The sequence below is a fragment of the Terrapene carolina genome, unplaced genomic scaffold (assembly GCF_002925995.2).
Source record: "Terrapene carolina triunguis isolate 2854851 unplaced genomic scaffold, T_m_triunguis-2.0 Scaffold706, whole genome shotgun sequence".
Taxonomy (NCBI): domain Eukaryota; kingdom Metazoa; phylum Chordata; order Testudines; family Emydidae; genus Terrapene; species Terrapene triunguis.
This window is the reverse complement of record NW_020665057.1, coordinates 2,621,931-2,694,019: the sequence shown is the minus strand read 5'-3', so window position 1 is coordinate 2,694,019 and position 72,089 is coordinate 2,621,931.

Genomic DNA, 72,089 nt, shown 5'->3' with positions numbered 1-72,089 from the left:
GCGAACGTGAGCGAAATCCATGACTTTGGGATCCAGAAGTGGAATTCTCAGCAGAATGACAATATAGCTCAGAAACTAGTAGATCATAGGATTGACCAGACTGGGTAGCAATGCAAGGAGAAGATAAAGGGGTTCAAGGAAAGCAGCTGGATGGCCAACGGAAACCATTCCAAGTCTGGCATTACCCCAATGAGCTGCCCATTTTACAAGGAGTTGGACTCCATGCTGAGCAGTGCCCTGAGCAAAGAGCCCCATTTCAGCCTGGACTCATCTATGAAGTCAAGATGGGTGCAGATCTACAACATGGATGTCTTCAAGGACATGCTATGTAAAATCTGGGAAAATCCCTGCTACCATTTCATCTGTAAGGTCAGAATAGTATCTCTCTCTACAGCTATTTTTTAATTCCTCAATTTTCTTTTACTATACTGACTTTGGAATTTTCCTGCTTTGTTTGTTTGGTTTTTGTTTTAGAGGGATAAGAATGAAGAGCGTTAGTTCCCTGGTATGTTTTGGCATACTGTCCTCTTATTTCTCAGAAAAAGTTCATGTGACATTTTAATCACACTTCCTCTACCAACTGAATACTTTTGGACATATTCTACAATCTTTACTTATGTTGAGTAGTTCTCACTCATTAAAACAGGCTCATCAATGTGAAGGTTTCAGAGTCTGGCCATAGATTAGTGCATTAACACATTAAGAATACAGATGCGCAGTACAAAGGCATGTACTGGATGGTGTGTGTGTGTGTGTGTGTGTGTGTGTGTGTGTGTGTGTGTGTGTGATTAGTGTCATCACATAATCTTACCTCTCAACTCCTTTGCCAGAGTTTCAGGGATGGAATCCCAGAAGATCCACGAAGAATCACCAGAATTTGGGATGCCTTATTTGCATATACAAATATGCAAATTACATTTGAAGTTGTTGTTGTTTCCCTTAATGAGGAATTAGATAGCAACACAGGTATTTTATGTGTGGTCCATGCCTTTCAAAATAGACAAATTCAACTGGATTTGATGAGCATCTGATGCCCTGCTGTTTTCATTTTTCTGATATCATAATTTCAACAGCAACAGTAGCTGGCAAAATTAAAATTAATTTAAAAGAAATGAAGCATTTAGACTGAGCCTGACATTTTCAGGATTCCAGGACATTGCGTTCCCAGATCAATATGTTGATTTAGTAACATAACTTATACTTAGGCAGGCCACGTGACCCACTACATCCATCCATCTTTCTGACTAGCATTTGCGTTAGAGCTATGCAAAATCCTTTTCCATGTGATTTAAAATAGATTTGAGAATTTTCCCATTAGAAACAGATCATGTGGATTTAAAAACTCTGAAGTTTAAAAAAGTGGATTGAAAAAACTTGTTTTTTCATATGAGAGTCTCATTTCAAGCTCTTAGACAAGGTTTGCTCCATATCATGTATATTTCTCACAGTTTTGCAAGCATTCAAACACATTTTTGCATGTCCACACAGGTTTGCAGAAGGAATTGCTATACTAGGCTACGGCCCGCGCAAAACAGACACATACATAAATGGCAGGTCTCTCTAGGTATAGATTGACTATAGATTTTGCTCCTGTTTGAATTGCCAAATAATTTCAGTTAGCTAACACCTTGTCAAATGCTAATTTAGACACTCCACATGTATTTGTTCCAGGACACTGCAGGACTGCATGGCCATCCCTCCCCACCAGTCTTGAAGGGAGGCCACACCCCCTCACTCAAGGGTCCCTAGCAAGGCAAGGGTTATTGGGGAATTAGCAGTCTCTAAGTTCCTGGCCTTCTAGGCAGGCTCGAGCAGCAAGTAGTCCAGGGCTCTGGTTCCAGGTAGGGCAGAGCGACAAACAAACTTCTGACATCCTGGCTCTGGCAGATGGCAGACCAAAAGAGGCCTCTATTTGTCTAAGGTGGGTAGGCTAGCACGCAAGAGGTAGGGTTAGTAGCAGGGGGTAGGGAAGCCCAGGCCCACCCTACTCCACTGGGTCCCAGCCCAGGGCTCTAACACTGGCGGAGGATTCCGCCACTGGGTCAGCAGGGATCCAGCTGAAACATGACCACCTGGATTCAGGCAATAACACAACCAGACTACAGTCTGGTGTCCTTGGACTGCTTCCTACACTCCCCTTGTGGTGTACCTGTGTCTCAGGATTGTCCTCTGTCTCCCCAGGATACATGGCTAACGGCAGTCCCAGCAACTCCTCGGTATCATTGGTGGCAGGCAACTCTGGCAAGTTCTTGGCACTGCAGGAATCCTCTTCAGACTCCAGCCCCAGCAGCAGGCAGGAGGGGTCTATCTCCCTCCAGCAGCTCCATCCCAACTGAGCTGCAGGGCCTGCCTTTTATACTTCCTGTCCCGCTCCTCTGCTTCCAGTGGAAGGGCATGATGTCCTGGCTCTGCCCACCAGGGGGTTGGCAGGGGTTCCTCCCCATCAGTCGCAGAGGGAAGCCACGCCCCCTTGCTACAGACACAAATATTAGTGCGTTACCCTAAACTGAGCCCTCAGGTACAGGGCTAACAGAAGTAAAATGTAGTAAAAATGTATTTTTGTCAGTAAATTAACAGATGTGGCTCTGAACATATACAGAATACAGATCTGATGAGTAAGAAGGTGCCATTGTCAATTGTCATTTTTCAGATTAGAAAGTGTACTTTAAGAAAAATTAAAGCAGACTAAGTGCAGATACTCTCTCTCTTACTTCTATTCAAGTCAGTGGTAAATTTTGCCATTGACTTCAATGGAACAAGGATCATGCCCACATTTAAATTTGTCTGTACTAAAAATAAACAGGCACTTACTGTCTTTGGATCATTTTGACTTCTAATGCATTATGAGAGAGAAAAACAAGGTAGGTGAGGTAATTTATTCTATTGGACCAACTTCTGTTGGCGGAAGGTACAAGCTTTCAAGCTACACAGAGCTCTTCTTTATTATGGTCTTTCCTGTTTGATGGCTATGGGCCAGCCCTGCTCAGCTTACCCATATGAATAGTCACAGTGAAATCAATGTAACTATTTGTGTTCGTAAGACTGACAGTAATTTAGGGACCAAGCTTTATATTATTGCAAAAGTTTGAAATATTTTGGAAAAATGAAACAATTGCTTCTACCCTCTCTCTTACATATACTTACACATATATAACACATACACTTATAGACATGTAAACTCTCACACACAGAGCTGACAGTTGTCATCTCATGAAGTTTTTAAAATATTTTGCTTTTAAGTGATATTTATGTCAAAGTGCATTATAAATGGAAAAGATGTCATTTAAAAACAGTGAATCATCCTGTAGAACCTTTTCTTAACAACAGAGAAGGAATTAACTTAATCATTTATATCAGGCAAGGTTGCCTGCCCCATAATCCAAAAACATTTATTTTAACATGTTCATCCAATTTTGCTTATTTCCTAGTAAGTTTCAGAATTTCTCAATACCATACTATCAACCTATAGAGACACCTGCTGGGCTGTCACTTTAAAAACAATGCAGCAGGAGTTCTGTTTCTATACATGGAATAGCATAGAATTTGGTTTTATATAGTGCCTTCCATACTCCAACTATCCAAAAGCAATTTTGAAGCCACTGAAAATGCAGCATCCATTATTTGCTCAGTAACAGCTCACACACAACCTTGAATATTAGAACCCTTTTCATTGAGAGGGTAAATTGGCCAGGGTATCAGAACTAGATAGTTCACTAAACAAAGAGGCAAAGTTTTTACTGTTCTACACACAGCACTTATTTTAGTCAGGCGTTTTCAAGGTTAGAGTGTTTCTTTTAGCCTACTAATTACCAAGTGGCATAGAGGGTGTAATATAAAGTATGTTGTAATATGCTGTAATCTTTTATTTTCTAAACACAACCCAAACTGTTGTACCACAACCAAATAGCACCTCCCGAGGAAGTTCCTATGCCACAAATATTTATTGAAGTATATTAACAGTCAAAGCCATTTAAAGGTATGTGGTTAATTGGGACAGCTGGCTTACTGGGCAATGTTGGGTGAACAGATCTCTCTCTGAGTATTAATGGTGCAGCTTTGTTTTGTTGGTTTAAATGGGGCACTAATTAACAAAGTCCTGTATGCAGGTTTGGACTGGTGATCTATTTCCCCATATCTTTTGCAATTAGGTAAGTGATGTGGCACATGGTTTGAATCACGTCAATAAATTGTAGTAACTTTCCTTTGACTAATAGAGACAATATTCTTGAGGCATCAGAGCCCTACTGCTTTCTTGTCTCCAACTGCTAATCAAAGGAGCACCTCCAAAAGCCAAATTGGCTATATTAGAATAGAAATGAACAGATAGGGTGTTTAAGTCCTGTATATCGGCCATTGTTTTGATCAGTTTGTTTAATTTCCATAAATTATAGCCCTTCAATTCCTCCTAAAACCTTCCCCACCTCCTGCATCTTTCAGCCTCTCTGCTCAGGTTCTTGCCAACATTCTCCTTGACCATTCTACCACTTTGGAGTCTGTAGATCACAATCTCTTGCTTGACACTAGTCCTCCTTTGACTTTCACAAAATTGTGTTCTCCCAGTTCTCTCCTGTTGCTGCTCCATTAGCCTCTCTTTTGATGAATTCTCTTCCTTGCCTCTACCATTTTCCCTGGAGATGTGTAAGAGCTCTCTCCTAGGTCTCCTCCTCTTTTCTCACTAACTTTGAGACCTTAACTGCTCACAAAGCTTCCGCTGACATCTCTGTATCCTGACATGTCTCCTTCCATCCAACCCCACATCTCAGCCCATTTATCTGACATTACCTGCTGGATGTCTCACTATTAACTCAAACTTATAATGGCTAAAATTGCATTTCTTATCTTTCCTCTAGAACCCCACCCCCACTACTTCCCGCACCATTCTCTGTTGCTGTTGAACACACCACCCTCATCCTAGTCACTCAAACCTATGGGTATGTCCACACTACTTGCTGGATCGGAGGGCAGTGATCGATCCAGCGGGGATCGATTTATCACGTCTAGTCTAGATGCAATAAATCGACCCCCTAGTGCTCTCCCGTCGACTCCTGTACTCCAGCGCCGCGAAAGGTGCAGGCAGAGTCGACTGGGGAGCGGCACCACGGTAAGTCGAACTAAGTACGTCGACTTCAGCTATGTTATTCACGTAGCTGAAGTTGCGTAACTTAGATCGATTCCCCCCCCCTGCCAGTGTAGACCACGGCTATAATGCGATCACCTTCAATTTTTCCCTCTTCCTTGCCTTACACATCCAGGTGTTATCCAAACCTTGATTGACACTTCTTCCTACACAATATTTCTCAGATTCATTGTTTTTCTCTCTGTTTATGTTCTAAAACTTTCATCCAGGGTCTCATGATCTGTCTTGATTTTCTCCCCAAATAATAGGTTTTTACCATTTTTCCCCTCTTAAAAAGAGACATTAAAAATTTAAAAACATTAAGAACTTTATTAAGTTTGCAAAGTCAACCACTCAAAAGTTAGGAATCATAAGGTTTATGATTACCCATGCAACTTCAATTCTGCTCTTTTGCACATATGCATTATTATATAGTCTTTAATTACACAATCACATACTATTTTTTTCCACAGGCTCTCTGCCTCATATGCTGTACAGGAAAGATACACAAGGGGGCATAATTAAGGTTACATGGGCTACCATAAATTTGGCATTTCCTATATTTTGAGTGCTTGACTTTGCAACTTATAATAAAATTACATATAAAAATTACATTAAAATTATATTAATCTTATGAGTTAGCTAATTTATATGAATGTGGGGCTAGTATGTTGAAAGGGACAGGTATAAGGACACAAACTGCTGGGGATTGCTATGTGGCAAAAGGTGCAGGGAAGATGCGGAGAGGGAAATCTAGTATGTGTAAACTGAAAACAAACCACTAACAAGCTTGTAACTAATGAGCTGCATACCTATCATCATTTTGATCATTTTGCTTGCATGTTGCATCCCCTTAGCTCCTTCCTTTAATCTTCTAGATTAAAACTTTAGGCAGATAGGTTTGAAAATAGTCACCATGATTTTTATACTGTAAGTTCTTTGGGGCAGGAACTGTCTCATTTGGTGTTCAGTAGAGTGCCAAGCACATAATCAGTACAAGTACTTAATTAAATAATAGTGATTACAGTAAAAATATTTTCTGATAACCCCATAAAATGATATGATCTGCAGACAGTTATGCTTTTCATCTAAAAATGGGCAAATCTGTTTGTGGCATTACTGAGTCAGTCACGCAGGTATATTTCCAAAATATTCAGTACATCTCTGGAAATAAGGAACCAAAGTCACACTCATTGTAGCTACTAATGTACCAGAGATTAATTTGGCCAAATGGAAAAATTGGTTACAAAAGAAAAATACTTTCAATATACTCTTCAGCACTACGTAAATTATTCTTTCAAAGTAATCTCATGAAAATGGCATTGTTACGGTGATCCTTGGATTCCTGTATTCAATATAATAAATATAAACCAGCTTAGTTAGGCCCATTGAAGTCAATGGGGATCTTTCCATTTAGTTCAGTGGGATTTGGATCAGACCTTGAATGAACATCTATTGGTATCCTAGAACAGCATCAAAAAAGGTTCACATTTAGCTGATTGGGAAGACTTCTAGAAGATAAAATAGGTTGGAAAGTACTCCCTACAGGAGATCATTCACACCTCCCACTCTGTACACAGTTGTCTCAGAATGACCTGAACCACCGGGAAGACTCAATGTCCAATAGAGCTGTTGAGATCAAGATTTGGCCAAACCAAAAAAAGTGGCTGTGTATAGAAAATGGATTCTATGAGCACCCAAAGAGATGCACCATCCTCATAAGATTCTACAGGAGGCAGCTGACTGAAGCATTCAGGATTGGGGAGAATGAAAGAATTTGTGAAAGAAACTATGTCAAACATAAACCACAAAATTAATGCATCATATTAATTTCACACTGCCCCTACTTTGGGCTAATTAGCGCAAATTACATCTTGCACTTGTCAGCCTTAACAGTTTGTACAACATGTATTGCATTAAGATTATTTTGGAGACACTTACACAATGTGAAAATAGTGTGAAAATATTTTTATTTCAATTAGTGGTAGTTTTACAGTCATTAAGAGATTTCTTTAATAGGCTTAGACTCCCATGGCCTGCACAGCTGCATGAGGTCTGGTTTTATTTAAAGTTAAAAACACAGTGGGAAGGGAGATATTAGGCTGATGGACTTTACCTAATTACCCCCTTCTCCCCACTGTAAAACACCAAACCAATCTGACTTTATCCATCAGAGGCCAATTGTCTGATTACAAAGAAAATCCCCAATACTTACAGATTCAAAAGCCCACTAGATTTATTTCTGATGAACCAGGAGGCACCTTTAACAAGGATTCAGAGGTGCCTACCAGGATTAGACAATACTGACAGCTATCAAAGGGCCAGATTCTAATACTTTGACTTACACAGAGTAGAAACTTCCTGCACAAGTAGTCCTATTGCTTTCATGGGGACTGTATGATGGGTAAGGTACTCCTCAGTGGGTCAGATTTATCCTTAACCGCCTTGACTAGTATTTTACCACTCAAATAATCCTATTGATTTCAATGGGACTGTTTGAGAATTAAATGCTACTGAAGGTGAGAAAGGGTATCAGAGTCCACCCCACTGTGAGTAAGGATAGCTGGATTTGGCCCTAAGGGGGCAAAGGGCAGAAACACAGTATCTACTGGGCTGTGATGAAACCATAAGATAGGATAAAGGATGGGATTTGTAAAGTGCCTAGAACAGGTAGGTGCTCAACTCTAATTAACTTTGAATGGGAGTTGGGTGCTTTAGGGGCTTTTGAATATCCCACTCTATATGCAGATGGGGAGGAGCACATCAAAATTATCTTGCACCAGTGGCAGAACTAACACTGACACAACACCAGGCAAGGCAACTGACATTTGTTTTGTAATGTTGACAGAAGAAAGCATAAAAATGGGATTTCCTCACTACATTATTTATTTCCAAGCTACCTTAAAACATATTCTAAAGTGGCTGCCGGTCCTAAGCAATACTGTCAGGCTGGAAATAAGAGATATTTTGCTGAAATATTAAAAGTCAAACAGGACTTAGAATTTAAATATAATGTTGCAGCTGCTCACAAGCAAGAAAAGAAGATTAAATATTTTAATGAATTCAGCAAAATCATGAAGTAGAGCAGGACATAAAGGGTATATCTACACTGCAGTTAGACACCAGTGGCTGACCTGTGTCAGCTGATTTGGGCTCACAGGGCTTGGGCTATGGGGCTGTTTAATTATGGTGTAGATGTTAGGGCTCAGGCTGGAGCCCAGGCTCTGGGACCCAACGAGGCACTGTATCCATATATAAGAGAGACAGTCCCTGCACCTATAATCTAGTGCATGTGATTTCACCATCACCCAGATGATAAGGGCTGGTCTACACTGGGTGTGTGTCTCTGTCAATGTAAGATACGCAACTTCAGCTATGGGAATAGCGTAGCTGAAGTCGACTTATCTTATTTCAACTTAACTCGGGTCCTCACGGCGCGGGATCGATGGCTGCGGCTCCCCCGTCGACTCCGCTACTGCCGCTTGCCCTGGTGGAGTTCCAGAGTTGACGGGAGCGCGTTCGGGGATCGATATACCACGTCTAGACGAGACGCAATATATCGATCCCCAATAGATCGATTACTACCCGCCGATTCGGCGGGTAGTCTGGACGTACCCTAAGCAAAAGCACACTAACTCTTCACTTGGATTTTTCTTTCACTCCTCGGTTCCCTGCTCCTTCAAAAAAACTGCTAACACATGACCCTCTTCATTTACTTTAGGTAGCAGAGTAAATAGTACAAAGTGGTCCAAGATCAGAGTGTTTTATTCTCCCACAGGTCAATACCTCTGTCCCTGGATTTCTTCTGTAATTTGCCTTCTCCATTGTCTGAAGTCTCTCCTGTTCTATTCTTAAGTTTCTTAAACTGGGAGTTGATATTCTTTGTTGAGATCATAAAGATCTGTAGTCAATTTTTTCTTAATTGCAAAGTGGCCACTAATATACTATCCTGCCACAGCAGTTCTAATATTGACAAGATAGGACATGGGTGGAATAATGGGTAGCTGCATGGTTTTAAAATGCCTTTACCCTTTGAGTGAAATGTCAGTTACACCTTCTGAAAAGAGACTGGGCCTCTAGGGCACTCCTCTTCTTTTTCCTTCATGATCTAAACTCTTCTATGGGAGATAGCAGGTGTAAACTGATTTACACCAGTTGAAGTGCAGACCTCAAATTCTTAAAAATACATACTATCTGCAAAGCATATTTGCATTCTCTAGAATCTTGTGTATACCAGCTTGAATGTCTTCTGGAGCCATATGTTCCTGTTACCATTGTGACTTGTTCTTTATGGAGTCAAACAATCTCCAATCTGTCCATGGGGAATTAGCACATATCAAGTCCCATTAAAAAGTTAATGGGAGTTCCTACATAAATCCCCTGTACACAGAGTGGAAAATGGGCCCCTCTGTTTCAGAGGAAGTTGCTGGATTTGTCGTCTGTTGTGGGATTTAGAGGAGATATTTTCCCCGTTACAGACATATGTTTACCCCTTTAAAATTAGTAGACCTTTCCTCTTTCATATGCCTTTCTAATTGATTTAAATGACCTCAGCTGGTTTATATTTTTCAGTTTCTCATCCTCAACTGCTTCATTTTTTCAATATATGTTCTACTCCGCACTCTGCTAAGGCCCTCAATTAGCTCCTTTTGTACTGCATTACGTTGGGCTGGATTTGACACTTTTACTCACAGTAAATAGTACTTTTATCTGTAATTGGTGCCACCGAATTTAGTGCTCAACATGATCAAGGGTATGAGAATCTGGCCCAATGTTAATAAGAAACTTTGGGAACTCCTTTTTTATATTTGTATAAAACTCACTTTTTCTTCCAAATTCATAAACTCCATGGAATTATATTCTGCTCAGCATGGTCACTTTCTGGAGAGTGATACCATATAAATGGCATCTTACATTTTCATTTCTTTCCAGTCTATCCACCGTATGTTTTCCTTGTGTAAGAGAAATAAAATACCAGCATAAAGCTTCTTCCTCTTGAACCTAGTCTGAAGCACATTTATCAATGAATCTTCTTTCATGAATGTTTTGTCTTGTCTCAATAAACCAACAATTCCAGAGAATACTGTAATTAAAATATCTTCAAGGAACAGTGGTTGTCATGGTACTGTTAACCTATAATACTCCTCAGGATACTTAATAGAATGAAGAAATCTTAGTGTGTTGTCCTTTGACCATATTTGGACTTGTAAAGAAATACCCAGGTGTGCAACTCATCATAGATAAAATACAGGTATATAAGAGTAAGTTTCTTCAAAGAGATAATTTTTATAACATTTTCAAACAACCACTGATGTTTAGGGCATTGAATTTCAAGGAGTTTATTATTTTCTCTGACAGCACCTTTCATTCACAGATCTTAAAGAACTTTGCAAGCATTAATTAAAAAACTTTTAAAAATCCCGATGGGATGGGTAAGTATTATCATCCCCATTTTACAAATGGGTAAACTAAGGATCAGACTAGTTGAATGACTTGCCCAACTTAATACAGCATTTCAGTGGTAAAACGAGAACTAAAAGCTATGAGTCCTGACTCAAGTCCCCTACTCTAGGGCCTGATCCAGAGCCCACTGAAGTTAACAGAAAGATTAAATAGATTTTGACTCAGGCCCTTTTCTCAAGACTAGTTGAAACAATTACCTTTATTGTTGTCTCCCTGCATGCTTTGACAGAAACCCTTTTCTCTGTTTGAGATACTATGCAAGATATTGGACCCCAGCCTTGTCATATTGAATCAGTGGCTCATAATCATTAGCTGAGGAATGCTGAAAGTTCACATTTGACATAGAATTCTTGTATGTTCTTCCTGTCCCCACTCCTCCTGCCAGCACAGTAAGTTATCTATTTTATTTATTTGTAAGAAGCAAAAAATATACCTTCTACCATACATACAGGCTGCATATTGATCTACTGCAGCTTTTTACAGAAACTGGATCACTGGGAATAAATAAAAAGCAAATTCATGGCCCTCTACTGAGAAAATGACCTACTTGTTGTTCTCCTTTTCCTACCCTCTCACACCTCTACCAACTGCTGAACAGTCCCAGGAAATGGCAACAGAACGTCCCACCCGCCCTTAATAGCGGCAATACGGTAGGATTTGGTGTACTGGATCAGAATGGTGATCCATCTAGTCCAGTATCCTGTCTCTGACAGTTGCCAGCACCAGATGCTTCAGAGGTGCAAGAAACCCCATAGTGGCCAATTATGGAATAACCTGCCCATAATATAAATTTTGGGCTAGTGCCTGTGAGATAGTGGTTGATTTATGCCCTGAAGTGTGACAGTTTATATCCTTTCTACATTTTTATCCTAACTGTGGATGCTCTTATTGCCCTCAAACGTCTCATCCTTTTTTGAATCCTAAGATCTTAGCCTCAATTGTGTTCTGTAGCAATGAGTTCCGCAGGTTAGCTATGCATTATGTACAGAAGGATTTCCCTTTAACAGTTTAAAATGTCACCTTTCCCTTGTATTTATAATATGACAGAGTAAACAGGAGGACAATTTACCTTGTCTATCTCATTTATTATTTTGTATTCCTCTGTCATGTCTACTGTCATCTTCTCTCTGAACTAAAATAGTCCCACTCTTTTCAAATCTTTCCTTATACAGAAGTCTCTCTATGCCTCTAATCATTGTGACCTATTTCTGCTATACCTTTTTCAGACAGGGTGACCAGAATGGAACACAGCGAACTAGATCTTCATCGACTTTAAAGGAAGTTTTCCTATTTACAACAGCAGTATTCCAGGTGAGGGCATACCATTAATTTATGTAATTGCATGACAATATTATTAGTTATATTTTATATCCCCTTCTTTATCTATTTTGTTTGAGGTTTTGAATGCTGCTGCATACTGAGCAGTGGTTTTCACTGAGCCATCCACAATACCTGCATCTTTTTCCTGAATGGTTACAGTTAATTTAGAACTCAGTAAAATATATGAGCAGCTCAGATCATTTCTTCCAATATGCATTATCTTGGACTTGCCTTCACTGAATTTAACCTGCCACTGTGCTGCCCATTCACTTAGCTTTGTTGGGTCCCTTTGAAGTTCGTCATAGTGTTTTTTAGTGTTGATTAAGCTAAACAAGGTTCATCTGCAAATTTTGCCATTCCCTTGTTTCCTCCCTTTTCCATACCTTTAACAAATATATTACACTAGACATATCTTAGTACAGATCTTAGGGACAATCTGAGTTAACCTTTTGCCATATTCCTGCTCTTTGTTTTCTGTCTTTTAGCTAGTTTCTGATCCATGATAGTACTTTGCCTCTCTCCCCATGCTATACAGCTTCCTTAATAACCTCTTGTGGGGAAATTTGTCAAAAGCTTTTTGAAAGTCTGGTAAAGTATGTCAGCTGGTTTTCCATGATCTATTGTTTTGCTGAAAAGCTCAAAGAATTCTAGTAGATTAGACAGACATGATTTTCCTTTACAGAAGCAAGGCTGGTTTGTCCTAGTCATATCAAATTCATCTAGGTGTTTGGTTGAAAAGATAATTGGAAATAGATTTATCAATCTTCCTGGTATCGAAGTAAAGCTTACTGGTCTGTAATTCCCAGAATAACCTTGAGCACCTTTTAACAAGACAGACAAGTATTGCTACTCTCTAGTCCTCTCATATAGCTGTTTTTAATGAGAGATCACATATTTTTGTTAGCAGCCCAGCTCCTTCATTCTTCAGAACTCTGATGTTATACCATTCAGTTCTGGTGATTTATTTGTTAGTTTGTTCCATCACTTTCTCTTTTGATACCTCTCTCTCTAACAATACCTCGTCTTTACTATCTGAAAATAATAGGTGTCTCCACAACATTCTCTGTGGTAAAGATAGATGCCAAACAAAAATTTTAGCCTCTCTGCAATATAGATAATGGTTGTGTGAGTGAGTGAGTGAGTAAAAAATAATATGGCCTACATTCTGGAACTTCTTGCTGGGAGGCAGGCTGCTGCACCCACTTGGATCCCCCCTTGAAGGATTGGGGCCTATGTGATAATCCTCTAAAATGGACACAAAAAATCAAAAGAGAAAAAGGCAAAGGGGGGTGGAGATGGGAGGAATTACCAGGTGACTACCTTTGGAAAGCCCAGACAGACCCATAATTCACAAATCCCATGATAGAATTTATTGTATAAGAGAAATCTAGACTGAAGCTACTGGAAAAACAAAAGATGGAAAATAATGGGGAAAAGGTAATAGGTGCATTTGAAAATTTTACCTAAATGACTTAGAAGTCCAAATTCATTGCAAGTCAATGAGAACTTTTGTTTCAGGATTTGTAAACACAGGTTGAGGTCACTGCATGTTAGCCTCAGACACGTGAACTGAGAGCATCCAGGACCTTAACAGACAGATATTTTCTTTAAAACATGAACACTTTGATTTTATAGAGCTAGAAGGCAGCATGAAAGAGTTGCTGGTGTGCTTTGTGCTAGCCCAATCCTAGCTCTGACCGTGGTAGCTGAATAAGACTGTCCGGTAGGGATTTGGTTCTGCAAGGTGCTGAACACTCTGGCTCTGATCCAGCAAAGCATGTAAGTATATGCTCAACTCTGAGCACCTGGATTGATTTCAGTGGAACTTTTACAGTGTTCAAAGTTAAGCATGTGCATAAATTCTTTGCTGTAATGGGACCTATACCAGTTTAATTTTTAAGGCCCATGATTTGGGGTCAATGTTCTCCATCTACACAGATTTTATCATGTTAACCTTAGTTATTTCAATCTTCAGGTTCTTAAAACAACCATAATGTACATCTTACTGAGGAAAATAGAAAGGAGCATAAACTCCTGCAAGTCAAGTGTAAAAATATAATTAGGCATGCCAAAAAAAAAATTGAAGAGCAACTAGCAAAAGACTAACACCAAAATATGTTTTAAGTACATCTGAAGCAGGAAGCCTGCCAAACAATCAGTTGGGCCACTGGAAGATCAAGGTGCGAAAGGAGCATTCAAGGACGAAAGGCAATTATGGAAAAGTTAAATGAATTCTTTGTGTAGGTCTTCATTGCAGAGGATGTGAGGGAGATTCCTACATCTGAGACATTCTTTTTAGGTGACAAATCTGAGGAATTGGCCCAGATTGAGGTGTGAGTAGAGGTGGTTTTGGAACAAATTGATAAATTAAACAATAAGAAGTCACCAGAACCCAAGAGTTCTCAAAGAACTCAAATGTGAAAATGCAGAACTAACTAACTAACTAACTGTGGTATCTAACCTATCACTTAAATCAGCTTCTGTACCAGCTGACTGAAGGATAACTAATGTAATGCCAATTTAAAAAAAAAAAAAAAAAAAGGTCTCCAGAGGCAATCCTGGCAATTACAGGCCAACAAGCCTAACTTCAGAACCAGGCAAATTGTTTGAAACTATAGTAAAGAACAGAATTATTAGATGAACACAATTTGTTGGGGCAGGGTCAAACCTGCTTTTGTAAAGGAAAGTCAGGCTTCAACAATTATCATTCCTTGGGCAGGGGGGAGAGAGGGGGAAACAAACATGTGGACAAGGGAGATCCAGTGTCCCTAGGCCTCAGATGCCAGATGCTGGGACTGGACAACAGGGAATGGATCACTTAATCACTCTGTCCTGTTCATTCCCTTTGAAGCATCTGGCATTGGCCACTGTAAGAAGACAGTATACTGGGCTAGATGGACCATTGGTCTGACCCAGTATAGCCATTCTTATGTTCTTATGCCAAACTTAAAGTTTTAAAACAGAGCTTATTTTGAGTTATCCAGGTGCGAAAAAAACCCCAACAACCCTACACTCAAAAACTGGTTATAAAACACTTTCCAAAAGAATCAATTCTGGATCAATACCAAGCATCAGAAATTTCACCAGAACCAGCCATATTATGAGAAAATTATAAGCAATTGAAAAGATGAATGTAGAATGATAATGCTCTCTTAACCATGACAGTCGTGGTGCTGCCATGACTCTACAATAATTTATTGTTACAGATGTCACCATAGAACCCAAAATATTTTAAGGAATTTCAGTTATATCTCGCAGCAGATGATCTTGGAAAGTACTCAGATTTACTAGCTTCTGGGAGACTAGAGAAAAAGTGTGTAGCAGATTAAACAAACATGATGAAAAGCAGTGAGTGATGTAAAATGTTAAATTAGAATTATCAGCTTTTTATGTTTTTTGTTGCTATCCATGAGTTATTTTAAAAAGCTTTAACTATAGAAAACCTTCTCAATACACAGTATAAGGGAATATTATTTTACTTATGAGTTCTGGTGACATTTACAAACAACTCAGACTTTGCTCTTATGGTTTATATTGTAACCAGAAAAAAAAAAATCTTACACTTGGGTATAGTTTATTTTCTCTATATTATATGTTGTATGTTATGGATGTGTTTTCTGGACTGTGCATATGATCAATAATTTAAAGGCTCACCATGCAGAGAAATGCTGAAGTTGTTATGGGAGTCCAATAAAGAAATGAAGATGCTACATCTATTACTTAGATCTACAATCAATTGTTCTGATAGGTATTCAATTACTTTGGGCTAAGGCAAAAAAAGAGATATGCCCTATGAGGAAAATTGCTACTACAGCTGACAGCCAGGACTCATTGGGACTGAGATTTCATATGATTATTTGTTATCCATGGTGAAGTACTTGTGCTACATGGTATATATGACTGTGAAGTTTAATGTTACAAATGTTATGGTAAAAATAAAACATGTTTCTGGGTCATCATAATTGGACTTAGTCGATAACTCTGGCAGTTTAGTATCAGAGGGGTAGCCAAGTTAGTCTGGATCTGTAAAAAGCAACAGAGAGTCCTGTGGCACCTTTAAGACTAACAGATATATTGGAGCATAAGCTTTCGTGGGTGAATACCCACTTCGTCAGACGCATGTAATGGAAATTTCCAGAGGCAGGTATAAATATGCAGTCTGGAGATAACGAGGTTAGTTCAATCAGGGAGGGTGAAGTCCTCTGCTAGCAGTTGAGGTGTGAACACCAAGGGAGGAGAAACCTGCATATTTATACCTGCCTCTGGAAATTTCCATTACATGCATCTGACGAAGTGGGTATTCACCCACGAAAGCTTATGCTCCAATATGTCTGTTAGTCTTAAAGGTACCACAGGACTCTCTGCTGCTTCTGGCAGTTTAATAACTGTTTTTCAAATGGAGGTGAAAAGGAACTGGATGGTTTGATGGACTGGTAATGAGTTAAAGGAGCCTTTCATAGCTAAGTTACCACTTTGAATTCAGGCAGTGGGTAAAATTTTCAGAAGCACCTAGGTGACTTAGGAACCCTATTGACTTCAATGGGATTTAGGCTCCTAGGTATTTCAGGTACTTTGTCAGTGATCACCAAAAGACACTGTAATCTGATAACTGTGTAGTGGTCTATATGTGTATGGCCTAAGTAGGTTGTCTCACGTTATGTCCACAAGGGGTGCTGGAACAATTTTTGTAGTGGGGATACTGAGGGCAGCAACCATGTATTTGGGTTATTACTACTGCATGCCAAGGGGTGCAGCAGCACCCCCAGCACCAGTACCTATGATGTCTACACTTAGGGTGACCAGACAGCAAATGTGAAAAATCAGGACAGGGGATGGGGGGGTAATAAGAGCCTATATAAGAAAAAGACCCAAAAATCAGGAATGTCCCTATAAAATCAGGACATCTGGTCACCCTATCTACACTGCAATCACGCAGTGCGATTGCAGCTCTTGTAGACATGCCCAAGCTAGCTTTTATTTAGTTACCTTGGGTACTGGCAGCAGTGAAGCTGCAGCAGTGTGCACGTTAATGTAGACTGTACAAACCTGCCATTCTCAATGACTTCATGGGGGCCCCATATTTGTCTGAACTGACCCAATTTCTCTCACTACTTACATGGAGGATATAGGCAGGATTTGAAGTGCTGCATGGCCTGTATTTTGTATAATTAGCAGCAGTGTTAAAAATACCAGTTCCAAGTTCTGCTCTCACTAATACCAGTGCTTCTCTGAAATCAGCTGAGTGGAGGGAAGGTAGCTGAAAGCAGAGTTTGGCCATTTATTTCTCTTCTAAGTCAGAGTTCTTAATTGTAGGGGCCTGATCCTGTAAAGTGCCCAAAATCTCAGCACCTCCCAGGAGACATTCAACCCTCCGCAGGATCAGGCTGCAAGATAGTAATTAATTCTAATGAGGGCTAAGTAGGTTCAGGGTGCGATATTAGTACGGAGGTAATTGGGTAATGCACTGGAAGACTGGAATTGCTGGCTCTGTTATCAGCACTGGGGACGCTGGCTCATTCATCCTTAAATACAATCTTCCCTGCTTGTAACTAAGCTGCAGAATATCTACCAATGTGATTGTTGTTTGTAAATGTCAGCTCTCTCCACGCACCCCTCCTTCTACTTCACCATTGTACCCTCTCTTCCTTTCAGTAGATAGGACAGTCACTATACAGCATTACTTTTCTGCTGTCTCTCTCTATGTAGAGCAAGTTGTGACACTCAAGGCTGTAGCAGGGCTTGAACAGTCCAGATGATGCACCAATATTTTTTCCTGTAGATGGACATCACTTGAGAGCCCTACTCTTAGGGGGTTTGGTCCTGCCTGCAGTGTTGTAACCCAAAAGAATAAAAAAAGAGGGGATAAGGCTGGGTGAACCAGGGAGGAAACATAGGAATGATCAGGGGATGCCAGGGAGAGAAGAATGAAGCAAGAAAACTAAAAAAGAGGGAGGAAGGAAGAGTGAGTGGACAGATAGAAACAATGCTCAAGGGCCAGACTATGACAAGGGATTACGGGGGAACAAAACAAGAAGAAAAAAGGAGACAATTCACAACCTGACTGTTGAGCCAGATACTAAAATGGGAAGTTGGATTGACAACAAACCTGTTGAAAGTGAGAGAACTGGCTGCCACAGCACACAGCAGGGGAGAGAAAGGAGGGGATTTTGGTGGGAGAGGATGGGCTGAAGTACGGATCATAGCCAAGACTTTCAAAAGTGAGTCAATGACTTCAGTAGGACTTGTTGGATGCTAAGCAGTTGTGAAAAATCAACCCATTTATTTAGATGCCAAAATATGGATTTAGGAATGTAATTTTCGGCACTCATTTTAAAACTTGGTCCATGTGTCTACTGTCCATACTATTGTAACTATTCAAAACAAAAACAAAAAGAACCTCTTGGTAGAATTACAGCCACACATTACTCTTTATTCTTTACAGGATCAATATTTCATCTTTAAGAACAAAGGTCCATCATCTCAGCTGGTTTAGGGTGAAATCAATGGAGCTATGGTGAATTGCACCAGCTGAGAATCTGGCTAAAAATCTTTTAGCTATGCCTAGGTTTGCTTTTTCTTCTAATAAATATGTTGACAATTTTTACCCAGCAAGAAATCCTTGTTCCACTGTCAACTTTCTGTTCTATTAGCAATACCTCAGTTATTTTCTATTTTAATTTACTTCTTCTGGACCTAACGAGCTTTCCTTTGGACTTTCATAGTCTAAAGTTCATCGTGAATTTTATACAACTTTTTCATACAATTATCAATTTTTAAAATTCAATTTCAAATGTAAAAGTGAATATTAAAGGTTTTAACATCAGGATTTCAACTCATTTGAAAAGCACTAGATTGAAATTAAGATAATAGGAAATACATAAAATTGAAGTGGCTGCAATGCTCATCTTAAAAATTTCAACCAGTAACTTGGTCATTTATACTGTTGTTGTACTGAAAATTTTACATCAGGAGCACCTGTTTGGATTGCAAATTGTACAATTAAAAAAAAAAAATCACAAATGAGATCTCCATTCATCACAGTTGTAGGTACACTCTCCATGAGAGCAGATGACTGAATGACAGCGGTATATATACTTTTGGATTCTGGTAACCTGAAGAAACCACTGCTGAGGGATTGGATGGCACTCAGGACTGGAAAATGAAACAACTCTGGAGAAAATCCTGTTCACTTTATGGGCCAGATTCAGATAGTCTCATTATAGTGCCATCAGTAAGGCTATGCATGGAATAAGATCCCACTCGCCCTGAGTAAGGCCCGAATCTGGCCCACAGGTAGTCCCAATGGGCCAAATTCACTCCAGTGAAACTCCTTTAGTTTCAGTAAGCTCCCCTGCAGTCAATGCCGTTACAGAGGTCTGAATTGTGCTTGCTGCGTTCTGAGGGGCTAATTACGTTTGTAAGGCAAACAGGATTTGGCCTCGTGTCATCAAGTGAAATTCAGCCTAGATTGGTGGTGAGTACTATCAAAATAATTGCCACCGGCGTGGGATGGCTCTGCAGTGGGCTATATGAAATGATTTGGCGGTCTTAGCCCAGTTTCATCACAAGAAACACAATCATATTTGTCACTCTTTTTTGGTAGACTCTCTCTACCAGAGAGAGAGAGAGAGAGAGCGAGCGAGCGAGCGAGCGCGAGCAACTTGACGTAAAGAATAAACTGCTTGTTGTTAAAGGTAGTTCCTCCAGGTTAGAGTGAAAGGTAATGGTAGTGAGAAAGGTTGGGCTACAGTTACCCTATAGAGGGAATGCAATGTACATGTCAACTTAATTAAATGTTTGTTTAAAATATGACCAATGATGTGTGACATTATATAAATTATTCCATAGAAGCACTGTTAATTAATATATTAAAATATGATTGGAAAGATTTTGCATTACTTTGACACACGTGCCTTTACTGTATAGGCATTGATAGGAGCTCTTTCCCCCTCTCACTTCTTCCCCCCCCCCTGCACAAATGGTATTTTTCAGCAAATAACTGTTCAATCTAAAAGCTCAGGAGATTTTTTCAAAGGCACATATAACAGCTAGGTGCCAAACTCCCATTGAAAGTCACCTAGTGGCCTTTGAAAATCCCCCCCAAGTTTTTCTAATATTCCTCATGTCACTTATTCTAAAACCATCACACATGCTGACTCCTTCTATAAAACTAAACTGGTGGAAAACCGGGCACATGGAGATCAGAATGTTGGATCTAATTTTACCCTCATATATGCATACATGAATCACACTGGAGTCAATGAGACTTCCAAGGCAGAATTCGTTTTACATTAAGAAAAATACGAATTTTTCAAATTAAGGCTATGATTCTGCAACCATTTACAGTTCAATATATGAATGGTTCCAATGAAGTTAATGGGACATCTACTCACATGCCTAAATTAAATACATGCATTTGTGTTTGCAGGATAGGGGACTAAACAAATATTTTGACCAATGCTGGCAAATGCAAATGCTGGCTAGTATATAGTTTAAGTGCTAATTAAATTAAGAAGGCTATACACCTTTACCCCGATATAACGCTGTCCTCGGGAGCCAAAAAAATCTTACCGCATTATAGGTGAAACTGAGTTATATCGAACTTGCTTTGATCCGCCGGAGCACGCAGCCCCGCCGCCCCCCCCCCGGAGCGCTGCTTTACCGCGTTATATCCGAATTCGTGTTATATCGGGGTAGAGGTGTATAAGAGTACTATATATAGTATTGACATTATTTACATGGTTATATTGAAAATAGATTTTTTTTTTTGCAACTACTATTATTCCACAAATGGTTTTTAGTAATAACTGCACTAAGGTCTAATATATGTTTGTTTTAATGCAGTCTTATTTTTCAGACACTTATCTGATGTCAGAATCTTTTGGATTCTTAACCCATCTTGAAATATTATATACAATACAGACTTAGGAGGCTCTAAGTCTTGAGAGGGAACATAGCTCATTCTAGTGATTGTGCTTTTAGTGTGTGACGTAGGAGACAAGGATTATATGCATCTAGTGCAGAAAGAACAATGAGCACTCTGACTAGCATAGGAACAGGAAAAAATTTAAGTGCATCAGGAATAGATTACAGCACATCTAACGTTGGAGAAGGACCTTGGTGTGTATAACTGACTATAAAAGCATGAAGTTTATACAACACAAGTAAGTTACAGATAAATGATCTGTAGGGGGATTTTAAATACAATCTAATTTGATATTAGAATTCATGATTGCAAAAGCAAGCTAAGTACTGGATATACTCAAGGATAGCAATACTTATTTTTTCTTTAAATTCAGCAGTGAATCACCATGCCATGCCTGAGTTATTCACGTGTGAAATGTAGGGTTGCCAATTCTAGCTGGATGTATTCCTGGAGGTTTCATCACATGACATAATATTAAATTAAAGGTTAATCTTTAATTCCTGGAGACTCCCAGACAATCCTGGAGAGTTGGCAACCCTAGTGAGATGTCAGCGGCATGAGAGTTTACATCATATGCCATCCTGATGCATGGAATTTTTAAACCTGCTGTTGACAAGTCTAAATGAATCTGAAGGACTCAAACCTAGAGTAATTTACATGATGCAGGGTTTGAAGAGAGGTGTAACAAGAAAGGAAATAACCAAGAGGGTATAAGGAGGTATACATTAAAGGTTAGTCTATTATATACCATATGATCTGCTGTAGGTGGCACACTTTAGACTCCTGCACATTCACTTAAGAGATGTCTACACTTATGGCTGTGTGTAGAGTCCAGACACTGCAAGCTCAGCTAGCACAGGTACGAATAGTGTAGATGGTGGGACACAACTTAGGTGAATAGAGTAGACTATAGTGCTCTGCATACATGAACCCCCAAGGTATGTACCCTAAACTGCTCTCTATATGCCCAAGCAGTGCCTCCCCCATGTACACTGCAATTTTTAGCCGTGTAGAGTCCCAATGTCTCCTCCCTGCCAAAGCCTTTCCTTGCTGCAGTGAAAGACTCTGGCACTGGGAATCGGCTCTGGCAGAGGGGAGCTGCCAGAGCCTTTCCCTGCTGCTGCCTCTCCCTGCGTTAGCTACACACTGCAGTGACAAGTGTGGATGCAGCTACCTTTCTCTACAGTGTGTAGCTTCATGGATAGTGCTCGTATTCTACACGCCACCATAAGAATAGACAAGGCCTTAGGGTATGTCTACACTGGCAAAGTTACATCGCCGGCAGTTACAGCGCCACTCAGAGCGCTGAAGGGAAACTGCTGTTGTGTGTGCACACTGTCAGCTGCCTGTGCAATAGCATGTTCACACGGGCGGCGCTTGCTGCGGTATTCGGAGCAGTGCACTCTGGGCAGCTATCCCACAGAGCATCTCTTCCTCTTCTGCCACTAGAGTTGTGGGAAGGCATAGGGGGTCACAGGGCATCCTGGGTCCTGTCCCAATGCCCCGTAATGCATTGCTTTGCATCCCAGCAATCCCTGTGCTTCCGTCCACATTTGGCACCATCTTTCAATGGTTTGGGTACTATTCAGGAAGGTGCAAGCAGGGATTCTCTTCCCAGACCAAAAGATCACCGTAGGGGACGTCAAAATGCCCACTGTGATCCTGGGAGACCCTGCCTACCCCTTAATGCCATGGCTTATGAAGCCATACACGGGGAACCTTGACAGCAGCAAGGAGTGGTTCAACAACAGGCTGAGCAAGTGCAGAATGACTGTTGAGTGTGCTTTTGGCCATTTAAAGGCCTGCTAGCGCTGCCTATATGGGAGGCTGGACCTGGCAGAAGACAATATTCCCATTCTTATAACTGCATGCTGTATGTTCCATAGTATTTGGGAAGGGAAGGGTGAAAACTTCACTCAGGGCTGGACTGCTGAGGCTCAGCGCCTGGAGGCTGAATTTGAACAGCCAGAGACCAGGGCTATTAGAGGGGTCCAGCGCAGGGCCACAAGGATCAGGGATGCCTTGAGGCAGCAATTTGAAGCTGAAAGCCACTAATATTTGTTGCTATGCTCGGAACTGCAGTGCTTGTTATGCTAGGAAGTGATTGGTGCAGACGATGCACTGTGAAGGTTTAAGAAAATTGCCTGTTGCTTTACAGGGCTCTGTTTGCTTTCAATTAATGAAATAAAGATTGCTTTCAAACCAACACAATTCTTTTATTTAAAAACAACTGGAGGAGAGAGACAAACTGCAAAAGGGAAGGAGTTCACCACACATCAGCACTGTGGGTGATGTGGAAAGGGAGTGTCCCAGGAGGAGGTGGGGTCCCGGACGGTTAAAGATTTGTATATGTCCAGGTATGATATGCCACCTTGTCCTTTGGAGTACAGCGCTACGGGTACTGTTCTTCAGCAGGGCTAAACTGCAGAGGGGCAGGTGTTGAGTGCAGTGGGTACTGGGAACCCGCAGTGCTGGACTGTAACCGGGGAGGAGTGGAATGCCGCAGGTACAGACTGGAGCCAGGAGGTTGATAAGAGTGTGTTGGTGGTGTCTGGGGAGCACATGGGAAAGAGTTTTGTGACAGCGGCTGCAGGGGAGGGCGGGCGAGGAGCTGCTCAATTTGCAGTGCTAGTAGCGCCTGAAGTGTGTCCGCTTGTCGCTCCATAACTTTTAAGAGCCGCTCCGTGACTTCGTTCTGGTGTATTGCGTTCTCCTTTCAGTCCCTCTTCTTGCTGTCCCGCCACTCCTTCAATTCCTGTTTTTCAGCTGTGGAGTGTATCATGACATCACACGGAAAGTCCTCTTTAGTTTTTTGTGGCGGCTTTCTAATTCTGCACAGCCATTCAGCCAGTGATAACAAAGAAGGAGGCTGGGCTCTGAAGGTCATATTTGTGAAGCCAAAATGCAACATTTTACAGAAGCAGTATTGTTTGCAGCACACAGACCACTGATTCAGTGATTTAAAACACAGTCAGTATTCACATACCTGTCACTAACTGGCTGACCCCAGGCAAGCACTCATGAGCCACAAGACCCCCAAAATGGTGAGTAATCACAGGGGCAGGGGAAATCACTGTACCAGGACCATACTGTGCACTGGGCACGTGGCTCTTGGGGAGAGCCAGCACTGTAGCGGGGGCTTTATAATCATTACTGTCCCCACATTTTCCACAGGCTGTGTTCATATGGAAGATATCTCACTGCTGAGGGTGAGCAGGGAATCAAGGGAGGGTCTTCTCCAAGACTGCGGCTTCTGCCCTGGCCCTCATGTAGCTAGTCTGTGTACAGGAATGGTCTCCCCCACAGTGACGGCTGAGTGGCACGTGAAAGTTACCCTTAATGGGGCAAGAAACAAAGTAGCTCTGCCAAAGAACCTGCAGCAGCAGATTGCCCAGTATCTCCATGACAGTTTCCTGGAGATCTCGGAGGCGGATTCCCGTGAAGTGAGGGAGTCAATCAACACCCTGTTCCGCTGCTCAGGCTAGGCATGTGGTGTTACGCACATCATACAGACACAAGCCTGCTTTCTGCAACCTTCCTGCCCCCAACAACTCGCTTCAGCAATTCCCAAAAACAAAGCCACTTACCAGGGGCCTCCTCTTCAGTTTGTGCTTCGCCAAGCTCTGACTGCTGTGACTGGCTAGTCTCCTCCAGATAGAGAAGAGCTCCTGGCTGCATGCGTCTCTGACCTCCGAGTCATCCTCTGCCTCTGGGTCCCCCTCCCCCTCCTCGTCCAAGATTTCCTCCTCCTGACTCGGTCCACTCTCGACTGGCATGCGAGCCACCGAAGTATCCACAGGGGCCTTTGCAGTGGAGGTGGGGTCACCACCGAGTATCGCGTCCAGCTCTTTGTAGAACCGGCAGCTTGTGGGCGCAGCACAGAAGCGGCGGTTTTTCTCCCACGCCTTCTGGTAGGCGTTCAGCAGCTCCTTCACTTTGACCCTACACTGCAGTGTGTCCCAGTCATGGCCCCTTTGTGTCATCCATCATGAAATCTGTCTGTAGGTATCATAATTCCTACAGCTGGAGCGCAGCTGAGACTGGACAGCCCTCCCCAAATGCTGATGAGGTCCAGCAGCTCGGCACTGCTCCAAGCAGGGGATCTCCTGGTGCGTGGAGCAGGCATGGCCACCTGGAAAGATGCGCTGAGACCACTGCATGTGTCACTGAGCAAACAGGAAGGGGACTTTCAAAATTCAAGGAATTTAAGGAGTGGGGCTCACGGTTGGTCACCTGAGAGCAGGACAGTAGAGTTCAAACCTATGACCAGAGAGGCGAGAACAGGCATCATGGGACACCTCCCGGAGGCCAATTACATAAGAACATAAGAACGGCCGTACCGGGTCAGACCAAAGGTCCATCTAGCCCAGTATCCTGTCTACCGACAGTGACCAATGCCAGGTGCCCCAGAGGGAGTGGACTAACAGGCAATGATCAAGTGATCTCTCTCCTGCCATCCATCTCCATCCTCTGACAAACAGAGGCTAGGGACACCATTCCTTACCCATCCTGGCTAATTGCAGCACTGTAATCGACCAGGGTATCGCTGGCACTGTGGCGCTGTAGCCGGAGCAGAAAGCTGTATGTCTCTCGTCGGGGTGCTTTTTTTACAGCGCTGCAACTGCGCAGTTTCTGCACACTAAGTGACTTGGCAGTGTGTATGCCTCAGGAGTTACACCGCAGAAAGCTGCTTTACTGCACAGAAAATTGCCAGTGTAGACAAGGCCTTAGACTTACCTCTGAATTTGTCCCTGACCGAGGGAGGAAGCAAGATCTCATTTTTTCATAGCCTTATGGATATTTTAGCAATATTTTAGATTCAAATGAACTTGGTTTTAGACAGAATTATTATAGAACCAATAGAGACTTTTTTTTGCATCGTATGCTGAGAAAAAATGATGCCACAATATGGACATGAAAAGAAATCATTGCAGCCTGTTAAAACAAATTAGGAAACGTGCTTTCAAATCTTAATATCATTTCTAAAGAAAGGAGCCTGTTGACTCAAATGCTAAAGGTCTGAAAATGGTCAAAGAGCATCATAGAGCTAAGTGGGGATCCAAATTACAGAGAAGCAATAATGCAAATGTTAATACAGAGGGACCACTCAGCTTCTGTCTTTCAATAACTGTGGTTCTGACTGGAGCACAGAAAAAAAAATCAAAATCTCTATCGTTATTATTCTTTATTATTTGCATTACGGTAGTGCCCAAGCCCCCAATCACAAATGGGATCCCATTTTGCTAGGCACTGTACAAACACACAGGCAGACAAGTGCCTGCTCTGAAGAGCATGTTTTTCATCTTACAGAGCGTTTACAGCTAAAACTGTTCCTTCAATGAGAAAACCGAAGCGCACCCCTCAACGTATGAACGTTTTGGGCTAAATATGTATACAATTATGGGAGTAACAGGTAGGGAGACATAATAAAAGCCAACAAGTACTTGAAGTGTGTAACAAACATTTCTGATAGAGAAATTATCTAGCATGATAGCAAGATAACTAGTTAATAGTGGGATGAAGTTAATAAAGGAAAATTGAGGAAGTTTTTCCTGATGTTCATCCTACACAGTGAAGTCTATTACACTGTGGAATGGTCTCCCAAGGGAAGTAACAGAATCCCCATTGCTTGGGTTTTTCCAAAAGTAGACTATAAAACAAAGATAATCCTGCTCCATCAGGGACATGGGCTAGTGAGCTATTAAGCTTTCTTCACCTCTAGTCTATACAATTCTATGGGCAGGTCTACACTACAGTTGACCTAAGTTATGCAGCTCTAGCTACATGAATAACATAGCTGGAGTTGACATACCTTAGGTTGACTTATTGCGGTGTCTACACCGTGCTGGGTCGATGGGAGAAACCCTCGTTCCGGTGGAGTACCGGAGTCAGCGCGAGAGCGATTGGCGGTCGATTTAGTGGGTCTTTGCTAGCCCTATGTCTATAAGCTTGCGTGACAATCAAATAGTTCCTACAGTAAAAGGAAATCTTTGCCCACAAAGCTGATCATTAACCCAGATGCAACGAACAAGTCTTTAGGCATGAAGGCCTACATTCACAAAAGGATTAAGCACCTAACTACCAGTTCAGGTCCTTCAATCCCAGAATCAGGCCCCACTGCGATTCACAACACTCCCACTCAGCTGCCGCCGAACCACATAGGTTGCTAAAGTCACTCAGCTCTTAAGTTTTTGCAGTAAAAATTCCCTCAGTGCCTATATCTCTGCCCCTGCACATATGCACTGCAGCTTCCCTCTAAGCACCCGGATGCCTAAGGCCTAGTGTGATGCATGAACCAGGGGAAGAGGCACTCCTCTGTCCAGCTCACCTGCAGGGCCTGATCTGGTAAGCCTGTTCAGAGCTCAGCTACTGGATTGGGCCTGTGTAGGGAAACACACAAAGTGATGGTGGTAACCTCATAACTTTTAGCCTAGTAGTTAGGGTACTCACCTGGGATGTGGGAGACCCCTGGTTCAAGTCCGCCCTTCACTTGGGGGTAGAGTTGCCACCTAATTGCTAGTAACAGGACACCAAAGGCTCTGCCCCCACCCCTTCCCTCAAGGCTCTACCCGCATCACTTGCTCCTGCTCCCGTCGCTGGCTGGATTATCTCAAGGAGCCTGCCTGCAGGTAGGAGGTGGCCCTAGCTGAGCAGGGGCTGTCATATGTTAATGACCTGGTGCCTCCTCTGCCCCGGGGTAACCGGATTTTTGGTTCGGGTGCCGTTTAGGGTTGCCAGGTCCTCTTTTTGACCAAACTTTCTGGTTGAAAACTGGGTACCTGGCAATCCTAAATGGCACCTGGACACAGAATCCAAAAACCAGACTGTCTAGGTAGAACCCAGATGGGTGGCAACCCTACCTGGGGGGAGATGAGGAGGAAGTGCTACTTCTTAGGAGAGAGCCCTAACCACTGGGCTATGGGATATTCTGAGTAGGGTGCTCTCAATCTCTCCTGTTGAAGCTGTTCCACGGTAGATAAATTTAAAAATTAATTGGAGTAGGGGGACTGGAGCCTGCATCTTCCACCTCCAAGGCTACAGAGTCATTGAGTCTCTCTGGCCCAGTGACTCATTATTCATTTGCAGTGGCAAAGCTTCAGCCAGAGACACTGATGAAGCCCCACATCAGAATGTCCTGTAGCTCAGTGATTAGAGCACTCATGTGAGAGGCTGCAGATCCCTCTTCAAATTCCTTCTCACCCTCAGGTGAAGCAGGGACTTGAAACAGGGGTTTCCCACATTCCACATGAGTACCCTACCCACTGGGCTAGAAATTATGAGGGAGGCCCATATCCTCACAAAAACTAGGTAGCCACCTAACACCACCAGAGGGTTTGCAGTTGAGGCTCCCAAGCAGCATGAGGCACCTCCCTCCAGCCCAGTATTAGGCGCTAAGTTCCTTGAGAGGGGCGAGGCTTACGACACACCCCTCACCTTGGCTAGCTTAGGTGAGGAGCCACCTAGTGTGCTGACTTTTGTGAATCCCATTCCATACTGACATGCCTATCTCTTCCCATTCAGTGTATAGAGCGCGTAGGTACCTAACACAGACTCTGGGAATCCCAGTGATTTTCTAGGTGCCCAAAAGTTAGGTGACAATCAACGTTGCCATGCCTAAGTTCCTTTGTGAATCTAGCCTGTAGTCAGTCTCCAGAGGAGGAAAATCAGTGCACCTTATGACTCAGCACCAAAAAGAACTATGGCTATCCAGGCTAAGGACACAAACATGCCTGCATACGAGATGACCAAGTTCTACTGAGGCACAAGTCCATGTCATAGCTTCAAAGAGTTTAAGGCCAGAAGGGAACCCTAGATCTTCTAGTTTGACCTCCTGTATGTAACACACCATTAAATTTCAGCCCCGTGTTGAGAATCCATTCTTGATTTGAAGACATCAAGAGATGGAGAATCCATCACTTCTCTTGGTATTTCTTCCAGGGGCTAATCACCATAATTATTAAAAATTTGTGCCTGATTTCAAATTTGAATTTGTCTGGCTTCAGCCACTTACTTAGGTCTCCAGGCTGTGCTGGAACACCAGAGCCTGGACACAATCAATCTATAAAATAAAGTCCAGGAAACTCACGACAACTATCCACATACTTGTGTGTGCTTTTTAAAAAGAAACCCAGCAAGCCTGACTAAGTGCTCATTTGTGTGATCTGTGACACATCCCAGAACTTGACCTGCTGATCATGATAATGTCTATCTAAGCATATTTGCAGCCTCATAGATGTTGGTACTTGACAAAACTCCCAGAGTGGCATGACTTACATATGCCATGTAAGTCATGATCAGGAGGCCATCACCCTTCAAAGCAAACATATCAGACATCTGATATAAGCTGGGACAGGTATCGACATAACTGTGCTTGGAGTAGACACCTCATTAATAACGGCACAGGACATACCCAGGGCTATATTGCCCAGTGCGCACACACAAGACTGCTGTATACCAGTTCCTATCACTTTTACATTTGTATTGTTTTCTGAGTCAGGAATGGTTGGGCTGTGCACAGATGCAGACCACACCTACCTGCTGGGAGATGGAACACAGAATCTCAGCCATACCAGGCCTTATTCCATCCACATCCTTTGGCACTGCCAATGCAAACACCACAGTCCTCCACTCACCTCTACTACAGAATCCTGAGGACACCACACAGAGATCATAGACTCATAGAAGATTAGGGTTGGAAGAGACCTCAGTAGGTCATCTAGTCCAATCCCCTGCTCAAAGCAGGACCAACCCCAACTAAATCATCCTAGGCAGGTCTTTGTCAAGCCGGGTCTTAAAAACCTCTAAGGATGGAGATTCCACCACCTCCCTAGGTAACCCATTCCAGTGTTTCACCACTCTCCTAGTAAAATAGTGTTTCCTAATATCCAATTAATATCCTTAGACCTCCCCCACTGCAACTTGAGACCATTGTTTCTTGTTCTGTCATCTGCCACCACTGAGAACAGCCTAGCTCCAACCTCTTTGGAACCCTCCTTCAGGTAGTTGAAGGCTGGTATCAAATCCCCTCTCACTCTTCTCTTCTGCAGACTAAACAAGCCCAGTTCCCATAGCCTCTCCTCATAAGTCATGTGCCCCAGCCCCCTAATCATTTTCATTGCTCTCCGATGCCTCAGTCTATGCAGGTCGGTAGCACCATGGTAAGTGATATCAGTATGGTTCACATGCCTGGAGTGACTGCTTTGTCACCATACCGCACAAATCATTGGTGCTGGAGCCTTTTCTCCTCATAAGGAGCAACGTCAGGCCACTGAACTCCTAAACAACAACCTGCTACTCTTAACTGCTACCTCCTGCTGCACCATTAAAAGGCCTGAGTGTGAGCTAGGATGGTGGTGAATAGAGTTATTGTGCTGGCTGGGTGAGTGAGAATTTCTTGTACACACTGAGACAGATCCCTGTTTGGTGCCTTCCATTTGGCAAGGATCCCTGACCCAGGAAGTGGTTCTGACAGGAAATCAAGGGTGCCTCCCTTTATACTGCTTTTTCCAAAGAGAAGATGTGACTGTAACAACAGCACCAGCATCAGGAGGTGAGCTATGTCCCCATTTCTAGCAATAAACAGATACAGGGAGATCCTCACCCCCACACTAGCTGCTATATGCCCAGTAAAAGGAGCAGAGTGGTATAAAGGGACTCTCAAAGCCCTTGTCCCATGATGGGGTGGGGAGAATTACCTCAGTGGTGTTGGGAACTGTGCCATTAAGGGCTGTGCAGACATCTGAGTCCTTTAAGAGCATTAGTGCTGAAGGTATGCCAAGGCTAGGGCTGGGAGGGGTGATTGTTGTCCATGCTGTAGCTCATAGTGTTGTGAAGATCCTGGGCAGCCAGACACAAACTGCCATAACTTAGACAGGTCCCCGGGGCTGTCTACGTTTCTTAGGAATTATGGAGAAACCAAGAACTGAGAGGGCACAAAAGTGGCTTACAGCCACTATAGCCCCCCTCATTCTGGGCTGAGAGTTCTGTGCAGCTCCTCTTATAGCCACACTGCAGAATCTCAACCATAGTCTTCTGTTTAATGAACTTGTGCCTTATGATATTTTTCTAGGGTTGAGCCTAACTCACCAGTAAACAGACTGCAAGTTCATGTAACAGGGCTCACAGATCCAGATCTGCTTTTCATCCTGGCATATTTCCTCATTTCTAAGAGACAAGGACCGGGAAATGCGAGATCTCATCTTATTGCTCATTGTCTGGATGGCTGGTTGTCCTTTCCACAGTTTCTGCAGAGTGCAATTATTCTTCCTGCAGATGCCCGCACTGTTTTGTTATCCTTGCCCTGTGTTATCCATTGGTCAAAATGAACATAGGAGTATTCTTTAGATAGGGGGAATGGTGAGAATGACTTGGGGAACAGCTGCTGATAGGGCTCGTCAGCTATTGGGAAGTGGTTGACAGTGCTCTCAGCTGTTGTGGGTATTTCAATCTGTTTTTTATTCTCTGTATAGGGGTGAAGACTGAGTGAGTATGTATATAGATTGCTGAACCTCCACTAATATTTTAGAGGCCTTTATATATTTGTGTTCACATATTCATAATGATACAGAGTTTCTATACACAAACAAACTATATGTGGCTTATGTTCCCTGCATTTGTATGATTTCTCTCTCAAACCACCTTCTGTCCTTGTGCCTTTTTTTCACATGCATCATCTTAGAAAGAAAGAAATTAAGCGCTGTTGCACCCTTTCTTCTGGTCATGCACTTATGGTCTGTGCCCTTTGCTCTCAGTTGTTAGGGAGTACCCATTATGTGCTTTATGGGTAGGGGTCTTACTCCTCGTGCTATCATGCTGTTTGTCACAGCATATATATATATTTTTTTTAAACAATCTCCTAGATCACTCCTCTATCTACCTGCTTATGGCTTTCACTGTCTACCATGTTATTGATCCTCTTCTGCCTCCTGCTCTTTCCCCTTTCAAGCTTCCTGTCCCTTCCTCCTTTCCGAAGGCCTTTCCCTACTATATCCACACTCATGCATGTATTAAGGCTGGACAGCTTGGGATACAGTTTTTGGGAGTAACCCTCAGAGTCAGTTTATTTTTACATGTACTTTCACCTTTTGGTGATACATTGCCTCAGAAACAGAGCACCTGAGCAAATGCTTTGACAGCTTTTATTTTAGAGGTATGTTTTTGAAGCGTCCCTCTGCAATGTGTTCCTTGTTGCTGCTCTTCCTGCACTCTTTTCCACAGGCACATGTATGAGCAAAACCTACAGGAATTTGGTCCATGGAATGCAGAGCCATGATAAATTCCAGGGATTTATACTTAAATAAGATTGGTGGATCATGGAGTTAGCATTTAGTTGGCTGGAAGAGTTTACTTGGTCCCTTAATCCAGATGTTCAACTTTATGATTATTAATGTAAATTGTGAACTGGAGTATTCCTGAATTTGTGCCTGGGTGACTGTCACAACCTTTGGAGTGAAATGCCCCCCCCCCCCCCCCTTGGGGGAACTGCCTTTCAATGTGTCTATGGTGTTTGTGTGTTTTTAAACAGAAAACTGCAAAAAATATTTTAGGGAAAAGTGTATGCAGGGGGAATTGTATATTTGTTGTGTTTTTGTGGAGAGAAGAAAATATGTTTGCAGAGCCCCTCACGTTGTCAGTCCTTTATTAAAATACTTTCCCTTCCTTTCAAACTGGGACGTTGTTTTTTAATTCCAATAATATTTTTAGATCCCCTGAAAAGGTTTGTCAATTTAGCTTTTCTAAAGGAGATAATCCAGCATGTAATATACAGAACATACCCCAAGAACTTGTCTGTGTCTATTTATTTCTGCCTACCATTATTCCCACAGTTTTAGTGTTTAGCCACAGACATGTTATGTCCTTTGCCCCGGTCAGTATTCTATCCTGTGCTTCCTTTCCCTGCCTATGATTATATTTGCTCCTTAGCAGTCATTACCTTTCATTTTGCTGCACTGCATGTGCCTTTAGCTGTCTGTAAGCCTAATTTATTCAAATCATTTTAAATTTGCTTGCTCTGTGCACCATTCTCCACTTTATCTGCCATCAGCAAAAAATTCCACTTTAAAAAAATATATCCCCTGTAGGCCATTTATATAAAAGTTTAACAAAAAAAGTGGGCATCATGCTGAAATTTGGGAGAACTGTCTTGTTACTGTCCCTCTATTCACCCTGAACCATTTCGTTTTGCTGACATCCTGTTTCTTGTCCCTCAGATAATTCTGAATCCATGTGCTATTGCTCTCTTCCCATTCCATGCTTACTGACTTTGTAGATCAATCTTTTGTGGGGTACAGTACCAAATGAATTTCTCAAATCCAGATAAATTATGTCCACCATTTCACTTCTGCCTACCAATTTAGTAATGTACTGAAAGATATCAAGCACATTTGCAAGGGGTGATCTGAATCTGTGCTGATTCCCCTGCACCAGATTATATATTTCTACATGTTGCATAATCCTGTCCCTTATTAATGTTTCCAATATCTGTTCAGCAACCGCCGTTAGGATTACTGGTGAGTAGATTCCTAAATCCTCCTTTGACTCTTTTAATACAGCTGAACTGGAGTAGCTACCTTCCAGGCATCTAGTCATATACCTTCCTCCTTAGCAAGCTATCAAGCATCACTACTAAAGGCTTTCCCATTTCCCTTGCTAGTTCCTTCAGAATTCTGAGATGCAGTTAATCAGGGTCTTGTGTCTTGTCAACTTTTAATAGTTCTAATTGCCTAACTATCTGCTCTGGTGTGATCATAAAACCTTTTAACATTTCACTTTTCCCCCTCAAGAAAATCTATCCCAGTTTCCGGGACGTGACCTTCAGCTTCTTTCGTGAATTCTCAGGCAAAGAATTCATGCAGGCTCTCAGCAATATCAGCCTCATCTGTCACTGACTTCCCATTCATACCCATTAATGGCCCCACTGATTCCTCGGCTGGCTGTGCACTTTTAATATATTGAATGAAAGTTCTCACTTGATTTTCTTCATTTCCTTGCTATTTTTTAAAAGCATTTGCTACTTTAGAGTTTCCTGCCAGTGTTTATAATTGTTCAATTTTGGATGGAATGTCATTGTCAGACCTGCTAAGTAATGTAACAACACAATAAAGGAAACTGAAAACCATGCTAGGAGCCAAACCTTGCACTAGTGTAAAACTGGAGAAATTCTTTTTACTTCAGTGGAGTTACTTCAGTTTTACCAAGGATATGAGTATGATCAGACTCTGTCCCTATGTAGGGAACAGCCCACACATTATCTGGGGCTTTATGGGCAAGCACAATGCAACAGCAGTGCTGCCCAGCATTAACACCCGAAAAAGGAAGTTTTCTAGAGCATTCAAAAGCAAACCTGAAACTCACCAGAAAACCTCTTGGGAGATAAGAGGGTTGCTTCAGAATTTGTGAGGAACTGAATGCCTTTCCTTCATGGAAACATTCATGTGTCTGTCTAGGTTCTTAAAATGGCACAGCAGTATATTTCTGTTTAACTACGTGTTTCACATTTGATTTGCAGTCACCTTTAATTTCTGTATCACCCTCTTTTCACTTTAATTATTACATCCTGTGGGCCTGATTCTCCACTGATTTACTCTGGGATAAGACAGGAGTAAATCCAGTGGAGTCAAAGGAGAGGGGAATCAGGCCCTGCATTTTGTCCTTGTCATTTTAAATGTCACTGCTGTGTCTCAGCACCTCTAGGTGAGAGCCTCATCCCTGCTCCAGCTGCTTTACACGGGGTAAGTGGTCCTGTGTGGCATAAAGAAGCCCTAAAAGTCCTAGTTCTGTCTATGGGAGGTTTCCCTTGGCACAGGCATTGTGGAACATACTATAAAGCGGTCATCCAATCACCCACTCACAAATGCTGGCACAGGGGCCATATGAGAAGTGGAATTGGGACTGAGAGGGACATGTCAGGTGCAGGGCTGCAGCATTCAATGCTGTGGAGGTTCTGGGAAGCACTTTGGCCCATAGGGCAAGCCCAGGAGGCAGATGTAACTTAGACAGGGGCCCAGAGCTGTGTGTGTTATATAGGTGCCTTTCCAGCCCCCAGAGTAGTCTAGGATCGAGAAGCTTAAAGCCACCTTAGCTAACCTCTCCCACAGACTGAATTCTGCCCTCCAGGTCTTAGGGGCACAGCACAGAATCTTACCCCTAGCTTCTGTTTTTGCTTAAATCACAACCCAGCAAGCTTGCAATCACTACTCCCTATACCTTCTTCTACCTTCGTGCCCTAAATCATACTCTGTATGTTGCTCAATACTGAATCTGGCATTCTTCCCTTCATTGTCCGTTTATGTACACATTAAATTAGAAAGCAGTCCTGCGCCAAATCAAGCTTCACTTCCTCCACTTAATGTGCCTAGGTAATTAAAATCTCCCACTATTACCACTTTGGCCTTTTCCTTGGCTTTTTTCCCCTTTGTGCAATATTTCATAGCTCTTTTCTGGCCAAGTTGCATGTAACATATGCTCTAGGAATTATTTTGGGGAAGTTCTATGGTCTGTGCTCTACAGGAGTTCAGACTAAAGGATTACAATGGTCCTTTCTGGCCTTGGAATCTATACATTTGTGAACATAGTCCTGTCAATACAGTCTCAATCTATATGTATTCCATACTGCCTGTGCTACATGCTAGTTTATCCCAGGCTTCACCTTTCAAGAATCTTCAAATTTTCCTTTACCAACGTGGCTATGCTTCTTTCACCATATTCCTGCCTCTTTCTTCTTAACAAGCAACAAAACTCAGTGGTCACTAAAGAGCATAGGGCCCGTGTAGGGGAGGAAAGGAGGGAGAGTGGGTGCAAGGAGCTCTCCCACCCCATGATTCCTTGTGCACCTATAGAGGGGACAGCCATAAGTGTGCTAGATGAGTGGCACCAGCCACACTAGCCTCTCAAAGAGGGAAGGGAAGAGCAAGAAGAGAGCAGGACCATGGTTTCCCCCACACTCACACCAGCCATGAGACCTAGCCAGACACAAAAGGGTGTACATAATGCACCTTGCAAATGGATGGCAGTGACTGCTGCAGCATGCCCTGCTCTGAGTTCTTCTTGGGGCTCTAATTACAGCATCATTCACCCCACCCCCACCCCAGGCCTGTTCTTTAAAGGCACAATCAAATCCTTAAAAACATCCTATGTTTTGATGTTAAGAGAGCTTATTCAGTAATCACTGAAAAACTGAGTTCTGTGTAGGCATGAAGGTATGGACAGGTATGAAGTCACAATAGACCATTCTAGAGCACATACTTCTGAGATGCTCTTGCAAAATGGCTGCAATTTTAAAAATACACAAAGAAAACTTTGAAAACTTTACAGATGGATCAGGTTAACGCAGTGGCCATTCACCTATAGAGAACTGACCTTTAATCTATTTGAAGTCATGGCAAGTGATTAGTCTCATGCTATACAGACATTTGTTCAAATGCCACATTTTGGTACAATTTGTTATGATCCACAATCTCTGCTGGGGAAAAAAAAACCAACACTGGAAAAGGAAGGGTGTAGGAAGCCAAAAATTAGTCATATTGACATTATATTTGGGGAAAACCACTGTGGCTTAGCGGGGGGTTGCTCTCAGATTTAAATTTTAAAATGTTCCAAATTTACCCAAAAATGAAAATAAGACTTATAAAAATGCTGTGCTATTCTACAAAGCTATTTTTCCAGCAATGTTTTCCCATCAGAAGATAAAGCTGAATACTTTAAAACTCAACATCAGGCCTACAGTTTAGTGAGTATATTCTCCCTTGTCAGCATCAGACACTAATAGTATCTTTCAAATATTATGAAAAAATGAGCGACTGGACTCTACATCCTTTAAGTTGCAACTCATTAACTCAAATTAAATTTTAAAAAGTTTTCCCCTCACCTTGGGATATATATATATATATATATTAATAGAAATTCATACATTAAAATAAGTACATTTATCAATGACACATAAGAAACCTTATCTTGTGCAGGTGATCACCATACTCTGAAATCCAACTTGGGCCAAAACCTTACTCGCCTTACTGAAGCAAATGGGACTATTTGCATGAGGAAGGTGATTTAAAGGATGTGGTCCTTTAAGTTTAGCAGTTCAGGATGGAATGAAAGTGGAAAAAGCATGGGCTTTTCTGTCTACATGGCAAGTTATTGTGCAGTAACCCAGGGTGTGATTCTACACAACACCAGCTTGCCATGCAGTAAATGTCCTGTGTGGGCATTGCTCCAGTGCACTGAAAGTCACCAAGTTGCCCTTTGGGACTTTCACTGCACTACTGTAGTGTCCTCATGGTACACTATTGTGCAGCAAGCTGATGCACTGTAGATTCAGGCCCTAGCTTGCAGCACAGTAACTTGCCATTTAGATAAGATGTAACTCACATCACATACAGCTCAATATTCTTAGCATGATGAACCAACGAGCAGGCCAACTTCTCCACTTGCATAACTCCAGGTAGAGGATTTGGGTTAATATTTTTGTGTTGATATCAAAGAGAGAACATTTATTTACATTAGTAATTTCTCACTAGAGTCATTATGGACTTGAGCACAATGATATAAGGTTTTACCTCTTCAAAAATAAGAAAAATATCAGGTGATTTAATCCAGTTAAAATCTCCAATAATTATATAAAAAATATTTTCAATCATATCTTTAATTTTTTTTAAAGAACAATTTTCAAGGCCAACACCTCACTGGCAAATGGAAAAAAAGAATTTCACATCCCTTAAAATCTAGCATACCAAATTTCAGGCTATAAATAAATAAAGCAATTAAACAATGTAAATGCTTAAAAGCACTAGCAAAACAAGGATCAGAAATTTATATCCTTATTACTGGTAATTATAGTCACATTCTTTAGTGAACTATATTCCCAGCCAACACATAAAAGTGTCCTTATCCATTATCCACTTAAAACTAAGTCACCCTTACACACATGTGCAAAAGAGACAAGCTGTGGCTATGTGACCATGTTAGCACACAGAGCTCTGCATGCACTGCTGTAAATGTATCTGTCTACCTTTTAAGCAAAGTAGCTGAAAGCCCCTCAGGGTGTTCTTACGAAATGTAAATTCACTGAGTTGGAGACCTCAGCATAAAAATCTCTGCTTATACTGGATGGTAGTTTAACACTATCCTCACCTTAAGAAAGGGAGAGAGAGAAAAGGAAGTACAATCTCCTGGGTGCTATAACATATATTCAGCAATTTTTATTGGTTGGTTGGTTGGTTGTTTTTTTTTTTTAATAAAATAGAAGCATTTTAAGCATCTACTCAAAGTTGCTCTTTTTCAGCAATAAGTAATAATCCTTAATGCCATTGTGAAAGAGCAACCTGCCAATAATTCATATTTGATATTGAGTAGAATAAAGTTAAGATGGAATCACAAGGAAAGGGGAGATGCATATCTTTAAAGACAGACTGGGATTTAGACTGAGGTGGACACATCCAGTCAGGACTATCAATATGCAAAAACATGGGCCAACATTTTCAAATCTGTGCGCTTCAATCACTGCAAGTCTTTTGGTATACATTTTAAATAATGTATGTATTAGACATCCCATGTTATGGTGTAAGTATTTAGATATCTACATAGAAATGGCCTGACTTTCAGAGCAGCAAAGCACCCTCTTTTCTTATTGCCTGCAATGGAAATTGTGGGTGCCCAGCACCTCTGAAAATCTGGCCATTTGAGAATATAGATTTAGCTGCCTAACTGTAGGCACCCAATTTTGAAAATGTTGGCCCGTATTCATTAGGAAAGAACAAAGTATAGGTGCCCTTGGAGTGAGGAATGATTATTTTGAAATAAGATGCCAAGCATGCAGGTAGGAGACAATTATGGTGTCTATGCATCTATTTAAGTAGCTTTTGCAGAGTTAAGACTAGATATAGTATACATACTATTTCTTTTGTTTTAATCCGAGTCCCTCTACTTATTCTTAATAAAGAAATAATTGTTTTTAATGAGTCCATCTATGCCTTAAATTATTTTCTGGCAAAGTTGCTGTGGTATATCCTTGATAGGAGAACAATCTTCTGACCTCTTATGAAAGGCAGTTAGGGAGAACATGCTATCTATCCTAGAACACTCTGTTGAGCCAAAGTAATGCTTCCCAGACCCTGGATATAGTCAATAATGCCACTGGAAAACCAATGACCAGGAGGAGTGACAGGTATAGAGAAAACCTTCTTTAACAGTGTTACCGGCCTAGTGGATGGGACAAAGCAGTACATGTGATATACATTGTTTTTAATAAGACTTCTGAGAATCCCAGTGACAGTCTCATAAACAAAGTAGGGAAATGTGGTCTAGATGAAATTACTATAAGGCAGATGCAGAACTGGTTGAAAGGCCGTACTCAAAGAGTAGTTAGTCGCGTTTGCGACCAGGGGCTGCTAACAGGGAGTTTCGCAAGGGAGTTCTCCAGGTGAAGGAGGAGCAATACAGCACCCTTTTGGGGTAAGTGACTGTCTGCAGTGTGTGTTTGTTTGTGTTTGGGGGTTACTTGCTGTGTGCTGAGCTTGTGTTTGGCAGTCTGTTTGTTTGTTTGGTTGTTTGAAGGACCGTGTGCTGTGGCTGACAGTTGGAAGCTGTGAGCTTCAAAGGAAGGTTTGAAACCAGGAAGCCTCTGGTAATTGGCAGAGCCTTACTCGGTGGGCGGGGCATTCATACAGGCCAGGGCTTTATAAAGCAGCGCACAAGCGACCAGGGAGCGTTTGCGACCAGGGGCTGCTAACAGGGAGTTTCGCAAGGGAGTTGGGAAGGGGAGTGGGAAGGGGCGAGGGTCCCTTGCCGGTTCTATCTGTTTTCCCTTTATTCCCCTTAAAACTTTAAACTTCTTGCTTAAACAACCCTTTCAGCGGACAGGGGGCTGCAGACGGGAGTTTGACAGAGGGAGGCTTACGATGGTTCGGAAGACCCGCAACACCTGTGCCAGCACTGCTTCTGTCTCCTCCACCTGCGCCTGTAGCCAGACAGAGCGCCTGAGCATGGATGCTTCTACCCAGATCCTGGTGTGGTTTTGCAGAGACTGTAACTTGCAATTTCCACTTACTGATATCCAGGCTGAGGGGACCATCCAATGTGAAAGGTGCCTGCTGGTGGAATCTCTCAGGCAGCAGGTGGGAGAGCTACAGGAGGAGGTGGCTAGGTTGAGAAGCATCCGAATCCACGAGCAATTCCTGGACAGTGTCCATGTGGAGACAGCTGAGGTAGCTGTCCCAGACACAGGACTGCTGATACACCACTGGTGGAGGAGGAGATGGCTCAGGGTGGACACTGGCAGCTGGTTACTTCTGGCAGCAGGCAGTGCTCCACCCCTGCTCCGAACCCTCCCGCTGTGGTAATAGGTAACCGTTATGCTCTTCTTGATACAAGAAAGAAGGCATCACCCCCTACAGTAAAGGAGGAAAAGCCTCGTACCCCTAAGGCTGGGAGGTCTGCTGCCACCACTGCGAATAGGAAACGTAGGGTAGTGGTGGTCGGAGACTCTCTGCTGAGGGGGACGGAGGCGCCCATCTGTCGCCCTGACATTTCATCTCGGGAGGTATGCTGCCTGCCGGGAGCCCGTATCCGAGACGTTACGGAGGCATTGTCGAGGATTATCCAGCCCTCTGACTACTACCCCATGCTACTCATCCATGTGGGCACAAATGATACTGCGCGGTGTGACACTGAGCGGATCAAGAGTGACTACAGGGCTCTGGGAGTACGGGTGAAGGAGTTTGGAGCGCAGGTGGTATTCTCTTCGATTCTTCCTGTCAAAGGTAGGGGCCCGGGCAGAGACAGATGCATCATGGAGGTGAATGCCTGGCTGCGAAGATGGTGTCGCCAGGAGGGCTTTGGCTTCCTAGACCACGGGATGCTATTTGAGGAAGGACTGCTAGGCAGAGATGGCGTTCACCTTTCGAGGAGGGGAAAGACCCTATTTGGACACAGACTGGCTAACCTAGTGAGGAGGGCTTTAAACTAGGTTCGATGGGGACAGGTGAGCAAAGCCCGCAGGTAAGTGGGGAACATGGAAACCTGGGAGATGGGTCGGAGACGAGAGGGAGTGTGGGCTATATTGGCAGAGAGAAAGGAGGGTCAGGACAAAACCGGGAGGAAAGATCAAACCAGTATCTTAGATGCCTATATACAAATGCGAGAAGTATGGGTAATAAGCAGGAAGAACTGGAAGTGCTAATAAATAAATACAACTATGACATTGTTGGCATCACTGAAACTTGGTGGGATAATACACATGATTGGAATGTTGGTGTGGATGGATACAGCTTGCTCAGGAAGGATAGACAGGGGAAAAAGGGAGGAGGTGTTGCCTTATATAAAAAATGTACACACTTGGACTGAGGTAGAGATGGACATAGGAGACGGAAGTGTTGAGAGTCTCTGGGTTAGGCTAAAAGGGGTAAAAAACAAGGGTGATGTCATGCTAGGAGTCTACTACAGGCCACCTAACCAGGTGGAAGAGGTGGATGAGGCTTTTTTTAAACAACTAACAAAATCATCCAAAGCCCAAGATTTGGTGGTGATGGGGGACTTCAACTATCCGGATATATGTTGGGAAAATAACACAGCGGGGCACAGACTATCCAACAAATTCTTGGACTGCATTGCAGACAACTTTTTATTTCAGAAGGTTGAAAAAGCTACTAGGGGTGAAGCTGTTCTAGACTTGATTTTAACAAATAGGGAGGAACTCGTTGAGAATTTGAAAGTAGAAGGCAGCTTGGGTGAAAGTGATCATGAAATCATAGAGTTTGCAATTCTAAGGAAGGGTAGAAGGGAGAAAAGCAAAATAGAGACAATGGATTTCAGGAAGGCGGATTTTGGTAAGCTCAGAGAGCTGATAGGTAAGGTCCCATGGGAATCACGACTGAGGGGAAAAACAACTGAGGAGAGCTGGCAGTTTTTCAAAGGGACACTATTAAGGGCCCAAAAGCAAGCTATTCCGCTGGTTAGGAAAGATAGAAAATGTGGCAAAAGACCACCTTGGCTTAACCACGAGATCTTGCATGATCTAAAAAATAAAAAGGAGTCATATAAAAAATGGAAACTAGGACAGATTACAAAGGATGAATATAGGCAAACAACACAGGAATGCAGGGGCAAGATTAGAAAGGCAAAGGCACAAAATGAGCTCAAACTAGCTAAGGGAATAAAGGGGAACAAGAAGACTTTTTATCAATACATTAGAAGCAAGAGGAAGACCAAAGACAGGGTAGGCCCACTGCTTAGTGAAGAGGGAGAAACAGTAACAGGAAACTTGGAAATGGCAGAGATGCTTAATGACTTCTTTGTTTCGGTCTTCACCGAGAAGTCTGAAGGAATGCCTATCCTAGTGAATGCTAATGGGAAGGGGGTAGGTTTAGCAGATAAAATAAAAAAAGAACAAGTTAAAAATCACTTAGAAAAGTTAGATGCCTGCAAGTCACCAGGGCCTGATGAAATGCATCCTAGAATACTCAAGGAGCTAATAGAGGAGGTATCTGAGCCTCTAGCTATTATCTTTGGAAAATCATGGGAGACGGGAGAGATTCCAGAAGACTGGAAAAGGGCAAATATAGTGCCCATCTATAAAAAGGGAAATAAAAACAACCCAGGAAACTACAGACCAGTTAGTTTAACTTCTGTGCCAGGGAAGATAATGGAGCAAGTAATTAAGGAAATCATCTGCAAACACTTGGAAGGTGGTAAGGTGATAGGGAACAGCCAGCATGGATTTGTAAAGAACAAATCATGTCAAACCAATCTGATAGCTTTCTTCGATAGGATAATGAGTCTTGTGGATAAGGGAGAAGCTGTGGATGTGGTATACCTAGACTTTAGTAAGGCATTTGATACGGTCTCGCATGATATTCTTATCGACAAACTAGGCAAATACAATTTAGATGGGGCTACTATAAGGTGGGTGCATAACTGGCTGGATAACCGTACTCAGAGTTGTTATTAATGGTTCCCAATCCTGCTGGAAAGGCATAACGAGTGGGGTTCCGCAGGGGTCTGTTTTGGGACCGGCTCTGTTCAATATCTTCATTAACGACTTAGATATTGGTATAGAAAGTACGATTATTAAGTTTGCGGATGATACCAAACTGGGAGGGATTGCAACTGCTTTGGAGGACAGGGTCATAATTCAAAATGATCTGGACAAATTGGAGAAATGGTCTGAGTTAAACAGGATGAAGTTTAACAAAGACAAATGCAAAGTGCTCCACTTAGGAAGAAAAAATCAGTTTCACACATACAGAATGGGAAGAGACTGTCTAGGAAGGAGTACGGCAGAAAGGGATCTAGGGGTTATAGTGGACCACAAGCTAAATATGAGTCAACAGTGTGATGCTGTTGCAAAAAAAGCAAACGTGATTCTGGGATGTATTAACAGGTGTGTTGTGAGCAAGACACGAGAAGTCATTCTTCCGCTCTACTCTGCTCTGGTTAGGCCTCAGCTGGAGTATTGTGTCCAGTTCTGGGCACCGCATTTCAAGAAAGATGTGGAGAAATTGGAAAGGGTCCAGAGAAGAGCAACAAGAATGATTAAAGGTCTTGAGAACATGACCTATGAAGCAAGGCTGAAAGAATTGGGTTTGTTTAGTTTGGAAAAGAGAAGACTGAGAGGGGACATGATAGCAGTTTTCAGGTATCTAAAAGGGTGTCATAAGGAGGAGGGAGAAAACTTGTTCACCTTAGCCTCTGAGGATAGAACAAGAAGCAATGGGCTTAAATTGCAGCAAGGGAGGTCTAGGTTGGACATTAGGAAAAAGTTCCTAACTGTCAGGGTGGTTAAACACTGGAATAAATTGCCTAGGGAGGTTGTGGAATCTCCATCTCTGGAGATATTTAAGAGTAGGTTAGATAAATGTCTATCAGGGATGGTCTAGACAGTATTTGGTCCTGCCATGCGGGCAGGGGACTGGACTTGATGACCTCTCGAGGTCCCTTCCAGTCCTAGAATCTATGAATCTATGAATCAATGGTTTGCTATCGAACTAGGAGGGTGTATCTAGTGAGATCATACAGGGCTTAATTTTGGGTCCAGTACTATTCAATATTTTTATTAATGACTTGGACAATGCAATGAAGAGTATGGTTATAAAATTTGTAGAGGGCATCAATCTGGGAGGGGTTTCCAGCACTTTGGAGGACAGGATTAAAATTCAAAATAAATGAGAGAATTGGTCTGAAATCAACAAGATGAAATTCATTAAGGACAAGTGTAAAGGATTTCATTTAGAAAGAAAAACAAATGCACAACTACAAAATGGGGAATAACTGGAACTGCTGAAAAGGATCTGGGGTTTATAGAGAATCACAAATTGAATAGGAGTCAAAGTGATGAAGTTGTGAAGAAGGCTCATAGTCTGGGGTGTTGTAATGGGGTGCTCTACTCACCGCCGGGATGGTGCCTCCTCCTGGGGATTAGCTTTGTGAGGTCGATGTCCCTTCCTCCAGTTGCATATCATCTCTCCGCCTCTTTTTCTCGCTTCATGAGCTGCAGCCTGCTCTTTGTGACTCAGCCCTTCAGCCGGGTCACTACACACATTTTCCTCTTCCAAGGTAGCTCAAAGTCTTTCCTCAACAATCTTAGGCAGTCTTCCTATTCACTGCCTCGTAGTGCCACTTCCTCAGTGACTGGCAGGGGGATCCAGGCCCACCCTCTAGCTAGCAGTCAAGGTATGTTCCTTTCTGGACCTTGCTGCTACTTTCCCAGGGCTTTCCCTACCTACCTAGCTCCTCACTGGGTTTGCCAGCCTCCTCCTAGGGAGTAACTCTAAACTATCTGCCTCTGTAGTCTCCAAACACACCTTCCTTCTCCCAGGGAAAGACTGCTTCCCTACAGCCTCCCTCTCCTATCAGTTTCCTGCCTTTATAAACCCAGTCCAGCTTGTTCCTCCTCAGCTGGGCTCCCTCATTCAATCAGGGGATTACTCAAGCCACCTCATTCTCCTCAGCTGTTGGCTATCTGGCCCCCTTCCTTGCCTACATTAGCCCTTTCAGGGCAAGAGTGAAGGGAACACCCCCCACAGGTATATTTACAGGAATGTGACAAATAAGATACAGGAGGTGAATGTCCTGCTCTATTTGGCACTTGTGAGGCCTTCGCTAGAGCACTGTGTCCAATTCTGGGCATCGCACTTTCGGAGGTATGTTGAGAGAGTCCACAGGAGAACAAAAATGATAGAAAGTTTAGAAGACCTAACCTATGAGGAAAGGTTAAAAAAACTGGGCATGTTTAGTCTTGAGAAAAGAGGAGACCATGAGAATATGTTTCCAATATGTCATAGGCTGTTAAAGAGGGCAGGGATTGAGTGTTCTTGATGTTAAATCCAAAGCTGACTGTGAAGATTTACAAAGGGATGTCACTAAACTGGGCCACTAGGTACAAAAAGTCAGATGAAATTAAATAGGTAAGTGGAAAATAAAGCACACTGGAAAAAATAATCCCAATTATACTGTGATAGGACCCACTCACTGCTAGTGGCGCCTCCTCCTGGTCACTCTGGAGATTAGCTCTAGCCCAGCATTGTGCCCCCCTCTGGCAGTGTCTAACCCATCATCCTCTCTCTTACCCTCTGCAATGCAGGGTGTTCCCTCTTTGTGACTTGGCTTCCAGCCAGGTCCCTATGCATGTTTCCCCCCTTCTGGGGTAATAAAGGGTTTCTTGACAAATGGGCTCAAGCAGTCTTCCTGCTCACTGTCCACCTGGTGCTACTTCCCCAGTGGCTGGTAGGGGAACCTGCTGTCTATTCTGGGTTCCAGCTCAAGGGCCCCCTAATCAGCAGCCGAGGTCATTTTCCTTGCTGCTTTTCCCCTAAGCCTTTATCCTTCTGGCTTTCCTAAACTCCCTCCTCCCAGGTAACTGTAAGCTCCTCTCTGTAGCCCCAAACACACCTCCCTTCTCCCAGGAAGTAACTGCAGTGCAGACTACTTCCCTAGAACCCCTTTCTGTTCTCAGCCTCTGGGCTTTATACAGGCCTCTCCTGTTCCTGTCCAGCTGCGCCTCATGTCTAATCAATCCCTGCTCCCTGGCTCCTCCTCCAGGTGCAGCCTGGGGAATTAAATGGCCTACCTGGCCACCTTAACCCCTTCAAGTCTCATATGGGGTGGACACCCCATCACAGTGACATACAAAATGATGGGTTCTAAATTAGTCATTACCAGCCAAGAAAGAGATCTTGGCGTCATCATAGATAGTTCTCTGCAAACATCCGCTCAAAGTGTGGTGGCAGTCCAAAAAAAGCTAACAAAATGTTAGGAACCATTAAGAAAAGGATAGATGATAAGACTTGAATACTGCATGCAGTTTTGGACATCCCATCTCATAGAATTGGAAAATGTGCAGAGAAGGGCAACAAAAATGATTTAGGGGTATGGATCAGCTTCCATACAAGGAGAGATTAAGAAGACTGGGACTGTTCAGCTAGACGACAAGGGGCAATGTAATAGAGGACTATAATATCGTGAATGGTGTGGAGAACATGGATAGGATAGTGTTACTTACCCCTTCATGTAATACAAGAACCAGGGGTCACCCAATAAAATTAATAGGCAGCAAGTTTAAAACAAACATCAGGAAGTACTTCTTTACACGATGCAAAGTCAACCTGTGGAATTCATTGCCATGGAATGTTGTGAAGGCCAAAAGTATAAATGGATTTTAAAAAAGAATTAGATAAGTTCATGGAGGATAGGTCTATCACTAGCTATTAGCCAAGATAGTCAGGGAAGCAAGCCCATGCTCTGGGTGTCCCTAAACCTCTGACTGCCAGAAGCTGGGAGTGGACAACTGGGGATGGATCTCTTGATAATTGCCCTGTTCTGTTCATTCTCTCTGAAGCCTCTCGCCATGGCTTCTCTTGGAAGAGAAGATACTGGGCTAGAAGGACCATTGATCTGACCCAGCACAGCCATTTTTATGTTCTTATGTCCACCAGAAATAATGGACTTAATCTGCAGCACCGGATATTTAGGTTAGATATTATTCAAAACTTTCTATGAGTAGTTAAGTAATGGAACAGGCTTCCAAGAAAGGTTGTAGAATCACCTCACGGAAGATTTTTAAGAACAAGTTGGACAAACAACTGTTAGGATGGTCTACGTTTACTTGGTCCTGCCTCAGTGCAGAGGGCAGGACTTGATAATCTTCGGAAGTCCCTTCTAGTCTTACGTTTCTATGATTCTAAGACTCTAATGTCCTCAGCTATGATTTTCATAATGCATACAAACATTACTGGGCAACAAGTAAACATACAAGAATATTAATTGCATGCAACAGTTCAGTCCTCCATGCCTTACTCGTGTGAGTAGATCCATTGTCCTAACATATTTCAATAAAATGACTCTCTTTGGGGAAGTATGAAGTGTAACCCTGAAACAAATATATAAATCTGAATTTTAAAGTGTAGTTATACTGGGTGTAAAAATACTTTCCTGGTGTCCCATGTTTATTGCCTCAATGATCTACAGATCATTTGTACTCCATTTACAAATAAAAAGATTATTTCCCTAATGTCAGTCCTGCAAGCCCACTAAGAGCTCCAAGACTCAAGCCTTCCCATCTCATGGATCATCATCATCATTGCTGTTATTGTTCATTAATTTGCATTATGGTTGTGCCAAGAGACCTCAACTGAGATTGGGGCCACGTTGTGCTAGGCACTGTACAAACACAGAGTAAGGGACAATCCCAAAGAGTTCACAGTCTAAAAGGAGAAGAGGGACAAAAAGCAGTGCCAAGGTGGTAATAAGGTTCTACAGGGCAAATGATGGGCTCTCAGTGACACCGGTTAAACCCTTCTGCCCTCAGTATATTTGCTAGTATAGCTCAACGGTTTAACGAATAATTCTGTTGATAAGGCACCAGATGGAATAGAATCTGCAGCTTACTCAGGGCCACTTACAAGGAAGGCACATCTCATCCCCCTGGTGCCAAGGCCCACATAAGGCAGCTACCCACAATTGCAGTCCCTGCACTCGGGGATGTACAGGGACTGCTCCTTCTGTGTGCTCTTAGGGATGCACAAAGCCCAACAGGGTGTGGGGGGCTGAGGTAGGAGAGAAAGCGCCAAACAACCCACCACACTAGCATGCAGCATGGGTCATGTGAAATGGGGGAACAAGCTGAACCAGCCAAATGGACCATGCAGCCTTCACACCTACATGTACACCAAGAAACCCCCCCCCACACAAGAGCCATTGCATATCATGCACAATCTGTTTCTCAACCTGTGCAGCAGGACTTTTGTCTCTTAAGCCAGGAGATATGACTAAATGCACACAGGGAGTAATGCATGGAGTATGAGGATGCCATCTTTTTATGTGGTCACTTTTCAGAGTTGAACTATTCTTTAAGTTGACAAACACAGAGTGACATCATTAACTAAGGTGTCTGTTAATACCCATTAAAAATAAATGGAGACAATAACATTTTTTTGTATTTCAGTCACAAAACTATACTCAATATCTGCACTCAGTTTCCAAACACTGCACATTCCTCATTAATTACTGCCACAATTTGCAGAAATTATTCCCTAATGGTTTGGCCTTTAAAACACTCTGCTTTATCTCTCTCACATTTGGATAGTGCTACTCTAGCATCTTATTTTTCACACAAGTTCTGTGCATACTTTGCCAAAGACCTTTGAACTTGTCATCTTGGCAGATAAAAACATGACTCAGTAGCGGCTACAAGAAATGAGATAGCGTGAGAAGTTTTAGAAGAATGAAATATCACTGTTGTATGTAAAATTAATGTGGCATGTCTATCTTATAAAATCTTTCCCACCAAATTATAAACTAGTTGTACTTTAAAAAGCTAGAATGAAGATTACTTAATAATTTATGTAGCAATTTAAGAGTTTGGGTCAACTCCTCTAGAAAGTAGAATTTATTTCAACCAAATTGAACAATAACATAACAATAACTTGTGCATATATAGTGCTTTTCATCAGAAGGATCCCAAAGCACTTTGCCAGCCCCTGAAATGCAGCCACCACTAGGGTGGAATGCAATGCCCATTCTGTGCCAGCTATGCACTATGGAGCCAGTCCTCCCAAGTGCTTCCTGTAGGTGTTGGGTGCCCTCTGTCAATGAAGTCAATTAAGAATTGAGGACCCTCAGCACCTCAAATGATTGGGCCATACATTTATAGGAGAAATGAAGACTTATCTTCTCCATACAGAACCACAAGAGAGATTTAGGCAGGCAGAATGTAGTTATTCAAGTTAGATTCTTTTCAATGGGATCATTAATAACTACAAATGGTCAGGATATTTTAAATCTCATCTGAAGACACATCAGTCACAGCAAATAGCATCATGCTCCAATCACAGGGCCAGATTTCCATAAGAACTCAGTGCCTTATTTTCAAGTGCTCAGCATTCATATTTGGAGCCTGATTTTCAAATAAGCTCAGCACCCAGCAGCACCTGTCCTCACACTTAGCTCAGCAGCCAATATGCTGAGCTCTTTGAAAATCTGGCCATTCTTTCTGATGCCTAAATGGAAGCTGAGCTCTTTGGAAAATGTAGACCCCGCTATGGATGCTGAACCCTTCTGTAGATTCCAGCCACTGCCTGTTAGCAATCATACCAGGGTTCAGGGTACTAAATAAAAGAAAAAAAGCATTGTTCCCATAGCTGAATTGTAAATCTAGAGATGACAAACCTTGGACTAAAGCAGTACTATTCCCAGGCTAACCTATGCTTAACCCTCAACCTTTGGGGGGGGGGAAGAAAAAAGCCCTTAAGCATTTATGACATTCCAGGGTGCATTTGGTCGCAGCATTACATTACACTAATGCAGAATTTAAGAAAATACAATAGCCATTCTCTTGAGATTCAATCTGTTCTGACTAGGGTACTGAATGCTAACTTCCAATGCACAATTAAAGGCTGTGAAAGAGAAGTATCAGGAATGGAAAAGAAAGCAGAATAGGAAGGGCTTTGTAGAGATCGGGGTAAAATGTTCAAAAGTGCCTAACCTGCGTAGGAGCCTAAGTCCCCTTTCAGTGGGGCCTTAGGTGCTTTTACAAATTTTACCCCATATGTATGCCTGAGCAGAGTGAAGGAACTGAACACAAGGAGCTATGAAATAAACCACGTAAATCAATAAATATAAGTCACTGAGTGTTCTGTAGACAGCCAGAGAGTGTTTGACCCTTTTTTATGACTCCCCATTGGCTGCCTCTCCTCCAGCACATCAAACACATGTTTGCCTTTACCATTTATAATCACCCTATTTATCGGCTCTACTATCTTCTCAAGCCATCAACTCCCACCTTCACTCTGCCAGGGATGGCAGCCTCGATCACCTATCTACTTCTTCAAGCACCTCCTCACTTTCTCCTGTGCTGTACACTATGGATGGGAATAGCACCCTATCAAAATGATAAGCCAGCACCTTATCTTCCTTGAAATCTCTCCTAACAAACCTACCTGTGCCATGGTGCCTACAAATTACTGCCACCTGGTATTGGTTAGGCAAATGACAAGCTGAGTCCTATGCTTTTAAGCTAAACTGCTCTCCAGCCCACCCCATTTGTTTGTTTTGTCCACCTGCTGACACCTAGATTGTAAACCCTCTGGGGGAAGGACCATCGTTTTTGGTACATGTATGTAATGCACCTAGCACAATGACTAGGGTTACATTACCCTAATAATGAGGCTTTGAGTTATATAGTAGATACAGTTATGACTGATTTTGGCTAAAACCTTTCTTCTGCATAATAATTTAAAAAGAAGCATCATGGAGGGGACCCCAACAGGAGATTGGTAATGGGTGCTGGTTCCCATGTGACTCAGACTAGTAGTAAGTAAAAATTGATATCATCGGCTGGCTGTTGGAGGCCTGTGTTAGAAGACAGAGTGGATGTGTGTCCACAACTAAAAAAAAAAATCACAGTCACAGTTGGCATTAACTAGCACGTCTCTGTAGAGCAACTGAATGGAGGCAATAGAGTCTGAACTACCATCTCACTTTTAGGGTTGGCCCCACTAAGGCAGAGTTGGGGCACATTACATAGACAAATATGGTGGAAGCTTGTACTGTTGCTGACTAGGCTGCACCTGATTTCCACCTTCCCAATCCAGCCCCATTCCACTTTATTTTGGTTAAAAGAGAAGCTTTTCTGATGAATCTGTAACAGACATGGAGGGTTGTTGAGCATTACACTGGTGTGAAACTGGATCCTATCACAGAAAATCACAGAAAAACTGATCCTGAGGTGCATTAGGATTTAAGCTTTGGAAGTAGTATTTGATGAAAACAGGATCATCACACTAGTTTTTCCAAGCAGACCATTAGGATTGTAGAATAGCGGGTATGACTTCTAGGTGGATAAGCTTTGTAAGCTCAGGTCTATCTCAAAAGTTAAATATCTGAATTGTTGGATATTACAATAAAATATAGAGTTAGCTATTAGATTAACATACCTTTATATGTGGACATCTTTAATTAGAAACTAACGACAGATCGTGATCCAGGTTGGAGGACACAGAGACATACTAATGAAAGAAGAACTGGAGTGACTTCTATTAATACTATGACACTCAGTACAGCTAAGGTATCAATGCAGGAAAAAGAATGTTTGCCCCCCGCCCCCATAAATTCCCTAATGATTTTGGCAGCAACATTGAACTTAGTATTGCAAAGGCAGAAGTGTGGATTGAATCTGGAAACGATAGGTACCTGAATAGCTTAGGTGAAACATGGAAACACTGTCCTTTGTATTAAGTGGCAAAACCATGATTTGGGGAGACATCAATAAAAAGCTAAATGTTGTCAGCTGAAGAAACGAGGTCAAAGTAAAAGAAATGTACTTTCTTCTAATGTTTAAGGAAGCAGAGCCAAAGTGTAGTTTCAAACTGGCAGAAAAAAAAAATCGAGGGATATAAAATGATACAGGGATCTGAATGAGGCTGCAGCTAAATCAAAGAGGTAGGAATTAATGATCTACCCAGAGGTATAGTACGCATGGCATAGTTTAGGTGGCCTAGCAGAAACAGCAAATCAAGCTTAGTGAAGGATTTGGTATCCAGAAAAGTGAAAAAGAAAAGAGTGAGATGGTCAATGTACTGTTGAGGGCAAAGTTTATAATAAATGGGCATTACATTATAATGCAAAGGAAATCAGTAGGATTAATTAAACAGACCATTTTCTCTGAGTACCCAACATAAATAGCATTGCAACTGCCCCCACTGCATGTGTTGTGGAATACCACAGTGAGTGTTGTGGAATACCGGTCCCCTCTAGCGGTGTGGCATCATGCTCTGTGTACTGGAAGCTCAGAGGCAAGTACTGTAGGTGCTCAATGTTCTAGGCTCTTCAGGCTTCTGCCCTCTACGGGCTCTAGTTCATAAACACCCACATATTTTGAGTAACAGAGAATTACTTTACTAGGGCTGCCAGAAGCTAAAAAGTGCAAGGGCCTAAGCACAATAACTTCTCACACACTGTTATAATAAAAGATCAACAATTCTTAAACAAGCCCCTGTGGGCAACCCAAGAGTATAAATGTAGCAGAATCTTGTTGGGGTCCTCTCAGCACTGGTAATAAGAATGGATGAGGTGGCCTCTGTGTATTACCGTAATGACTAGGAGCCCAAGTCATGCATCAGGACCCCATTGTGTATATAGATATATATTGTGCTAGGCACTGTACAAGCACAGTACAAAAAGATGGTCCATCCATCGGACAGACAAATGTTTTGGGATCCCTACCCCCCATCTAGCTATTAAGAAAACTTAAAATCTGTTTGTAAACCCCATGGAGGTTGTTACATGCAGGTTGAGAACACCGGATGTAGGAAAACCTCAGGCATCCTGATACAGGAGTACCATACGGATGGGTTCTGAATGGAATGGAAAGATGGTCATAGTCAATAGAGGAAAACATGGAACAAGAGCTTTAATTGAGAGGGTAACACAACTGAAGGGAAAACACAAATTAAAATGGTTATCTCTTCTTTACAATACTTAGTGATGAGTATTTCTTATATAATTGATGAGTTTCATTAACTGAATTATACCTCCCACCCCAACTGAACAACATACAAGAAGAACTTAAAGAATGGAATAACTCTCTATCCTCTCTGGGTAGAAATAATTTGTTAAAATAAATATACAGCTATGTTTTCTATTCTGGTCCAACTCATCCTATGAAATTCAACTCTTTTAAAAATGCCCTCTCCTTTCCTATATATATTATCCACACACACTTTTTCTTGGGTCATAAACAACCAAGGATGATCAGAAAGACATGATATCTTCATACTGAAATGGTAGTATTATGATGCCTGACTTTTATAGCTATTATGGAGCCAGCAGGCTTACAAGATCAATCCTATCGGCTTAAAGCTCTGGAAGAATTAAGTGGTATTAAAGACATAGATATATATGCAGATTCAAAAGATGCTATAGCACCCCATATATTCCAAGACTCATTCTATCAGTTTTGAAAACTTTCTACTATGATGCCTCAAGAAATCATCCAATTGATGATGCCTGGGTTGAACAGACGTCCAGGACAGCTGACTATTTATAAAAGAGAAACAATATAAAACAGATACAAAATAACAAAACCCATTTCCTTTGATTCAGAACCACCAAGCAACCTATGTAACCACAAGATCTTATTGCTATTGCCCATATTTCTTCCCCACCTTCCCTTTTATTGCTCATCACATTGCATTGTGTCTTAAATTAAACCATTGCTATTCTAGTCAATGTCCCTGTGTAGACAAGCCCTAAGCTTTTGCAGAATTGGGGCCTTAAACTGTAAGATTTTGAAGCAGGGACTGCATCTTCCTGTGTCTGTACAGCACCTAACACAATGCCTTCCCAATCCCAATTGGTGCCTTTGGACACTACTACACTATTACGTAAGTACTAGAACTGCCACACACCCTGTTCAAGCATGTATGCATCCTGAATCATGCTCTAGGAAGCAAAGGTTGATTGTGAGACTACCGATAATTTCTTAAGAAAAATGAAAGTGTCTGAAAGTGTTCTTCTCCTTATTGTCTGGAATAAGGGGAAGAAATGACTGCCTTATTACAAATGAGGATTTTGAAGATGATTGGTGTAGACTGAGGTTGATGAGGAAGGAGGAGCTGCAAGCAAAGCTACTGATGGGACTGGACCAGGATTCTGGAGGCATTACAAGAAGAGGATCTTTGAATAAAGTACAATAGCTCCATGTTTGAGACTGTAGGGAGCAAATGCATGTTAAGGTACAGAGTTGATAACAACATGAATCTAAAATGAGTTGCTAGCCTATAAAAAAAATCCACAAAAAAACCCTTTAAATGGGATGCAGCAGGAAATCAAGAGGACTGATATTAATTTTAGGTGGAAGTAGTGGAGACAATGATGAATCTTATGTGGTATGAAATCACGTGTAAACTTGCTTCCTACTGTTTAATACTTCTGAAAATATACAGCTACACTTAAAAAGCTACAGTGGCACAGCAGCACAGCTGTAGTGCTTCAGTGTAGACACTACCTACACCAATGCAGGGGGTTCTCCAATCAGCATAGGTAATCCATCTCCCTGAGAAGCAGTACATAGGTCAATGGAAGAATTCTTCCATTGACTTAGCACGGTTTATAAGGGGACTAAAGTCATCTTAACAACATTGCTCCAGAGTATGGATTTTTCACATCCCAACTGATGTCGTTAAATTGACCTAATTTTTTAGGGTAGACTAGGCCTACATAAAAGAAGTGGAACTCTAAGGGCATGCCTACACAAGGAACACCCAGGAAAGTTTTAGGAGAATTAACTAAAGGTATGAAGTCAATGCTCATATGTTATAGTATGTTCAAGAATGAACTAAGACACTTTACTCCCGAGCGAGCACATCCACATGGGGATTTAATGCGCTTTAATTTATGTGCGTTGACTCATATCTTTAGCTGATTCACCTTAACTTTCCTGGGTGTTCCTGTGTAGACATGCCCTTAGAGTTCCACTTCTTTTATGTTTTTTACAGATCTAAGATGAATCTAGATGTTTTATTGTTACTGCATGGCAGGAAAAGGAAGTTTGTCTATTTTTTTTTCAATTAAACGTCCCCTCTTTCAACATTGCTCTCTACAGCTGTCTGACTTAATCTGTCAATAACTTGATTCTGGTGAGTTTCAGCAGATAAGGTTCCCTGCACTGGTAGAGCAATGCTGAACAAGTACAACTAAGGAAGCAGTCAGAGTCCAACTCTGAGAATGATGAAGATGCTTCCTCAGTGATGAAGTCTGAAAATGCTCTAGTAATTAAAGCTCAAACGTTCAGAAGTGTTCCCTAAAGATGAATTTTACACCTGGGCCAGAACAAGGCCAATGCATCACTTAACCTATGGGCTTAAGTAGGACTTAAGTGGTACATAGGCCTTGGGCGGGCCCCCTGCAAAGAAATATATTTCCCCCGGTTGTGTGTGCCTTAATATTTAAAGGCCGAACTGGAGACATATAGAAAACCAAAAGCTGCCGCTGACTTCAGTTACATGAAAATAGTCTGATTTCACAGAAAATGTGCAACACTTGCTGTTTCTCTCTCTCTCTCTCTCTCTCTCTATATATATATATTATATATCTAATTTGCAATAAAAATGGCCCTAAAATTGTCCAATTTTTGAGATAATTGTTCAAAATTTCATTTGGACAAGGAAATTTTCTAATTTTGCTCATCTCCACTTGTATTTTTAAGTATTTTAAGTGCCTATTGACTGGCAGTTATAGTGAAATTCTGAAATTTGTGGCATGAATTGAATGGAGGAAGGACACATTTATATTTTTGAGGCATATTTTGTTCTTTCTTCCTTGGTTGATGTATAATCAATAGACATATTTTAAGCAACTATTTATACACGCAATTATAGGTGTCTACCAGTAAAATAGACACTAAACAATAATTAGGTAAAATTTGTAATTTGTCAAAAAGCATTAATAACATTCTTAAACAAAATTGTCAATGTCTGAGGCCTTTGACAACTGTAACAAAATTCTTTCACAGGCTGCACCATTAATCAATATTAATTTGCACTAAAAATGGGGTTCATGTTTTCTAATGATCCTCCGAAAATGTTCTCTAAGAAAATATTAAGTGGTAACATTTGAGGGGAGTACTAAATTTTAGGTAGCAGACATTTTTCTCAGGCTTTTTTTTGTAGACAACAACAATAATTCCCTCATAAATAGCTGTATAATGACTACAATCTGCAAAATTCAAAGTAATTTAAAAAAAATCTGCATTCAGAGAACCTAGTTCTCACTTCTTTCAAATACTGTTTCCTTATTATGACTTTCTGCATTTTGATTGAGACAGATGCTGGCAAATTTCTTTTGGGGCCTATTCTTTAAAAACACAGAGCAAATTATTACCAGCAGCCAGCAGCAAAATAACATAACAGACTACAGTTTACTATAATCATTTCAGAAAATAACTACCAGATTCCTTGTACACCCATACGTTATCCATATTTTGGTTGCTGAAAAACAGGGACAATATTTTAAAAGCAGATCCAGGGCCCAGATCTTCAGGTATGCCAGAGCTCAGTTCAGTGCAGCTATATGTGGGGCAAAGGGAGATTTAAGCCATATCTGTGCTGCTACAATCCTGGGATGGTTGGGGACTGGCTCAGTCTCCAGCATAATTCAGAGCAGCTGCAAGGTTGCTCCAAATTACATCTGGCTGCAACAACCTTCCAGAGCTGGGGATCTGCCCTCTAGCCAGGCCCAGTCATGGTCCTCAGTATATCAAATAAGTCAGACCTTTCGTAAGTCTAAACCAGGTTTTGTGAGTAGGGCCAAGTCTCTTACCAGCACTCTTATATGTTAAAACCTTATTACAACTGGTAACAAAAAAAGCAGCAATAAAACCCAAATAAACCCAGGCATGGCCACAAAACAAAAACAATCATTAACACAAACCTTTTCCATTATTGAGTGTATGTTAGTAATCACTTACTGGCAGATCCTCTTTTGTTATAAGTCTCAAGTAACCCATCCTTGCTACCACATGACATATACTAATTTTTTCTAAATATTTTGATAGCTTAATTATTTAAAACACTAGTCTTTTTTTTTTCCATTAAGGCAATCTTTTATAGGTGGGGTACTGCCCTTGTGAAATGACAAACCGCAATAATTAAATTGCAGTGATGTATGCTGAGGAACACTACCGGAAAAGTACTTCCGCATATAAAGCTGCAGCAGAATTTACCGTATTACTTTATGTTAGTTGTCAGCTGAAAACTTGTGGACTACAGAGCATTTAGGCTAACACTTTACAACATTGCTAAGTCCATTAATTAACTGTGTACACTTGTGTAACCCTGCGTAAGATGACACTTCTGCAAACTTGAATCAAGTGGCTCCAACATAACATGGACAACTACGGGACACTTTATTTCTTGAAAATTGATACTATCTCCTGGTCTGCCAATAGCATGTTTTAACAGGATCCCTGTAGTTCAGACATTGTTTCCTGCATTCTCCAGATGTACTGTAAAGTAGTTATATATTTGCTGTAGATGGGTAAAGTTACACCAAGAAAGGGTTTGAGTGCAACCTGGAATTCATTCTTCAGTCAGCATGTGTAGCAAAGAGAACTGCACAGCATGCAAGTTAGTGAGTGACGTGTAACAGGACATCCTATGTGGGCCACTTCTTAATGGTGTAGCAATGGATACTGTAACAATGGGGTTGGCATTAACCAGCATGGTGGGGAGTGGAAGAACAGTAGTAGAGCAGGTAAAATTATTTGGATGACCATACATCTGAGACAATTAGCATTGTGGGGTGTGCGACTCTGGGAGAGAGAGAGAGAGAGAAGGGATATCTTGGTGAAAAATAAAGTTCACTAATTTTCTTAATCACATTTTGTTATACATTTGTATATTTGCTCTGATATCCGTGTTCTTAAATTCTTCGTGGTGTAGTTTGCCTGTACCTCCTCTCCTGCTCTTCACAGCTTCTCCAAATACTTACTTTTCTGACCTCCTTCCCTATCCCAGCAACTTCCCCCCTGGCTGAATTCCTGGCACTTGATGTGTTCTGCCTACCATCCCTCAGGATCTAGTGGATTTTACTATGACTGTTATTTACCTTCTGAATCAACTCTTCATTGGACATTTGCTGTGTGGGTGCCCCGATTGTGGCTATGTGGATGGTATTCAAGGAACTGCTGTGCCAAATTTAGACATGACGGGGCTTAGCTTCATCTCAGATGCAATGGTTACAGACTTTTTCATGGGATGGATGCCAGCATTTGGGTGTCCTATCTTGCACAGGAGTGGCCCCCTTGAAGACTTAACCACACACCTGTTAGGCATCGCAGTCTCAGCATCTATCTGAACTTAATGCCTTTTAACCACGAGTTGAGGATGTAAATGGCGTCCACACCATCATTAGCCTGCTGAAGCCTTTGTCTGACCTCTTATACTGCTACAGAACTGAGATCTGTATGTCTGTGAGTACAGAGGCTCCAATATTTCTAGCTGATCCTCAGCCAGGTCTGCACATGCAGTATGTGGAGTCCTGTTTTTATGCCTTCCGATAGCAATGCCAAAGGCTGATTAACATGGCTTCAGGGAACGGAAAGGGAAATGACCATCCTCTCTGTTCTTGTGCTAGCTGCCAGTCAGAAAGATGGTCTTTAAAAGGAGACAAGTAGTTCTGGCACCAAGAAGATATTTAAATCATGAAAATAATTGTAATTCTTCCCAGTAAAGCCTTATCCATAAATCATACTAATGTGCGGAATTAACTTTTTGAAAACCAGAAGTTTATTCCAGCCTAAACCACGTCTTGAACTGTAAAAGTGTAGCAACAAAAGAAGGGACAAGACTTTTGCTACGTTGGATAGTAAAATGTGTAAACCTTTGTCACAATGCTTATGAAAATTGATAAGGTTTTAACAAAATCTCTGGCTGTTTCCGTAAGAAATGCTATGTGGCCTCTCAGCTAGAGAAAATATATTTCTCTAGAGAAAAAACTCATCCGTATTGTCTTTCTCTGGGATTTATCTGAATAAGATATTTTTCTTTCATTGTTTTATGAGGCATTTGCAAATTGTCTTTACTTGCTACTCTAGGTTTCAGTAGTACACTTACAAAGGCTTTTATGGTCCAACTACCATGGAAATCTCTGAGCCAAATTCCACGTTCTGGAGAGGAGGATGCTCTAGTGATTATAGCCCCCTCCCCAGCCTGTCTCTTCCCTCCTGTCGGACTCACACTGTTCCCTTTCCCTGTTTCACTATCCTCCTTGCACCCCACGACTTGGCTCCTGCCTCTTCCCCAGCTTCTCCTATTCCCCCCAGCTTCTGAGTCTGCCTTCTGTACTCCTATGCACACCCCCAATGCCCCAGCTCCTGTCCTACTACTGCCCCCTCCTATCCAACTCTCCTAGCCTCCAGCTCCTTCCCTGATTACCCTCTGCTCCTTTACGAGCCCTTCATGCCCCAGCTCCTGTCCTCTTCCCCCACTGTTGCCATGCTGCACCACATCCTGTCTCCTTCTGCTTCCCTTCCCACCCCCTTGACCAATCAGCTGCTATCCACCCTTTGGCTCCTGCAAATTCCAGTTCACTTGTCCAAACTCTGGAGGCTCTGCATTCCAGTCAGTCAGCTTCCCCCTTCTGCACTGCCTGGGCTCCAGCAGGAAGACATTAAGAGCCCAGGAGTGACGGACTATCTGCTTTCAGTGCTGGTGCCTGAAAGCCAGTTTCCCCAACTGATGGGAAATTCCTTGTAAATGTAAGTCCTGCTCAGTCCTTGCATCCCCAAGCTAGAGCATGCCCAGTACAGATGGAATCTTCAGAGATTTTAGCTGCTAAATTCTAACAAGTCTCTACTGATTACATGTGAGTTGAAATTTTTCAGACTCATAATTTGCCAAATTTGGGTGAATTTCACAGGCCTGGCATAGGACACATCCCTGACACCATGGCAAACCCCCGACCAAATTTCAAGTCTCTGTTTCAGTGCCTGGGAGCCCTAGAGCTTCTCAACAAAATGATTGTAATTTTTTTTTAATATGGGTAAAACAATGTATTTTTGCCTGACCTTGTTGTGAGAAACAGCTGAACCATTTTAGCTGAAACTTTCAAAAAAAAAATTCTGCCTCTGGCAGACCTTGAACATGGAAAATTTCAGCCCAAACAGTTAGTCTGGGAAAATTATAAACAATTGAAAAAAGGGTCTTATAAGAGGATGTGTTGAACAACCTTAATTACAGATGATGGTACCAGTTCAACCTTTAATACAGCCTTGTGAGGCAAACAAGCCACACAAATACAAGCATGCTATTTGAGCAGCAAGCCAACCTGTCCAGGAGAAAGAGTGGTCTGATGCAAAGGCCCAGGAAGAAAACATAACTCCACTCAGCACTAGAGAGCATGAAGTTGCTTTGGTGAGCATATATAGTGAACAAGACTTCACCTCCTGTGTCCAATGAGGGGACTGCTTTATAGTTAGTAGCTTTTCCTTGCACGACCCCACTGAAACGTAAGAAACATTAATTTTGTGTTCAGAGTAAAATCCATTCCAACCGTAGAATAAAAGGCAATTTTTTTAGAATTTATGAACAGGCTAGTGTCTGGTGAACGATGGACCATACAACAAAGAAATCTTGAAATTCTTAGGCTAAACCCACCCACCTCTATCCCAAAACCCTCTCACTGTCAGATTTTCTAATGAGGTTTTCAATATTTTTAAATGTAAATGTGCCATGTGAAAGTTACACAGCTGGGAAAACTCTGCATACACCTATCCCACTCTTAGTAAAAGGGCCAGATCAACAGCTTGTATAAATTGGCATAGCTCCACTGATGTCAGTAGGACTATGCTGATTTACACTCGTTGAGGATCTGGCCCCCTTACTAATGATCTCCAATTTTGTCAGCAAACTAAACTTTTGCCTAGGAAGTGGCTGTCTTCGAAAAAGAATGAAACCAGAATCATTAAAACTATGAAGGTATTTAAGCAGTCAACTTTTTCTGAAAATTGTTTGATTCATTTTTAATATATTATTTTAGTAAATATTTGTAGATGCCGTGAGAAGTAGAGCTAATTACTGCATTTTCCTTCCAAACAAAAGCAAGGAGAGTCATTTAATTGCTATTTGATATGAAAAGCTATTTAGAAGTTTATTTTGTTTTTGTTACGTTCTAAACTCATGATCAGCTCTGTTTAAAAAAAGTCCCCAAAATTCTTAGTTTTACATTTGTGTATTATCTAGTTCACTTTACGGTAGTTTCTTTTAGCTCTATCAATCTAGCAGAAGATAATTATAAATATTGTTCTGAGGTAGATGAAACCTTGGTATAGGTTTGAGTTCAAACCCCATTGAGATTGGTAGGTGTGAACTCACCCTTCAGATAACATAACTATACGCATAAGCTCCACCTAAGGCAAAAGGTGTGTGTGAACTCACCCAGGAGCTTTTGGCTGAGAATTGATTTGAGTAGAGGGGTCTTTGTGTGTGTTTGAGATCTCACAGAAACTGAGGGCAGACAAGAACAGATGGAGTGAGGGACAGCCTGAAGGAACAGCTAAAAGAGTGTGGTTGACCCTGGAAGAAACACGGGGAGGATTTTTGGGTCAGCGATTCAGACTGGGAAAAGTGTTCTTGGTGCTGTGAGCCAGAGAAACTATTTTCTGCTATTTGATTCCTTGTATGCTCAGACACACATGACTTTGTACATTGATTATAAATAAAATTACATCAAAGAAATACCCGAATACCACCAATTTGTACTCTCAACTGGAACACTGACAGGACCCCAACCTTTGGGTAATGACTTAGGTCAAGAATATCAATGTAATGTTTAGTGTAGAGCTCAAACTTTCCTAAACTTACACAGCTTTGTGTATGTTTGGGACTTTCTGCTAAATGCTGAAGTGATTTATTTAAAGTTTTGCTAAATCTCATTTGTGTTGTCTCAGAGCAACTGGAACTCAAATCTCTCTTTGCTTGAGATCACTAAGTCTTTTGTTGTTGTTAACACTAACTGGTGGAACAGGAGAGTATCTGAACACCTCACTAAACTGGACTAGTCAACCATCTATATTTATGTCCAGTTGTCACACTATGCAATTGTAATCACCCCCCGCCCCAATAGTCCAGTTTAAATCTTAGGCCTTCAGCATAGATTTTTATTACTAGATCTATAGGACTAAATCCGTTATCAGGAAGTAGTAGCAGGCAGTTATCCTCAGTAGTTCAGCCACAGAGAGGGGACACAACACACATTGTACCAGAATGTGTGTCATTAACATCATACCACAAACCCAGATTATACACAAGATGGAATGAAAGGAGCACATAAATGATCATTATTTTTTTATGGGAGTTTGACAGTTAAAAGGAACATAATGCTGACATGAACATTGTCAGTGACCTGTTGTGTCCAGATTAAAAAAAACATTTTATTTTTGTCCAGGCTGTCATAGGAATGGTAGAATGAATTATTCTCACATTGTGATAAATATCCAAGACTGCACATTTTGGGATTTTTGCATGTGAATAAGACAAACAGGAGCCTGATCAAAGAGTTCTTATATAGGTAAAATTCCCAATCATGTCAATAGGAATTTTTCTCTGTGAAGTTGTAGCATCAGGCCACTGGTGAACAAAATTTGAGAGCTATAGAGTTAAGCCTTGGGCTGCATGGGAAGCGAAGAGAGCAGGAACTCAGCAACAACACGGATAGGAAAAAGAACCAAGTTGGTAGACTCTAGGGAGAGCTTTTATTCCCAAAGAGATCATTAACTTCCACCTCTTTCCCCAATTTGGATACAATATCTATAATACTGATCGGCCAAAATGGATTTGCAAACATCAATTCAAAGGCATTCACCAGAGCTAATCACAAAGGGCTGAATGCTCAAAAGGAGTTAGACTCCTAATTTGAAATCAATGGAAGTTAGTAGCCTAACTGCTTATGAGCATTCAGCCCCAAAAAAAGTGTCCACAAAAATAAAATTTTAACAAAGAACAGAAATGAAATTTCACAAGTGTTTTTGCAAATTTGTTTTCTGACCAGCCCTAGTATTTAAAAGGGTAGGGCATTTTACACATTCATTGTTATTGAAGTACTCTTTTTATTTGCACAAGAAATTAGAAGTTTTTGGATGAAAAACAATACCTGTGATTTTTAATCTTTTGCTTTTCCATCAAAGTGTTTGTCCTTTTCCACTTAATCTGGATTTTTCTCTGAAACTTGTTGTGACAGGGTCCACTCACCACAGCAGCACCTCCTGTTGGCCATCACGGGGATTAGCTCTGCCAGCCAACGTGCCCTCTTCTGGTGGTGCCTCTGCCATCATCTTCTCCACCTGCAAACCACCTCAGTCCAAGCACCACAGCATCCTCTTTATGACTTGGCTCACTGGCCATGTCACCATCTGTGTTTCCCCTTTTCAGGGGTAAGTATCATTGTCCACCAGTCAAGCCACTTTTCCAGTAGCAAATGGGAGAGGGGGGGAACCCCAGACCCACCCACTTCTCCACGTCCCAATTCACAAACCCTGTATATAGCAGCCTCCAGATGCTATATACATCTGGAGGCTGCTATATTCAATGGGCCACTTCCCCAGAGCTCCAGCACCTTCTTTGCCTTTACCGCAGAGCATTCAGCTACCCAGGCCCAGCAGCCAGGAGCCTCCTATTGCTCCCCCAGTCCCTGACAGCAACTGCACTGTCCAAGGTACTACCCTTGCTGCAGCCTGCTAGGCACACAGTCCGCACTCCTTGGGCTCCCTGCAGTAACTAACTCTGCTCTGCCCTGCAGCTCCTTTTGTACTAGCCTGCTGGGCCCTGATTGGCTGCTTCATGCATCTGCCCTCCAATTGGTTGCTTCCTGAGCAGCCTGTCTAGGCTGCTTGGAGGACTCACCTCTACTGCTCCTTTCTGGGATGGGGTTTGGCAGGCCCATGAGGCCTCCATTAATCCCTTTCACTCTAGTGTGGGGTAAACACCCCATCACACTTGCCATGAAAAAACTGCAGTCCTAATGTTGACTGGTTAACTCACAGTTATTAGGAATTTTCCAGTATTCCACTCCCCCTATATTCTTACTCTAACTGTAGAGAGATAAGTAAGATAAGATATACACCTCTACCCCGATATAAGGCGACCTGATATAACATGAATTCGGATATAACGCGGTAAAGCAGCGCTCTGGGGGGGCAGGGCTGCGCACTCCGGTGGATCAAAGCAAATTCGATATATGGCGGTTTCATCTATAACGCAATCAGATTTTTTGGCTCCCAAGGACAGCGTTATATTGGGGTAGAGGTGTACTCATATATGAAAACAAAACAAAACAAATAAACACTGAAAAAGGATTTTACAGAGAATCCTTAAGAGTTGAACCATTCCAAAAATATTGAAAATCTTTCACAAAAGAAACAAAAAAGTTACATACTGTGTTTTAATCTACTTCATATGATAATTAAAGGTAAATGGAATGTTCCTTTTTATGCATGAAAAAAGGTTAACTGAGTTTTTCACTTTTCCTATTTGAGGTTATTAAAAAGTATAACTCATTCAAAGTAATAATTTAACACCCAAAATTATGTTTACATGAAATTCATGTTGTGATGACACAAAGTGACAAGTAAAGTCAAAATTAAGAATGATATCATACCTGAAACATATACTGAATACTGATCAGATATGGCAATAACATTGCCTTGAGATCCTTGTAATACCTAGAAACAAAGTAACAGGGGCATTTTGTGTTAAGATTCATTCTCAGTCCTTGAGTTGTCTATGTCAATATTTAAATATAAATTGTTTTCATTTATATTCTGTGACAAAGTTCCTCCTCTACCTTGGTGGGTCCTGCACTTATTGGCGGATTTGCTCACTTCACAGATTCACCCTGTGAGTCAGGAAACAGTCCAGAGACCTTCCCCTCTGGTAGAAGCTATAGTCCAGGTCAATTCCTCCTGTGTTTGATCAGGAGTTGGGAGGTATGGGAGGAACCCGGGCCCGCCCTCTACTCTGGGTTCCAGCCCAGGGCCCTGTGGATTGCAGCTGTTTAGAGTGCCTCCTGGTACAATTGCACAACACCTACAACTCCCTGGGCTACTTCCCCATGGCCTCCTCCCAACACCTTCTTTGTCCTCACCACCGACCTTCCTCCTGATGTCTGATAACGCTTGTACTTCTCGGTCCTCCAGCAGTACGCCTACTCACTCTCAGCTTCTTGCACACCTCTTGCTCCCAGTTCCTCGCACGCACACACTTCATCTCCTCTGGCTCCCCCTGGCTTGACTGGAGTGAGCCCTTTTATAGCATCAGAGGGGCCTTAATTAGAGTCAGGTGCTTAACTGCCTCACCTGACTCTTAGCAGGTTAATTGGAGTCAGGTGGTCTACTAGCCTGGAGCAGCCCCTGCTCTGGTCACTCAGGGAACAGAAAACTACTTATCCAGTGACCAGTATATCTCCCTTCTGCTACTCTGCTGTTCCCAACTGGTCTGGGTCTATCACAATTCCTTTCCCCCACAAAAGTAACAAAATAAAATAAATAATACTTTGAAAAGTGCTATAGAGTTTCACGAGAGACCATGTAAATCCTTTTCAGTTGGTGGAACATTGACGCAGCCACTGCTCACGCTCATAAAATCCATGTGCTATAATTCCTCATGAATTTTTTTTTGGAAAAAAGTTACTGTGCATGTACAACTTTTCTAAATGTAGTTTTTCCTATGAAATATCCCAGAGCATTAGTTCATATTAAAGCTAAAAAGACTAAAAGATTTCAGTTTGATGATAAAGCCTTCATTTTCTTATATGAGCACAATAAAGCAAATTAAATGATTGCTTTTCCTTCCTTTCCCACAATATATAAATGGCTAAGATGTTTTTCTGAAAATTTTTAAAAATAATCATGCTCCATCCCCATTTATGGATTAACTGTTTAGTTTCTATGCTCATTTGCATTAAACTGGGCAAGGTTCCTTTAAGTGCCAATGTTCTGTTAGAATGTTAGCAATTCAGTATGGCTGAAAAACTTGTGATGCATAATTTATTCAATTAATGTAGCCCTTTTTTGTGTTTGCAAAAAAATCTACAAACAGGCTGTGTTTTTACAGATCTGTTAGTTTTCAAAATTATTATGATTTGTTCAGATGTATTTCAGCCTGTGGATTCCTCTTGAACAGGGTGCTGAGAGCATTATTTTCGCATTTTTCATAGTCATAATTCACTATCCAAGCTATTTTGACTGGAAACATAGATCAAATGGTCTATGTCCGTGGCCTGTTTGGATGACTAACTCAGAATCAGGTTTCTGGTGGAAATACTCATGATTACAAAATTAAATTTTAAGTAATTCACTTTCCATGACTGCTGAAACATTTGCTTAAAACTCTCTATTTTGCTGACTATTTCAACCAGCAAACTTTTCCTAAAATAGTCATGAAAAGCAAACATTAAAGTGGTATGAACCCATCTGAAACAAATTGGTTTAAAATTTAAACCAGATATTCATGGACATAAGATGTATATAATTTTTCACTATTCACCTTATTTACCTATTTAGGTTTTTATTAGGGCTGTTGATTAATCACAATTAACTCATGCGATTAACTCAAAAAAATTAATCGTGATTAAAAAAATTAATCGTGATTAATCGCACTGTTAAACAATAGAACACCAATTGAAATTTATTAAATAGTTTTGGATGTTTTTCTACATTTTCAAATATATTGATTTCTGTTACAAAACAGGATACAAAGTGTACAGTGCTCACTTTATATTATTATTTTTGATTACAAATATTTGCACTGTAAAAATGATGAACAAAAGAAATAGTATTTTTCAATTCACCTCATAGTTCTGTAGTACAATCTCTTTATTGTGAAATGTAACTTTCAAATGTTGGCGTTTTTTTTGTTACATAACTGCACTCAAAAACAAAACAAAGTAAAAGTTTAGAGCCTACAAGTCCACTCAGTCTTACGTATTGTTCAACCAATCGCTAAGACAAACAAGTTTGTTTACATTTACAGGAGATAATGCTGCCAACTCTTATTTACAATGTCACCTGAAAGTGAGAACAGGCATTTGCATGGCACTTTTGTAGCCAGCGTTGCAAGGTATTTACATGCCAGATATGCTAAACCTTTGTATGCCCCTTCATGCTTTGGCCACCAGAGGACATGCTTCCATGCTGATGATACTCGTTAAAAAAATGTGTTAATTAAATTTGTGACTGAACTCCTTGGGTGAGAATTGTATGTCTCCTGTTCTGTTTTACCTGCACTTTGCCTTATATTTCATGTTATAGCAGCCTCGGATGATGACCCAGCATGTTTGTTTTAAGTACACTTTCACTGCCAATTTGACAAAATGCAAAGAAAGTACAAATGTGAGATTTCTAAATATAGCTACAGCACTAGACCCAAGGTTTAAGAATCTGAAGTGCAGTCCAAAATGTGAAAGGGATGAGGTGTGGAGCATGCTTTCAGAAGTCTTAAAAGAGCAACACCACCAAAAAGGAAAATCAACCATCTGCTGGTGGCATCTGACTCAGATAATGAAAATGAACAAGCGTCGGTCTGCTCTGCTTTGGTCTGTTATCGAGCAGAACCCATCATCATCATGGACGCATGTCCTCTGGAATGGTAGTTGAAGCATGAAGAGACATGAATCTTTAGCACATCTGGCATGTAAATATCTTGCGACGCCAGCTACAATAGTGCTATGCGAACGCCTGTTCTCACTTTCAGGTGACATTGTAAACAAGAAGTGGGCAGCATTATCGCCTGCAAATTGTAACCAAACTTGTTTGTCTGAGCGATTGGCTGAAGTAGGACTGAGTGGACTTGTAGGCGCTAAAGTTTTACATTGTTTTATTTTTGAATGCAGGGTTTTTTATACATAATTCTACATTTGTAAATTCAACTTTCATGACAAAGAGATTGCACTACAGTACTTGTATTAGGTGAATTGAAAAATACTATTCCTTCATTTTTAAAGTGCAAATATTTGTAATAAAAAATAAATATAAAGAGAGCACTATACACTTTGTGTTGTAATTGAAATCAATATATTTGAAAATGTAGAAAACATCCAAAAATATTTAAATATATGGTATTCTATTATTGTTTAACAGCACAATTAATCACGATTAATTTTTTAATCACATGATTAATTGTGATTTTTTTTTATCGCTTGACAACCCTAGTTTTTATACTGTGCTCTTCACCATAATATCTGAGTGTCTAATACCACATACGTGGGGTAGCACTCATGGAGCCATATCCTGCAGCATTTAGAGAAAATCTGAAGTGAATGGGCTTTTTCCTAAGTAAAGGCTGAGTAAAGACTGCAGGATCTGGTCTTAGGTTTGTTCTATACCCCACAACTGGAACATTAGTTATCACTGATGTGATTAAATTTCAGATCCAAATAAAAAAGAGCCACGCTGCAAATCCCAGGAAAAAAAAACTGGTTAATAACCCAAACACTGACACAACCAGTGCTAGGGTTCCCTAAAAAGATACTTACCTAATAAGCATATCTCATGCTTTCACTGTTGTAAACCTCATTCCCCACCCCCACTTTTGGTCATTCCTTTCTGTGCTTTGTCTAACTTAGGCCCTGAGATACCTACTGGAGTGTAAGAGTCACTTGCATAGATCCCTATGCAGGATTGGGCCCTAAGAATGTAAACTTCTTGGGATAGGGACCTGTCAATGTTCTCTCTCTAAGCATGCATGCTGATGAGGCTAGATACAAATTCCATGATCATCAGTAATATGATGGCATATATTAGATTCCTGCATGGTAAAAATGTTGAAAAGTGCTGTATGTTAAATATAAACTACATGATGATACACTAGTGGATGCATGTTCAAAGTATCAAAGTTTTTAAATAGTTTTACTTCAAGCCACTGCCTAACAAATAAAGCAGAGACTTGTGCCTACTTGCACGTACAGTCCTTGCATATCACAGGTAAATCCTATACCTACCTACATAGATAGACATAATATGTTAAAAGTCAGTAAAGAGCATGAGAGGCAAAACATTACAATATTCATTTTAGACCCTAGTCTGATAGTCTTAAGGAGGTTTAGATTCATTTGCGCTGGCAGGGAGCTGAATTGGATGATATGAGAGGTCTCTCCCATCTCTTGACTTCAGAGATTCAGGCTATGTTCATTTCAATGCAGCTATGAAAAAGCAGACTTCAGTGCAGCTGTTTCTCTCCTCCTCTAAAGCTTCTCAAGAGAAACTGCTCCATCCAGGCGGCCGCCTGAAAATGGTTAAGCAGGGGGTGAGGTTGGGTGCGCATGAAAAGCATCCTTATAACAAGCAAGGACCTTCCCACTTCATTCTGCGGCGCGGCTCTGCCTGCCCCCAGCAGACAGCACAGCCCCACACAGAGGCAAGTTTGCTGGGGAATCAAGGGGCTGGAAGCCTCTGCCAAGTGCCTGCTCCTTACAAATGATTCTCCAGGAGCCCCCCCGCCCTCCAGCACCCCCACCCACCGTGCGAGCCCTCCTGTGCAGCGGGGATGGGAGGCGAACGTGGCTGGCTCCTGCGCTGAGCAGGGGATTTGTGCAGAGAAGCAGTGGCCCGTGTGCGCCTCCTGTTCCCGGTGTAATTTGCAGCCAATCATCAGTAGGTGTCCACATCCCTGCATCCTCCTCACCTCGGAGCCAATCACCCCCTCCCCTCCTCTTCTCTCTTCCCTCCCCTCCCCCAGCCACCACCACCCGCACATACACACACACAAACAGAGAGAGAGAGAGGGAGAGAGAGACTCCCTGGCTCCCTCCCTCCCTCGCACACAGCGACTGGAGACGGACCGAGAGCAACGCGCAGGGAGAGGAGACCACCGAGCACACAGCCAGGCGCTCTCACACATACACGCACACACATACTCACCCAGTGCCTGCTCTTTCCTCCCCCCCTTCCTCCTCCTCCTCCTCCTCCTTTTCTCTCTGCAACAAGGGGGGGAAAGCCACTTACAGGTATTTGTCTAGTGGCTCGGCGTCTTTATTTTTTCCCCACCCACCCCCCTTCACAGTTTGTTTACAAGTATCAAAGTTGTATTTGAGGAGCTGCCAAGACACATCTGGATATTTCTTCTTCTTTGTGCTAGGGAGTGATGTGCAACTAATTAAAGGCAGACAGGCTGGTAGCGTCTGCAATTTCCAGCCCCCCAAATAAAGAGACTGGTAAGTGATTGTTTGGTTCTCTTGCTCTCTCTTTTTGTTTTTCCTTCTGGGTTTTTTTTATTTTGGGGTTTCTTTGGTTGGGTTTTGGGGAGGGGGGATTGGTTTTGTTCCTGTCCTCTAGGATCGTAAAAGTAGATTAATACGAGACTTGGGCAATAAAAGGCGCCGCTGTATTAATTTATTAATTAATCTGCACCCGCCCCTCCTCCTGAATGTTAAATATGACCTTTGATCTCTATGTCTCTGGCAGACCAGACATGGAATATTGAACATGTACAGGCACATTGGCTTAAGCAGGAACCAAATCATGCAGTCTGGATAGCTATTTTTATGATTATTTTTAAATGTGGACTATAGTTAAGAAAAAATCAATAGCTGCGTCTTAGGTACCCTTTTCATGCTCCAGAGATGCATCGATTAAACAATAATGACCTGGTTGGTGGGCACCATCATTTTCCCCTTTCTGATGGCAATAAACCTTGAAGGGGGATAGGGGTGGGGGATTGGAGAGGTAGCAAGAAAAGAAAGATTTTGTGCAGAATAGACACTTTAATACTATGAAAATAAAGCATAAAATGCGTGTATTATTTAATATATCGAATTAAAGGCTAAAATGTTAACAAATTTCCCTCCCCAGTTGTGTGGATTTCCTACACATGGTTGGCAAAACTAGTTTTATTGAGTAGTTGTTATTATGGACATGCGGTTACAGTTTCATTTATAGAAACTAGAGGTCTTTGCTATGTGCAAATTCTTAGCCTTCTTTTCCAAGTCTATGTTTAGCCTGGAGCTTTTGGGGGCACCCTTTTTATTGCCATCAGACCCCTGAAGGGAGCAATAGTCTCAGTTTTTCCTGACGTGAAAATAGAGGTGGTTCATGTGTGATTAGGGTCTTTCTGTGATTGAAAGATGCATGCTAGTTCCTAATCCAGCCAAGGGTGAGGTTCTTTATCTAGATTTATTCTACCATAATCTGGATTTGTTTACATAAACCCTGCTTTTTAGAATATAACATCAGTAGATGATGAAGTTTTTGCACTTGGTAAGTTGGGCTATAAACGGTTCATTAATCTAATTATGATCCTAATTACTATAATTGATAACCATTTGAACTATACATATTTTAGTCTGAAACAGTACTGGGCCACATTTGGTGTCCCGGAAGTAAAGGTTTCTGATCAATATATATAAATCTAAAAAAATGCTAGAATAAGTCTAAAATAAATATCCAGGTGAAGAATCTAGAAAACAGAGACTGATAATAAAATTGTGTTTTAGTTAGGTTTTGTTTTACTTTCTAAAGACAGAAATAGTGTATCTTTTTCTCTATTATAAACTAAAATATCCCTCTCCACATCATAAGAATGGCCTATGAGAAATAAAAGGCATAAAAATCCTTATTTCTGCATTAAACTTTTAAAAAATAAAATAATAAGAATAACAATGAATCTGTCAATCCCACTAATGGTTAATTCAGCAGGTAACTATATACCTGATGGAGTCTTTTTTTTTTTTTTTTTTATAAAACAATTTATATTCCTGTAATGCCTGCAGGAGGTGCTTTAAAAAAAAAAAACAGTCTTGTGCAGCCCCCATGGCTTGGAGATGGAAAAGAGCCTCCAGAGGAACTGGGGATGTTCAGCCCAGCTGCAGGCTCTGAGGTCAAAAACTGTGAAATTGCCTGGCTTAAATATTTTTATCTCCTCTCCTTTTTCATTTTTTAAAAACAAGCAGAACACCACCTTCTCTACCCCACAAGCACCACCACCATCAAATGGCTTGTACTATTGAGATCTGTCCTTGGTACATAGAATTAAGACCCTGACAGAACCAGCTGTGCTGGGATTCAAACTAATGACCGTCAGACACAGAAGGACACTGTGGCAGCTGGTAGTTCTTCCCCCCTCCCCATTTTTTTCTGCCTCTTTAGTTCAGCTTGTATGTGGGCAGGTTCTTAGTATTGTGTGTTGCTTACAGTTTATTCTCTAATGCATTGTGGACTTTCTCAGTACTTCATATCCTGTTCATTTGCTTCTTCAAGCCATCGCTGCTTTCTGCTTTACTTGACATTTGCATGCC